A 72,089-nucleotide genomic window follows, 5' to 3' on the forward strand; every position below is an offset into this window, starting at 1 on the left:
CATTTCCATTTTTTCATTCCTTGTTGCTATATCCAACACTGGTACTTGAGATGCTATTTATAGCAATGCTATTTATAACATTTCTATTTTTAGCATTTCTTGTTGCCATTTTGAACATAGTGCAAAAGCAAGGTAATGCATGTGACACTTGCGAAAGGGAATGAGAAACTTGAAAGAAAAATTTTACAATCTAAAACAAGTTAAAACGATAACAGTCATTTAATGAATAAAAGTGAAACAACACTCTCACAAGCTAAACGAGAAAAAGCGACAGAAAAAGTGGCAAAATACTAGAAAAGAAAAACTTACACAGAAAAGTGACGACAATCACACCGAAGGTTCATTGATCTCCTTGGGAATTCCATAGCTCCAATATCATATGTGGAAATGAGATCTGGAAAATTCAATTAAATAGATTTGGTCAATTTGGGTTTTAGGATGCGAAGGCCAAAAATCAAGGAAAAAGCGACACTTGGCGACAATTTCCAAAATAACTCAAATGCCTCCTTCAGATAGCTAACAATAGATCCCTATTTTCTAGAAATGCTTTTTCACTCTTTTTCTTTTTATTTTTAAGGAATATCTACCATGCATTTCCCATAGAGACTGCATAGTTCTAGGAAGGACTGAGCAACTCACTGCCTCATGCACTGAGTAGCTTCTAAGCAAGAGGATTCTACATAATTTCTGCATTGAGTAGCTCTAGGTTTCCTCTCATGCTCTATGAAATTTCCTATATGAAGAATGGTTTTCAACTAGCACTGCACAATTTTGGAGTTGAATGGTCACTATCAGCTTGGACTGTGCAATTTTTGAGAGCAAGGCTGGTTGCCCTCAAGGATTGAGCAGTTCAATAAGGCAAGCCTAGAACCAGATGAAAACCAAGTGATGAGATCGACTTATGGGCTAGACAACAAATCAAGTAAGCACCATGATGCAAAGGATGAGTCTCAATCAAAGCACAAGTACCTAGATCAGTGCGAGAAGAGTTGTTGTGATTTAGAAGGGAGGCTCCAAAATGAAGCATAGTAAAAATTTTGGAGGGTGCTTATAGCTGCTACAACACTCTCTAAGAGGGGTTTCCTTTTACAGTCTCTTATCTAATTTGGATCACAAATGGAATTTGATGTAAATGTTTTGTTTTAATGGCTATAACATATTGTAATAATAATTTCATTGTCGATACAAGGGTCATTTCATATGAACAATGGTAATAAATAAGTTTATTATTGGGTTCTTCTCAAATTATACTAGTGGTCATTCATAGGGTGATTCACATTCACTTTGATTCTATCTCCACTCTATAGCATATGAGTTGTGGTGTTTTTGCGTGCCAATTTTCAACCATGTGTTAATAACAAGTAAAAACATTAGGAGCTAAATTTCATATATACGCTAATTTTCCAGTTTTTTCCAAAATAGAAGAACCAACAATTTCTAATTCCTAAAAAAATGATTAACCCACACTTTATAGAAATGATTAGAAATTTTAACATTTAAAAAAATTATTATCAAACATTTTACAATTTATATATTAGGGAATAGTAAAATTAACCAATCTTTCTACAGTTCCTATACTTCAAATTTTTATTACTTGGTAAATAAGTTTCAATCCTCTACGCATTGCTAATTGTAAAAAAATTAACATCTCTACTTGTCAATCCATGATTGGAAATAAAACACCCAATTCATTATTTCTATTGAAACAAATTGAAAATGAATGAGCAATGAGCTTACGTTACTAATTTTATTTTCAATCATGGATTAATGGATACTTATCATGTTACCAAAATATTGGAAAATAAAACAATATCTTTCTTACTAAACAATTTAAACAAGAAATGAAAATTACAGTAGAAAAATTATTATTAAGTAATCAAAATTTAAACAAAAAATTAAAATTTTAAGAGAATTATTTGTATTTGTATATCATATTTAAACAGAATAATTATAATTTAATATCAATTTAAATTATTTGTTAAAAAATCCACTACCTTTACCTTTAGATACCATAGTGAAGTAGAAGTGGTCTAATGAATGCTATATCTAGGGGAAGACATGGTATAAACAAATATTGGATCTTGATCTAACATTGGATTGGTGTCTTTTGGTATATATCATTTTCAAATCTTATATATATATATATATATATATATAAAGTTAAACATTAGAGAATATATTGGTCAAATATGAACTAATAGGTAGTGTAGAAATTCTTTGTATATTCAACTGCTAATTGTAATTTACTAAAACAATATAATTGAATCTACTCTACTCATCAGTGGAAACAATTAATCGATTAAGAAATCAAGAAGCATACAAGAGAAAGAATTCAATCAACACATTACACAATGATTTCCTGGGGAAAGCCATAGCTAAAATTCTCTTCTATCTGTATATTGAATTACTCAGGAAACATGAGAAGTGTTGGGTGTCGGAGTTACAATTCAGTGAACTCCTTCAACACTTAATTTGTCTAACTAGGGCTTCATAAGCTTTGAGCCGTAGCGTAGGAAATGCCAAAGACCTTTGGTTTTAACTTCTGTAAATCCTACATCTAATCCACTAATTAAATTTTGTAGAATGAATCAGAAAATGAATTACAAAGAACGCCTTTTAGTAAAACAACACCAATCCACTCTAGGTACTAGATTCACTTCAAGAAAAATACTCGCCAAAAAAACATTGACAGAAAAATTAAAGCATACCTTGCAATCAATCCAAAAAGATATTGAAAGATAAAATATGTTCTTGTGATTGAATTCCAATGTTTAGAAAACAGAAAGAATGATTTTCTATTATACTTTTAAATTTGTTTCCTTTGCTAAAAATATATCATTATTGTACCAGAGAAATCATGTTCCTTTACCAAAATGAGTCTCATTCCTAGACTGGATTACTATGTTTTGGTATTGGAATTCTTTGTTCATGTACTGGAATGTTCTGATCCTATACTGGAACATTCTGGTCCTGCACTGGAACGTTTTGTTTCTGCACTAAGAACTCACTATTTGTGAACTAAGAACTCATTTTTCCTACACTATAACATACTCTCTTTCAACCACCCTTCACTCATATATTAATGTGTTATGGCTAGTAAACTGGAAATAAGTAAAACAGAGAGGAAAACTTTAGCTTGAACTTTAATTAAAAAGACTCCCAATCCAAAGCAAGCATTCAATAGAAATAACTGCAAAGACTGAAGGAAATTCTCATAATAGAATAAAGGAAACACTCTTGAGTTGTAAATGAAAGTTCTTATCCAAAAGACAAAATGAAACTCTTTTCATATCTCTGTCACAAGAATAAATATACTTTATTTAAAAGATAAATTTTATATATCCTTTAATCCTATAAAAATGCCATAAATGTTTCGTGTACTCAGTTATATTTAGTTTGTGTTTATATAAGGAAATCATTATAGTATTAACTTTATACATAGAGTTATCATTACACAACCATAACTTGTATTCATATAAGGGAACACTATGCTATAAGGAAATGAATCAAAATTAAATCATCAAACTCACAACCCTATCCAATCTTTCAGAAATAACTCAGAAAACGATCTTAGAAAAGGAAAGAATAATACGATGCTTTTAGGAAGAAATAAAATGTTGAAATTGGAAATAGAAATCAATCCCACACACGCAAGGAATCCTTAGATATGAGATCACACATAAAAACATTCACAAGGGTTTCACCAAACTTGCAAACTCAAGCATATGAAAATCACTCTGTCCACATGAGCATAACTAGATCTAAACACACTACAAAAGATAAGGAGAATGAGCTGGGTTGGCTGGGCCCTAGCCAACCAGCTCGTTTCCCTTTAAGAAAATTCTGCAATAAAATGCACAAAGGAAACATCATAAGTAACGACAAGAACCAGAAGTAAATGAAACTTGCATTAGCTCCTTATTTTATTCAAAGCCTTTTGCAAATATACATTGTAAAATCATAAATCCAGCCCAGAGGGATAGGGAAATACAAGATTACAAAAATTACAATAGAAGTGTATCAAAATTTCTTTACAATATCGCTAGCCAAAGCTATCCTAGAATCCCTAATTTATACATAGATGCTCAGCTCTTGGTGTTGGCTTGTTGGGGCCTAACCCGGGTTTAGAAGTGATTTATCCAAACAAATCCCGAAACTACCGGCCATTTCGGCAACAGTCCACGGTGCGTAGATTGAGGTCTCACCCGAGCTAGTATGGGAGGGTGTTGGAGCCAGGTTTCCACACCCTAGGGATATCTTGATGAAGGCTGGGAAGTTCGCGAACCAATCCTGCATGCGTGCAATGCTCCGCACAACCATCTAACCTTTACATAGCTCTGTAAAGAACGCGAAGAGGTGTTGTCTAGATTCCTTGTCCTTACTATGTTATTATTATAGATCTGACTTAATTTTGTGGGCCTGGTATTATCATCAATCATTCAACAGTCAACAAGTGTGTGCAATCATAAACTGTAAAGAAATGCATCAAAATATAACCGAAGAATAAACACATAGATCTACGAGCAGATGCACAATATTTTTGAATCAACTTATCTTTTATTAAACCTCTGTTCAGTTACAATCCCAACTCTTCCCTATGCACTCAGTTGCAGGGGTCCGCGCACACAGCTGCGGACTCTACCAGGCCTCTATGCACACAGCTGTAGAGCCTCTCCTTACTACTACAACCCATGACTCAAACTTACAGACTCAGAGCGAATTCCTTATTCGAAAATGCATATCACTTAAGATCAAGACTACCAAAAAAAACTGCCTTCTATACTTAGAGCCTCGCTCTATTTATACATTCCCATGGTCCACGGACCAACACATTCTATATTAAATTACAATATTTTAGGGCCGAAAACCCTTGACTCTCGTGTTCCGCACCTGCATTTTGTAGGGTCTTTAGATGCCATTAACAAAAACTCGACTTTAAGCCCTAAAAACCCACTATGGGGGGATCCGCTACCCAACAAGCCCCCAACACAATCATCGTGACTCATCTTGAGTCACTCAGCTAGTGCGGTGATCTTCGTGTGGATTCCATTCAGCAACCTCTGCACTTCGATTACGTCTGCAACACATTCTTCCACTATCCGTTGTACCCATTCGTGCGTGTTATAGAAATTTTTGGGCACTGCAACCCCAATCATAAATGTCCATAAACTAAGGGCTCCTAAGTCCCTAAATCTTTTGTTCCAACCCCTAAAAGAACAAGGTCAACTAATTACAACATCTCCCAGAAGTTCTCCATGAAAAACTACTCAGAACTGGACCATTTCACTTGCTCCATAGTCAAAGTGCATTGCATCCCACCTGAATACACACAGTAGGTGTGATGCATGTTGAAAATCCTTTCTATGGGGTGCGATGGGTGAGAAGGGACAAATGGCAGGGTCAATCCGCAAGGTGGAGGAGCATGGAATCTTCTAGAAACTTCTCCTGTGACACTTGCCTCTCTGCATTCGACCAAGGATGAGTAAGAGATCATCAATCTCCAAGTGGAATCAAGAACTATCAGAGAGAAGACACTAATCAAATCTCAAAAGCTGACTCACCTCCCTTGCAGACATTTATATATGGATCCCTCATCCCAAAGATCCAGAGGTTGGAATTTTGTATCTTGTAAGGAAGTTCTATTGGTTTCTTGGTGTAACTTCATAGTGTTGGGTGATCTAAGCTTTACATGAGGTGAAGAAGGGCTTTCTGGCTGAGAGGATGATGCTGGGTCAGAACAATTGGTTGTAATCCTCTTTGCTCTTTCTTGATTATCAATAAAGCTATTCAAGTTTTCCTCCACATTCTTGTATGATTGATGATTTATGCATTTGTGTGGTCAATATACATCTGGTCCCGTATTGTTTAAGATAATAGATCTATGTTCTTGGATAGCGTTATGCTACTTTAATTCTATAGGTACTCTTTGAAGCTGGGTAGACAAGGAAGCGAGTGGCAAAGACCTACCAGAAGAGAGAGGAACCGAGCAAGGAACCAAGCGCAAGATAGAGGTTGGTATCCTTATTCTTCTCTCATCTATTTCTCATAAAGGAAAACGAAAGTAGTTTTTAGTGTGTTTGTTTCTAATCTAGCTACCAGCCTTAGTGGGACTAGCAACTCTGCATAGACACTAGTTTTACCGATAACAAAATGGCGATTCCACTGGGGAGCGAATAGATTGTTTGTTCATCTACATTTTTTTACTTTATAAACTTACAGACGGAGCCTGAAGTCAAGCCAACTAGCCTTTGAGCTGCATTTGCTATGCAAGTGCAAAGTAGATCAACGCTGCTTCAGTCTATCTCCGAGTTTTGCTTATGAAATAAACGATTGATTTACAAACTCTCTAATTTCCCTCCTGGTGGCTCTAGTAACCTCCTTAGATCTACCCCTGTGATTGATTTACTGATTAACACTTGCTCGGCCTAAATCCCTAAACTGAACTGCAAACTCTGACCCGGAATCCAATCAAATTCTTGTCCCTGGTCGAGTGCACTGTCTGTTATGTGATCTTCAAATGCATCGCACTTCCCGAGTGTAGTAGGTGCGTTGCATTTCAGTTTCACTGTGTTACAAGTGCGTTGATCAGACAAGGCCTTGTTCCTAAATTTTGGTTTCTGTGTTCACTCTTTTCAGCTCTATTCAGGAGTTTTGCTGCCTGTAGTCAGTACACCTCTATTGAAACCCCTTTCCTTGCTGTTATTTTGCCTCCATTATGCAAAGAACTATAAATGTTTTTATGTATTTTTGAGTCATTTCCAGTTCTCCTTTACAAAGAAGTAGCGTAATTGTACTGTCGTTTCTTGATTTGAAAGTGTCGCAAGTGTTGTTTTCAGTCATAGAAGAGAATCTGATTGTTCTTGATAGTCAATTACATTGCTACTCTTGTATTTGATTTGAATTAGTAGTTTTTCAAGTGTCGAAATCAAGTTTTCAATTCAAAATAACAAAGTGTCGTCATTATCCTCATTTTGTTTTGAAAAGAAACTTGATTAGTAATTGTTGCTTTGAAAAATAATTCAGATTTGTGCTTAAATTTCTTTTTATCATTCACACATTAAGAAGGTTGAAAAAAAATACATGCATGTGCATTTGCATTTAGACTGTTTGTTGGTTTGATTTAGGACAGTGCATATAGTGTGTGCTCTCTGCTCTTTGTTGAAAGAACGCCATCTCTCTTTCCTTGGTAGCTAGGATTTTCATTGCAAAAGGAAGATTAAATGACTATTTATCATCTTAGATTGCATTTTAGGAATTGTACATCTACATCACGTGGTGAACCTGAAAGGAAAATTTATTAAGCAAGATCAACCATAAAATAAATTTAATGACTCTAAAAACGCTTTGGAACCTAACGCACAACATTTAGAAGTCTAGGCTAGAGACGTATTCCGACGTCGTAAAGCCTGGAAGCTGTTGTTTTCACTATTGGTTGGGTGATTCCTCCACTTTGAGACGATAAGTGCCAGTACGGACTTGTGCTCCCACGTACCGTCGAGTATATTTTGGGAGACCACAATAGGCTTAATCCTTTATCCATAGGAAGCCGTGTTTGCCGCCCTATCGATCACAATGCACTGAACACAACATTCGGGAAGATTGACTGTCGTACCATAAAAAGTATTCTCCAGTTTTGCGATTGGTTTGGTAATCCCTCTGTCCAGATTTCCAGAGCAGTCCCTTTCGTTCCTTTTCAGACTCCTTAATGGAAAAGGTCCATCTGAGCACTTGTCACTTCAGGCTCATTAAAAATCGAAGGAGACTAGAGTCGTATTTTGTTTTTTCTCGACTCTTAAAAATTGAAAAAACAAGTTGTGTCAAAGCATCTAAAATTCATCTAATTCGGAAACATACTTCCCCTTGATTTTTAGTTGATCGAGTAATCCGTAATCATGGAAGAAAGTCAATTGAAACCCCGTCATTCGCGGAGGATTACGAGTCAACCGTCTTTGTCTCCAGAGTCGAAACTATTATGGACAAAGCGAACTCATTTAATTGGTTCCAAATCCCCTGGTAAAGTTAGAACAAGTGTTCCAACACCATCGGAGACTGTTGACACCTAATCCGAAACGGATGGGTGAACTGGACAGTCATCTAGAAGATGAACTGATCCGTTGTATTTATGTATATAAATATGAGTTAGCTAATGAATAAAATTATCAGTTTTCTCTCCCGCTCATTCTGGAGTTACCCTGGCCTGACATGCTATCAGAGCCAGGTCCCAGTCCCTAAAATAGTTGTAACTCCTGTCCTGAGAGCTGCTCAGTCCTGAGCGCTACTCTGACCTTGATTCCCTGGCTCTGCCTCTGCTTGGTCTGACTGCCAGAGACTGCGCTCTCTGACTGCCAGAGACTGCGCATTATTTTTTATAAACATTTACCTGACATATCAGAGCTGCTCCTCTTTGCACATTATTTTTTATAAACGATTGCCTGACATATCAGAGCTGCCCCTCTCTGCGCATGAATCCATGAATGTATCGGTTATGTTTTTGAGAGCTCCCTTGCGCATTTTCAGATGAGAACGATTGACCTTCTCACAGATTCGATTTGATGGTTCTCTCATTCCTTTTTTATCACGAGATTCCTCACAGTCTTCTTCTTTGGTCCATGCCCCTTTGTTTGTATGAGCTTTTTTGCAGCAAGGAGATCTCCCCATCTTGACAGAGAAACAGATTAGTGAAGCTTTCGCTGCCACGACTGGAAATTGTGACCAAGATTGATTGGAATGGACAACAGATTACATCTCCTTGCTTTCGACATGCCTGCTTGTTGAGAATAAATAAATGAGCCGGTGACAGATCGTTTGAACCATCCGACACGATTGCATCTGCATGTTTGGTAAGCGTTCTTGTTGTAGTTGTTGTAGAAGTGGGGTCTTGTATAGCTTCAGTTGTATCGCTTCATGACCATCAACTCCCTCAGATTGCTTGCTGTATTCAATGGAGTGAGCCCAGCAGTTGTGGGTGAGCTTTAAATCCTTTGGATCGTCTCTGCAACGACCATTTGGCAGCCTCACTTGTGAAGAATTCCCGTAATCTTTTGTACAGATCTCTTTGATACATCAGACCACCATCTTTTCGTAAATTTTTTGGGTCATTAGCTTTCGAAGTGTAAAATTTTATTTGTACAGCTCTCTTTGATACGCCAGGTCTCTTTGACTCTACTGTCAATCCAGACTTTCTTGGCAAAGAAATTGTAAAATGCATTGACCTCGCAAAGGATGGTCTCCATGGAGTTCTTTTTGTACTGTCTGTTAGAAATCGATTTACTGCAAAAGAAGCAGTTGCTTTAGAGAGCTTGCAATGCTGTTTGGTGAGAAAATTCTCAATTACATGATTGTTATCTTTACAAATGGTAGAATGGGATGTCGACGTTGACAAATTTTTTCAGATCTAGCAAAGTTCTATTCAATAGTCTCTGGTTTGTTTATTGTCAAACTCAGCAAATTGGTATCAAGATGAACTTTTAAGAGCAAGGTGCTGACAAAGTTATATTGATATAATCTTTGTTTTGTTTATTCTCAAACCTGGCACGAGATGTTAAACCTCCGTATGCAGTTTATATGATTACGCAGTTTATGTGATGATATGATAGCAGTTTTGGTATAGTGTTGAGATCGAATAATGTTGTGCTTTCAATACATATTTATGATGGCAGTTTTGAGTATTGTATTGTAAGCAGTTTTCAAAGGGCTTATGTAAGCAGTTTTCAAAAGGGTGTATTTATCATTCTGAATATTGCGTTGTTCTTCAAAGAATTTATATATATCAATCAAAGTGTTTGATATTACGCAATTTATTACACAGTTTTCTTTTTTGAATGATAATGCTGCATTGAAAAGTTATCATTTCAATGCTGATGCTTCTAGCAAACATTAGAGGGATTTGAAGGCTGTAACGTAAGGAAAGTTTTTTATCAGCAGAGATATTTTGTTACAGTATGCATTCAAGAGAAAGAAGAAGATATTTCAGAGGCAGGGGGGGCAGACACCCTCAAGAAGAAAAGGCAGACTTACATTGCATTCGCTGCAAACGAAATGGATCTCATGATGCTTCTACATGCAAGCTACCATGGGAAAAGATTGAGCAGAGAAGAAATCAGCAGAAAGGTAAAACTGATGACACAGACAAAAGTAAAGCACCTGAATCCGCTCACTATATTGAGGCACAATGTAACATTGGAGTAAATGAAGATCTGTTTAATGCTTCACTTACTTCTTCGAAAAATGACTGGTTGCTTGATTCAGGAGCAACCTGTCATATGACTCATAGGAAAGATTTTTTTGAAGATTTCACTGATAATGTTGATGGAGCAGTATACTTTGCAAATCAGTCAAAAATCAAGCCATCAGGGCTTGGCACATCAGGCTTAAATTGCCTGGTCTTCCAGACTTTCTTCTGGATCATGTTCTATATCTCCCACAGCTCAAGAGAAACTTGTTGTCCCTGGTCCACATCCGCCAGCAAGGTCACTCCATTCATATGTTTGATGGAAAGCTTGAGGTAAGAAATGCATCTGACCATTCACTTGTCATGAGGGGTATAGAAGAAGAAAGACTTCTTAAACTGCAAGGAACCTCTGCTCATGCACAACATTTTTCATATATTTATCATCATGAAGAAGGTACACTTCCATCAAGTTTATTATGGGATGCTAGATTTGGACATTTAAACTATGATAGTCTCTGCTTGTTGAAGAAAAATGGTGTTGCTGGTTTGCCTACAATTCCTAGAAAACATAAATAATGTGATGCTTGCATTCTAGGAAAGCATAGCAAACAATCTTTTCATGATTCACATTCAAGAGCACATAGGAAGCTTGAACTTATTCATTCAGATTTATGTGGTCCAATGCCTGTTCCTTCTGCAAATGGAAATAAATATATCATGACATTTATTGATGATTACACCAGAATGTGTTGGGTTTACTTATTGAAGAACAAATCTGATGCTTTTCAAACATTCAAGAATTTTCATAAGTGGATTGAAAATGATGCACAATCTCATATTGGGTCTATTCGCACTGATAATGGAAAATAATATACATCAAATGAATTTGAACACTATCTTCGCCAACATGGGATTAAACATCAAACAACTGTGCCTTATAATCCTCAACAGAATGGTGTAGTTGAAAGAATGAACAGAACAATTTTGAATATGGTACGATCCATGCTTTTCTTCAAAAATGTAAAGACAATGTTTTGGGCTGATGCTGTTCTATGTGCTGCATATATAAAGAATAGATGTCCATCTAGTGCTATAAGAAACAAGACTCCTTATGAATTGTGGTATGGACATGTTCCTTCGGTAAAACATCTCAGGATATTTGGTTCCACCTGTTATGCTTTAATACCAAAGGTACATAGAAACAAACTTGGTGCTAGAAGTCGTAAGTGTATCTTCCTGGGGTATTCAAACACATCTAAAGCATACCACCTCTATGATGAAGTAAATAAAAAGTTTGTTTTATCTAGAGATGTCATTTTTCTTGAATCATCCAAATCTGACAGTGTTGTTGAGCGGCAACTTGATTGCTTGGATAGATTCACAAAACCAAAATCATTCCAAGAGTTTGATAATCAGATTCCACATCTTGAAGGGGGGATTCCTATACTAGATCAACATGTGGAATCTTCTTCTAAAGAACAATCTCCCCTGCATGACACTCCAACAACGGATGATGCTTTAAGTGATGTAATTGATAGAATTGGGAGACTCAATATTGATTCAGACCCAACTCAATCAACAGAGCAGCCTGGACCATCTCAGAAAGGTCCCCCAAAATGGCTGACAAGGACACTTGAAAGTGTTCATCCTGATGAAATTGGAAAAACAGGAACCAGAAATACAAACCGACAAGATGGAGGTGATGTAGATAACTCTAATTCACCTGTTGATATGGATGTTACTTATGATTGTGAATTGAACTTGTCTACAGATTTTGAACCAACTTCCTTCAAAGAATCTGCTTCTCATGATGAATGGAAAGAAGCGATGCAGAAGGAGTATGATGCCCTCATAAAGAATGGCACTTGGAAGCTGGTTGATCCTCCATTTGGAACCAAACCAATTGGCTGCAAGTGGGTCTACAAGAACAAGTACAAAGCTGATGGCTCACTTGACAAGCACAAAGCTAGGCTTGTGGCAAAAGGTTTTGCACAGAAGGAAGGGGTCGATTATGAGGAAACTTTTGCTCCCATAGCAAAATGGGCCACCATCCGGACACTCTTTGCACTAGCTGCTCAGAACGGTTGGAAAGTCCATCAAATGGATGTAAAAACTGCATTCTTGAATGGAGATCTAAAAGAGAATGTTTTTATGTCCCAGCCTGAAGGATTTGCTATGAAAGGACATGAACATAAAGTATGCAAACTTTTGAAGTCCTTGTATGGCCTCAAACAAGCACCACGAGCCTGGTATGAAAAACTAACTGAGCATCTTCTGAAACTCAACTTCAATCATTTTGATCTTGATGATGCAACTTTATTTGTCAAGAAAGTTGGAAAAACAGTTGTATATCTTGTGGTATATGTAGATGATCTTTTAATGACAGGGAACAATGAAAGCTATATTGCATCCATAAAGAAAGAATTAGGAATTTTTTTTGAAATGACTGATTTGGGCTATGTTCATTACTATCTTGGCATTGAAGTAACCCAACATCCAAAGTCCATATTTCTTTCTCAAAAGAAATACATTGGAGATTTTTTAAACAGATTTGGCATGACAGAGTGCAATCCAATTTGTACTCCAATGGAACAAAACTTGAAGCTCACATCTATTGAAGGAAAGGAATTTGAGGATGCAACAAAGTATAGACAGCTTGCAGGAAGTCTCATCTACCTCACTACTACCAGACCAGACATTTCATTTGCTGTTGGAATCCTCTCCAGGTTTATGCAAAAGCCTTGTGAGGGACATTGGTCTGCTGCAAAAAGAGTTCTAAGGTACTTGAAGGGAACTCAAGACCTTGGAATCAAGTATACACAGGTGGACGACTTCAACTTGATTGGATACTCTGATTCAGACTTCGATGGAGACAAAGAAACTAGGGTATCTACTTCAAGATATGCTATGAGTCTTGGATCAGGAGCTGTCTCCTGGAGATCACGCAAACAATCAGTACCAGCAGATTCCACAACAGAAGCAGAATATGTGGCAGCAGCTGAAGCAACGAAAGAAATTGTGTGGCTCAGGAAAATTCTTGAAGATTTGCAGGTAAAACAAATACAATCAACTCCACTCATGATTGATAACACATCTGCAATAAAGTTGGCCAAGAACCCAAAGTTCCATGATCGCACTAAGCACATCAATACTAAATATCATCTGATCCGACATCATGTTGAGGCCAAAACAATCCATCTCCGTCATTGTTCCACAAACGAGCAAATTGCAGACATCTTCACCAAAGCGCTTGGAAGAGAAACGCTTGAAAGATTCAGAACGATGCTTGGACTCACCAACATCCCTTCAGATTAAGGGGGGGAATGTTGACACCTAATCCGAAACGGATGGGTGAACTGGACAGTCATCTAGAAGATGAACTGATCCGTTGTATTTATGTATATAAATATGATTTAGCTAATGAATAAAATTATCAGTTTTCTCTCCCGCTCATTCTGGAGTTACCCTGGCCTGACAGAGACTCCGGTTACTCCAAACATTTCTGGTATCCCTGCCTTTACAGAAGAAGTTTAGCAGCCACCAAAGGACAGTAGAACAGATCCTAGTGTGAAGGTAAACATTTGTGTCACTGAGCCAGCTCCATCTATAGCTGATTTGGAAGGTGTTATTCCCCAAACATCTATCACTGCAGATTCTATACCTTCTTCGGCACCAGAAATATTTTACGGACCTGACGGTCTACCTCTTCCACCTGGTCTGATTGCTATAGAAGAGATTGTGGAGGATCCTCCATCTAGTACTCCATCACGATTTGGAGTCGGGATCACTCTATATCCTTCTTCGTCAGAAATTTGTCTACCGCCATCGGAAGCTCCTGTAGAATCGCTAGGGAATCTTTTGGATAGACTAGAAATGTCTGAAAAACTGTCAACATCTAGGACTATGTCATCCGACACAGCAACAACAGAACTTCCTGCTGTCACTCCAACAATGTTCACCAGCATACCATCTATCCCAACTAGCTCTCAATCGCTAGACGGGTCCCACTCAGGGGCTATTTCGACAATATGGTACGTTCTTGTTTGTTCATCCGGAATAGTATCTGGAAACTCTTATGTTGAGTCTCAGCAAATTGATCCTTCAGGGTGTCAATTTGGGCAGTCCAGTTCTCAAGGGTAAACAATTCCTTTAAGTACTGGATTACCGCCGTATGGGGGGCAATATACCCTTTCATTGTCTCCTCCAGGAGGACAACCATATGGGAGTTCACAATAAAATTCAGGTTATGCTGGAATTACATCTAACGGTTGGGTGCCGATACTACCTCAACGACCAAGAGTTGTGTATTCAATGCAACAATGTTTACCTATGTCAAATATACCAACTATGCTGGCTATTGTGACGGTGTCACAAGTACAAGCGCTGCCTGTTGTATGCCAACCTCAGGTTTCTCAAGTTGTAATGCAACAACATCTTGTCCCTGCGACTCAACCACAATCGCCAACTAGTGGAATGACACAGGCCCAAACAAGTACAATTACCCCTCATCTTGGTCAAACGGTGAGTATTGGACAACAGCACATGGCTTCGCAACTGTGGCTGGTGCAATACCAACAACCGCAATTCCAACAAGTATACCAAGGATCTGAGCAACAAATATTTGCAAATAATGGGCAGTCGTATATTCAAAATGGTCAAAATCAACCATTCTACAATGGTTATGCCCATCAACCTTACCAAAGTTACTAGCATCAAATGCATTATGCTGGTATGCAGAGACCAACTGCTCAAGAAATCCCATCTTATCCTCGGTACACTTCACCAAACCTGAATCACCAGTTACCCTTCCTGGCAACTTTGGAGTTATCAGATCTAAATAGGTTAACAAACGATCCAATTGCTTACACCCCTTGGTGGCCAGCAATTCCGCATAAACTTCCGTCAGATATTCCTAAATTTAATGGAAATATGGGTGAAGACCCATCGAATCATGTGATGACATTTAATCTGTGGTGTTCATCAAACACCCTAAACGACGATTTGATTAGGCTTCTCCTTTTCCAAAGGACATTAACTGGTCCAACAGCAAAATGGTATATCGAGTTACCCAGAGCTTCATTTGATAACTTCAGTACCCTAGTGTTGTGGAGGTAAATCCCCTCTGCGGACAGAGGTGATCCCTACTAGTCTAAATAGGGTCTAGCAACAATCAAACAACGCTAACACACAGGTTCCTAATTGCAAATTAAAGACCAATGATGAAGGCCTACCTAGATTCCAACGCTGGTACTTGTACTTTGTTCGGGTCGAGATGGAGCGCAAGACCCTGGATTTTGTCTCTTGAGATCCAGGTTGCGATTTTGTAGATTATTATGATCATTACATGACTCATTGATGGATGGCTGCGCCCATACTTGAGTCTTCATGGATGGCTGCGACCATACCTTTACTATCATCACGGTCTCATTAGCTGCATGGCTGCGTCCATACCACAGACCTCTTTCATATGTCTTTTGGATGGCTGCGCCCATGGCTAGACTACATGTAATTGATTATCAGAGATATCAGTTGTACATACGTGCAGGTTCTTCCTGGTGGTGTTCTAGTTTAGCCAGTTTCATAAAGCATTTCACCCCTCCCACTCTCTCGGACTTCATGCTTTAGGGGGCATCTGTTACACAGTAAATTGTCACTGTCTCCCTGTTAGTCTTCCTGCTATGTCATGAGACCAAATTAATCATGCTCATGCTCTCTAATGTTGCCAAATGACCCACTTTGCCAAAGTTCTACTATCATCGCGACTGTTGTAAAAATAAACGCGCTGATGAGCGCTCCAAAACAGACCGAATGCGCTGCCAGCGTGGAAGTACACGTGATTCCTGCGCTGGTCGAATTTCATGAGACAGTGCATTTGTTATTTATATTTGATTGCGGTGATATGACTTTCTTTGTTATTCAGCAGCGATGTCAGCGCTCTAGTGCAGTTATGCACCCGCGATGATCCAGTCTGGGCGAGTTTGTTCTAACAGCCGGCCTTCTAGATGACTCCAGACCTAGTTGTTGGCCTTGTAAATGTCGCCCTCCCTTCTCTGGCATGTCTGTTTCGTCATTTGAGCCACCTTCCTTGGAGATAAGCTCATCCTCCCACCATTCATGGAGACTCCTTCTCCTATTTAAGCCTCCACCATTGCCATGAGCTGCTAGTTTTGGAATTCATAGTGTTTGGAGTGTTGCTGATAGTGTGTGAGCTTGATAGGTAGCTGGTGTGACAAGTGTGGGATTGCTAGAGAGCTTAAGGAAGGTTGTGAAGTATTTGGATCTTGTGTAAACTTGTGTGAGAGAGTTTTGTCTTGGGAGATCTACCTTCAAGGGTGAATGCTTGAGGGACTTGCTGGCTGGACCCTCTTGAGAAGGATTTGACCTCAGAACTATGGTTGTATTCTTCTTTGTTCATCAATAATAGACGACTATCATTATGGTTCCACTCTTAATGTCTTTATGATGATGTTTGAGTTATATCCTTTCTGACTGATATATAGTTGCATCTATCAGATTTTATGCTTGTGTTTGTATCGTTCTTTGCATGTGCAGGTGTCCGCGCACGAGGCTCGTGAGGATTGTGACCAGCCGGGGTAAAGGAACGGGGGCATCAACTCTTCTACAAGTACTAGCATTGGAATCCAGGTAGGCCTTCATCGTTGTTATTTAATTTGCAATTAGGAACCTGAGTGTTAGCGTTGTTTGATTGTTGGTAGACCCTATTTGGACTAGTAGGGATCACCTCTATCCGCAGAGGGGATTTACCTGCACAACAATTTGGCGACTCCGCTGGGGAGTTTTACCTTGTTGTTTGATTTGTAAACTTTAGACGGAGCCTGAAGCACGGCCAGATAGCCTTCGAAACACTATTTCTCTGCATTAGCGAAGTAGATCAAGGCCACTTCAGTCAATCTCCGGTTTGGTTTATGAACTGAACAGCTTCGAGCTGGCTTTTGTCCGTTTTGTTCATTTTTCCATTGAATTTGATTCTTGCTCTCTTCTCAAAGATTGGGGATTAGTTCTCTGTTTTTGGGTTTCCTGGTTCAATCTGGGAGGTGCCTTGATTGTTTAAGGACTGATTGTATTGGTTTGGGAGTTTTTGGCTTTATTGTGGCCATTTTTTAGCATCATCGATGTTTATAATAAAACAGTCGCGCTGCCATCGCATAGCCCTTTCTATGACTTCTTGATCAACGCATTAATACACCAAACAGTCGCGACGGTTCTGAAATTCGAAGCATCGGGGGTAAGGCGTGTACTTCCACGCTGACATCGCATTGCTGCTACGTGTGTTTTCTTATCAGTGCATTGTTGTTGTGTATCACCTGCGCCAATTCCTGTAGAATTGAATTTCTTCAATTCTGCCTCCTGAGCCTATTGGTCTTGCTATCCCCTGTTGTTTTCACTTGGTTTATGACTTGATTTTCATTGTCTGAATATTGAAGCACTTTCTTGTGAGCCTTGTTGAGCGAATCTTGCTTTTTGTCTTGTGACCTGGTTTTATCATTCCAAGTTTGTTGGATCAGTTGTGCTTGGTTACTCGTTTGCAAAGGTTCGGTTGTTGCTTGCTTGTGGTTTGGTGAAACCTTCCTCTGTGCTTGCTTTTGCTTGGTTGTTTAAGTGATTGTTATTGAATCAGTCTTAACATTGTTTCGATTACTTCTCACTACCCAGACACGGATCACAGTTGTTTGGGGTCAACTAGTTCTTTTCACATTTGTTTGTTACTATTTCTCAAAAGTTTGTTTAATGCACTTTGCCATCAACAAAAAGAAAAATCTCTTTTGCTTTGTATTAGTTAATGAGAACTAGAAGCTTTTCGTTTTGATTAATGATTAGTGATCTCAAAGAAAAGTTTGTGAATTTCCATTAGCCGCATTAGGGAAGCTATTTGTTGTTTTGTGATCATTTCGTTTGTGTGAAAGCCCTCTAACTCTCTTGTAATTAGCATTCATCGAATGGAATGACATATTTTGGCATATAGTTTGCATTTAGGCATTTTTGAGAGATTTCATACGGTAGGGCCTGAAAACCGAGACCTAATTCAAGATCAACCTTAAAACGAACTAAATGAACTTAAAAACGCATTGGAACATAACGCTCACTGTTTAGAGGTCTAGGCTAGAGACGTGCTCCGGCGTCGTTAAACCTAGTCACTTTTGTTTCACTTAAGGTTGGGTGATTCCTCCTTCCGTGATGCAACAAGTGGTCTAGCACGGAATTGAGCTCCCATGTACCGTGGAGTATATGGGGAGACCCCACTAGGTTATCATCCTTTATCCACAAGAAGCCATGTCTGCCGCCTTACAAGCCGTAACGCACCGAACACAACATTCGGGAAGATTGACTACCGTACGAGAAGTCCTTGGTTTTCATATGACTGCCAAGGTGTATATGCAGTTTTACAGATTTGTTTGGTAAACCTTTTTGCCTAGTTCTCCAGAGTAGTCACTTTTGATCCTTTTCAGACTCCTTAAATGAAAAGGCTCATCTGAGCATTTGTCACTTCGGGCTCATTAAACATTCGAAGGAGACTAGAGTCATCTTTTTGTCCTTTTCTCGACTATTAAAAAATGAAAAGGTCAAGTTGTGTCCTTGCGTCTTAAAATTTATTTGGCCGCGATTAACATTACCCGGTGAGATCTTGTGTGCGTTAGTTTGAGTAGGTTCCTTTCTCGTTAGTTTCCCTAGGTTTTGTTTTGAAGTTTGTCATCCTGGCTGAATCATTGATCCCGTCTCCCATTCCAAGTGATCAAGGGTCTCCGTCTTCTGTTGCTCCTGAGGTACCGGTTGTGAGTGATACTCTCCCTGTCATCCCGAGTATCCAACCGATTAACTCTCGTGCTCCAGACGACGAGGATTACAAAATTCATTGGAACCCCATTTGGGAGCCTGACGAAGACGATATTCCTTTTACCCCTCCTGGTGTTTCGACCCCAATGTCTACCTCTCACATGGATGAGACATCTCCTAGAGTGAGTGAGACACCTGTTTTGTCGAGTATCGAAACTCCTATCCCGGCTACATCTCCGGTACCCTCACGCTATAAGTCCTTGAGGGATAATGCGGGTACTAGGATCCCTGCTTCCAGTACCATGTGGGACCTCCGCATCACTCCCACTACGGGATCTTTTGTTTCACAAGTTCACAGTACACCCATCACTTCAGTTCCAACTAATCTGACTGTTTTTGTAGCACATTCAACTCCGGTTGTTAGTGCCGTTACGGCATCTTCAGCTGTGACTACTGGTGTTGGTCCGCCTCACGGCCAAGTGAGTAGTGGCCAGCCGGCACATACACCCAAAGTTGTCCATCCTGCATAAAGTGCACCACCCTCTTCTGGTCCCGTTCCAGGAGGGGGGCCATATGATCAGTATATGCAAGCTATCCAGGATCCAAACGCGCAAGGTCCGTTTTATTACTATGATTCTACTGGTCAGTTCCTTTATCTTTCCAGACCCTTGCCTACTCAACCTGTTGTTGAGGTTTCGGTACCATTATCCATTGCTTGGGGCACCACCACTTACCATGGTGGCCAAGCAATGCCTGCACAACTTCAGGGACTGCCTAACCAAGGCCAGTCATCTTATGCGCAAACCCCCCAAGGGCAGCAATATTACGGCCAGTCTTACCCAGGGCAACCTGGGGGCCCACAAGGACAACCCTATCAGGGACAACCTTCGGCCACTTGTGGTCCATCTTTCACTTATCTTACTCAACCTTCTGGTAATCTGGGGCAACCTGGTACCCAGCAAGGTTACCCGTCTGGACAACCAGGACAACCTTACATCGAACAAGGTCAACCTGGTGTCCAGCAAGGTTATCCCTCTGGACAAGCAGCACAAACTTATATTCAACAAGGACAACCTGGAATCTAGCAGGGATACCCTTCTGGGAAGGGCGGTCAGCCTTACGTACAACAAGGTCAACCCACTGCCCAGCCTAGTCATACTTCTGGACAAGTTGGTCAACCTCAGGGTCAACCGGCCGTCGAGCCTGCTCAACCATCTGTTTTGCAAGGACAACCCTCGGTTGCAAAAGGACAACCTAATACTCAACAAGCTCATCCTTCTAGGAAAATGGGTCCGTCCCAAACCCAACCAGGACAACCTTCCGGCCAGATGGTCCAAGCTCAACCTATTCAAGGACATCCTTCTGGGCCTCAGACTCAAACTGGTCTTCAGATCCAAGGTGGGTTGCAATCCCAACCTTCTTACGAAGCGCAACCTGGTTACCAAGCTCAGTATGGAGCTCAGCAACCATATGGTTACCAGCAACCCCAGGGGCAAACTCAGTTAGCCCCGTATCAAAATTATCAACAAATGTAGGTCACCCCTTATCAGAATTATCATCAGTAGTATGTTGCTCCTGCTAATCAAGTTGCTAATCCATGGGGTGCTGAGGGGCAGATCCAGAATCAACTGTCTGCTTATGGACAGAACCCCTATGGACAGAATCCCTATGGGCAGAACCCTTATGGGCCAAGCCCGTCCGGACAAAGTCCATGGGGGCAACCGCCACCTAGTTGGAACTCCAGTACTACCTCTTTTCCACGGCCACAGATGTCCTTCAATCCTCAGTTACCTTTCTTAGTGACATTGGAACTGCCAGATGTGTCCAAATTGACTAATGATCCCATTCTTCATAATCCATATTGCCACCAGTTCCAACCAAGATACTCGGTGATGGCCCGAAATTCGATGGCAAAGTTGGCGAGGACCCTCAAGCCCATGTCATGACCTATCACCTTTGGTGCTCATCAAACTCGTGGCTTGATGATTCCATCCGGCTCCGCCTCTTCCAAAGGACTCTCACCAGCTCGGCCACTAAGTGGTATATTGAGTTGAATCGCGGATCCTTTCAAGATTTCAACTCATTGGCAATGGCATTCCTAACTCACTTTCAATTGCCCATTTGGTATGAGACAGGGACGCATCTCCTTACGTCTCTCAAACAGGACACAGCCACGCATATATCCGATCATATACATGAATGGAGACGGCGTCGTCATTTGATCAAGTTCTGGATTCCTGATCAGCTCCTAACCGATTGGTTTACAACCTCCTTTGTCCCTGCGATCGCACGAGACATTGCTATGGGAGCTTGTGTAACTGAAGAGCAAGCTATCACGCATGCTCAGTACCTCGAATTAGTTTATTCTCAGTCAGGTACCTTATATGATTATTTTCCAGATGCCCCGAGACCCGGAACATCCAAAGCTCCGCCAAAGCCATTTGTTGACGGTGTTATTGGCTCTGTAAATGCATCTTCAAAGAAATCATCCGCGATCCCTCGGAAGCAAAAACTGAATGCTCCTAACGAAAACACTTCTCAGGGTCAATCTAATTCTGTAAACACTTCCAAGGTTAATGCCGTCTAGTCCACCACGGTGGATAAATCCTCGAAAGGAAAGAAGAAGGGGAAAGCTAAGAATAAATCTGAGCAGCCCAGACAGGATTCCCCTAAACCTCCACCCGAGGAAGGAGCCAAACGTAAACCTAAGTATCCTTGTCTCATCTGTGACGAGGATCACTATACTAAAGACTGCCCCCAGTGGTCCGAAGTCAGTCGATTGTTGAAAGGTGCTCCTGGGACTCCTGTTGTGCTTAAAGAACCTTTCCCCTCACAGCAAACTCAAATGGTGGCAGATCCATCGCAACCCTCTTCTTCATTTGGCTCTCAAGTATTTATGGCTGGGACGATTCCCGTCCACATCACTACTCGGGCAAAAGAATATCCGTCGCATGCCGGGAGAGAGCCTGAGGTCCCCTCCAGCGCTCCTCCGTCCAGTTCTGGTCCACTCCATATCGAGAGACCTAGCAATGAAATACCTATCCGACCCGCTCCAAAAGGTGTACTCCGGAAGTATTCTTACAACCCTAATGCTCATGCTGCCTAGCACTACAACATCATTGAGGACTTAGCTCAGGCTCCGTCTGCTATGTCTGCCTTAGAAGTCCTCCAGAGCTGCCCCTCCCAGAGGAAGTCCTTGCTATCGGCTATCGGTGGCATAGACCCAGCTGACTCGAATCTAATTTATTTTGACCTCGAAGGCCATACGCCGATACTGCCGCACCAAATCGCTTTCCTCATACAGGTCATTATCAACACTAAAACGATTCATCGAACAGTCATTGATGAAGGTGCTTCGACTTGCATCATGTCTGTTGCCTGTTGGAAAGCTATTGGTTCTCCGACGTTGAGCCAGTCTCCTACAACATTGGAAGCCTTTGACGGAAGAGAGTCTCGTCCTTATCGTATTCTCCAACGATTGCCCATCTCTTTGGAAGGGAAAATGGTCGAAGTGGAGGTCAAAGTTGTCGATGCTAATCTTACCTACAACCTCCTCCTCAGACGTAGCTGGACATACGCCATGCAAGCCGTGGCTTCCTCTCTTTTTCGTGTCATTCGTTTCCCTCATCAGGGGAAGATTGTCACCGTGGACCAGCTCTCCTTCTTCGCCTCCTCTTCCGAAGGCAACGTGCCTTTCGTGGAGCATACCTCCAAATCATGTGAGAGTGTGGGAGTCGGACTCTTTAAAGATCCCACCCTGATGGGTGTCCTTTCCCTCCCACCTCCTAATCTCACCCCTATTAATATGATTTCGTGTGCTCTGATCCGTGGGTCCTCCCTCCCTCTAATTATATAGAATCTTGGGGCGATATGATGCCGTTGAGTCCTGCCGAGCTCAACTACGTTGAAATCGTTGCTGCATCGGCTCCCCCTCCCGAACCTGCTCCTCCGAGCAGCGTTCCCAACTCGTATGTTCATTCCCCTTGGCTTGGAGATGACGCTACTTCGGATTCGTTAAAGGAAATATTTCCTTCCGACGAAGCCATTATCGAGACTATGTCTCTCGAGGAACCTCCTTGGTCTGATCATCACCACCGTTCCTCGTTTCTCCCTACCCATCAGGAAATTATTTCCTGTCTCGAACGGTTTGCTTCTCGTATCCCATTTCAGCCCCTTCAAACACTTATTCAAATTTATTAAGTGTCCTCTGAAGGAAATATGGGAAACATTACGCAGACCCAACCCATCGACATCTCTACGAAACCAGGGATTGTCGAGCATATTCACATTGGAGTCAATTGTATTCCAGAGGAAATTCAACTCTACACTGATCTTTTTCGCGAATTTCGTGATTTCTTCGCTTGGTCCTACGAAGAAATGCCTGGCATTGACCCTAGCATAGTGGTGCATGAGATACCTACATATCCAGGTGCTAAGCCTGTTCATCAACGTCTACACCCCGTGCACCCCCGAAAGGTTGTAGCCATTAAAGCAGAAGTTGAAAAGCTTCTCAAGGCTGGTTTCATTTACCCCATTTCACTTACAGATTGGGTTTCCAATATTGTCCCTGTGAACAAAAAGCAGGGTACCATTCGAGTCTGTGTTGATTACCGTGACATCAACCGCGCTTGTCCTAAGGATAACTTCCCCACACCCTTCATCGATCAACTCATTGATGAGTGTGCAGGAAGTGAAATCTATTCATTTATGGACAGTTTTTCGGGGTATAACCAGATCAATATTGCGCCCGCTGATCAGCATAAGACTACTTTTATCTGTCCTTGGGGCACGTTTTCTTACAAGAACCTCCCTTTCGGTTTGAGGAATGCCGGTGCTACCTTCCGACATGCAATGTCCTATGATTTTCATGACATTCGTCACATTGTACAACCGTATCTGGATGATCTACTAGCTCATTCAGTCAAACGCCAGGACCACCCTTCCCATCTTCGTGAAATCTTTCTCCGCTGTCGACACTACTGCATCAGGCTCAATCCTCATAAATGTGTCTTCTACGTTGAATCAGGCTGACTACTCGGGCTTATCGTCTCTCGAGAGGGCATCCATCTGGATCCCCTCAAAGTCGAAGCTATTCTGAATCTTCCTCCCCCTGCTTCTTTGCAGCAGTTGCAGAGCTTGCAGGGCAAAGCAAATTTCCTAAGACGATTCGTTCCGAACTATGCTGAAGTGGCTAAAGTTTTTACACGGTTATTGAAGCGAGATACCCCTTTTCATTGGGATGCTATTGCTTAGGAGTCTTTCGAGCGTCTCAAGGGTCTCCTTGTTTCTGCTCCATTATTGCGACCTCCGAATTACCATCGCGATTATACTCTGTATCTGGCCGCCGCCGATACCACTATCGGCATGGTTCTCGTGCAAGACGACAATGATGACACTGAGCACGTTATATACTACCTCAGCCGCAACCTTTTAGACACGGAAACTCTATACGCTTACGTCGAGAGGTTGGCATTGGCCACCGTTTGTGCCATCCAACGTTTCTGGCATTATATCTTGTTGCGCACCACAACCGTGATTTATGATTGCAACCCGATGATGTACATTTTGTCACGTCAGTTGCTGGGGGGCAAATACTCTTAGTGGATCATTATCCTCCAAGAGTTTGACTTGGAATTCACTGCTGCCAAGTCTAAGAAGTCCCCGGTCTTTGCTGAGTTACTTTGCTCTTTGCCATCTCCTTCTACACCCTCTCACTCAGAGGATCATATCCCGGATGAAACTCTTTTTTTGATCAGCACCCTCGATCCCTGGTACGAGGATATTATTGTATATTTGCAGACGTCCACTTTCCATCCCGCTGTATCCAAGGATTCTCAGCGACGGATCCGTCATCAGTATCAACCCTACTGTATTATTGGGGACACCCTGTACCGTCTCGGGGTTGACTCCATCCTCCGCCGATGTCTAACTCTCGAGGAAGCTGAGAGAGTCCTGAATGACTGCCACTCTGGCGCCTGTGGTGGTCACATGTCCGGATATGCCGCAGCTCAAAATATCCTCCGCGCCGGTTATTTCTGGCCCTCCATTTTTAAGGATTGCATTCTTGCCGTCCGTTCATGTCATGCGTGCCAGATATACCAGCGGAAGATGTGTGCGCCACCAACTCCACTGCACCCTGTTGTCACCATTGGCCCTTTTGCAAAATGGGGCATTGATTATACGACCTGTAAACCTCGCTCGGCCGGGGGGCATGGGTTTATTATCGTTGCCGTCGATTAGTTTACAAAATGGGCCGAGGCGATGCCCACATTAACTAAAGACGGTCACACAGCAGCGCAGTTTTTGTTCAACCATGTTATTACGCGGTTCGGAGTTCCGCAGGCCATCGTCACGGATCACGGGAAGCATTTCCGTAATCACATGATGACCGAACTGACAACCCAACTAGGCTTACGACATGATAGTTCAACCCCGTACTATCCTCAGTCCAATGGCCAGGTTGAAGCCGTTAACAAGATTTTGGTTACGATGCTTCAACGTACTTTTGGTATGCATAAGTCTAATTGGCATCTGATGTTGTTTCCCGCCTTGTGGGCCTACCGAACCTCTGTGAAGGATGCCACCGGTTTCACTCCATTTCAACTAGTTTACGGACTGGAGGCTACCCTTCCTATAGAATGCGAAATCCCTTCGTTAAAATTAGCCGTCGAGTTGCTTCCCAACACTACTCCGGTAGAGGAACGTCTTCTTTACCTAGAACGACTGGACGAGACCCATCGCCTCGCCTCTCTAGCTATCAAAGCACAAAAGAAGAGAATTAAAACTCACTTCGACCATACCATCCATCCTCGTTCCTTTGTTGAGGGAGATCTAGTCCTGCTATACGACCAAGAAAATGACAAGCTAGGGGCAGGCAAACTCGAGCCCATGTGGCTAGGCCCTTATATTGTAAAGAGAGTTTTGCAGAAGGGGGCATATGAGCTAGTTGACTACGAAGGTAATCCTCTCGATAAGCCCTGCAATGGGTTGTACTTGAAAAAGTACTATGAATGATTCCATGCACTTCGATTTGTACATGCGTGTGTTCTAGCAAGTGTGTTGTGTGTGTGTGTGTTTTCATGTTTTTGGCTTGGTGTGAAGGCGTGATTGCTGCTTATTGTGTCTTTTGCTTCTTTTGCAGAGGTCAGGTGCACCTTATGTTGGTTTCGCTGATGGTGCCTGCCACAGCACTCGCAATTTGTCCTCTGCGGCGTGGGTGATCTACGATCCTCACAGTGAGTTGATAGATCTTCAAGGTGTGTGTTTAGGTTGTACTACAAACAATGTCGTTGAATATAGTGCTGTGATTGAATTATTAGCTGAGGCAATTAATCTCAATATTCGTAAATTGGTTGTTAACCTGGACTCTCAACTTGTCGTCCATTAGCTCAATGGGCGTTATTCTGTCAAAGACCGTCACATTTTAAGGTTGTATTTACGTGTTAAATTGTTAGAGAGGAATTTTGATTTTATCACATATCAGCATATTCCTTGACGATTAAACACATTATCTGATGCATTCGCTAATCATGTATTAGATAGACATTTGTGTAATTTATAATCAAAACATCATACAAGCAAGCACATCAAAGCACAATAATAAACCATAGGAATATGTATATATATACATATCGTGTGGCGCACCAAGGCACTCAAAAATAGGTGTACATGTCTAGATAGGGCCTGTGTTCTCTGTACATATAAGACACATGTCTCTCAAAATATCACCAGTAGGAAATAAAGACCTAGATATCTACTATGGTGGGTTGTGCTCCCTATAATCCGCAGCTGCTCGTGCCACTCACCTCAAAAGGTGATGCATCTTAGGTTCTACCCCCACTGTATGGATCTGAGACGCTATGGGGACCTCCTCTATCCACTGGTAATCTGGAATCCCTGACAGCAAGCCCTCGAGGTTCCGTATCATGGTCTCTATCATATCGTCTCCTGGAGGAGCCAGGGCCAGAGCTCTAATACCCTGTGCATCCCTCCGTGCCTCTGGGGCGAGGCCGAGGGGTCTCATCGGTCCTACATTTGCATACCATAGTGTTCATCGTTAGGACATGTACACGAAAAAATCAAAAACATCACAAAAATAAAGAATCCAAAAAATGAGATCAAGTTTCTTACCACCATCATCCCACTGCTCTCAAGAAGGCAGCGGCATGTCTGGGTCTCCAGGGAAGTCTAGGTTAGCATACGGCCAGTCCTCCACAAAAATAATCTACCTCTCCAACCACTCTCGAAAGTATACTCCCCATGCCACTGGCCGACCGCCACCTCCTCGTGGCATGACATGGCCCCATCGTGTGCCCTTCGTCTCTCAAGGGCCTCTAGGTGGGTCCACGACCATATCCTGCAGCTGCAATGCCGGTACCCGCTCCAGCATGAGCGGGAGTAAAATCGACCCGTAGCCAAACTGCTTCGACTCACCACAGCGGTAGTTGGTTAGTTGTCTCTTCATACTTGTCGCTACTGCCGCTACCCAGTTGAATATGGTAGGATTCAAGCATTCGAGAGCAAGTCGAAGATGGGCCTTCGAGGCCTCATGATTGGCCAGGGAGCCCGCTGCCCGAGTCACCATGAAGAGTATAGTTCGAAGGATGAAGTCATCCACCGTAGGAATTGCTACCTTCCCGCTCTGCGTCTTGCATGCCCGTGGGCACACCTGGGCCATCAACATGTCTAGAGTATCACCGCCGAGTCGCTGTCCCTCTAGAATAGGCATCTCACCTCGACGTGTCAACCCGGTCAAAAAATAGATATCTGTGTAGTCAAACTCGATGTCTCGGCCTCGGATCACGAACTTCCCATCAGTGGGATTCTAGGCTCTGATCAAGAGTTCAAGAAGGTCAGGTTGTGCCCGCAGGCGCGGAGTTAGGAAGAATTTAAACAACCCGCACGCCCGCAATGCATTTCGGCACCTAGCATCGGTGAATGCCACTATGTCCTCGTTATCATGAGCTCGTTCTTGCCAAAAGAACGCCATTTTACCCTGCATGATAAAAAAATTTCATTAGGGCCCTGTTCATAAAGTTTCATATGTTCAATTTGTCAAAAAACTTGTTGCGCAGCGTCAGCGCGATTGTTTTTAAAACAGTTGCGCTGATCATGGGTGCCCTTTGATATTTTTTCTGGGTCAACGCGGAAGTACACGTGATTCCCGCACTGATCCGGGAGTGGCCTGTGGAATTTTTTTCGATCAGCGCGGACCCGATAGGGAAATCCGCGCTGACCGAGAGCGGAATGAGTTTCAAAAAATCCGCTCAAATGGCGACTTTCCACCGTTAAAATGCAGCAAAAAGAGAACAAAATGGAGCGTAAGGGAAGGTGAACCTACCTGGAACACACTGCAGAATGGTTGATGCACGTACCGGGTGGAATTTGGCTCATCAACCTCATAGCTCCAAGTTGTTCTCCAAAGCTCCAAATGGTAACAATGGTAAAAAAATTTGTTTACCCCACTATTTATGGTAAAATTTGAAAATTAAATATTATTTTTCATAAATATGGGTTTTTTATAATGGTTTTTACTATATGCTTGGTTCCAATATAGTTTTACTATGTTTTTATGCATGTGGCCTATATTATTTCGAACAGGTTTATGCGTGCGGTGTTCCTTGTGCAGATTCTCATGCTGGTGGAATTACGACAGTTCTATGCACACTTGGTCCCGAAACGTCGTCTTTAAGCTCTTTTTTGACGTGAAATAAGAAAAGATAGCTGAGTCTCCCTCTCGACTCGTTAAAAGAAGCGAGAGGCGGTCGCCTTTAAAGCTCTTTTTTCGACCGTTTAAACTTAAAATGATCGTCGATTTTTTGTCGTTTCGAACTCGTTATTGGCTACAAAACGACGTGCTTCTGACCACTTTTCTACCTTTTCGAGTCGAAGTAACTACTTACAAAAAGTACTCCTCGATCATACTGGTCGGGCGGTTCTTTTGAGCATCGTTTTATACCTTTTCGGGCTCGAGAGACACAACTTTACGAAAAAGGACCCCCCTGGAGTTCACTTTTCTGCTGTCTTTTCAGACTCTCTAAACAGGAAAAGACGTCGAGTTCTCCCTTTGTCAGACTCGTTAAAACTTAATGACATCGGATTTTGTCGAAATGACACCTTCCAAGCATATGATATCCCCATCAAGCTTGTCATCAAAAAATAATCGGGGTACTCGCCAGAAATGGTGGGAAAAATGGAACCATAATCATTATTGTGTCGACAGTATGTCGCTCTTGAACATGGCACTTGTCTGTATTCGTGTCTGGGTGGGAACCTCTCATCTTGTTTTTCCACTGGCCTCCATGGGTTTGGGTTCTCCTGTTTGACCTCTCATCTGCTCATTACCTTGTCGCCATGACCCCTGATCATTTAAAGTCAAATACTGCCAAATCCACTGTTGTGCCACCGATATGTTCAAGAGAAGTTGACCTTTGCAAGCATACTCAACCTCCCTCTGATACCTCAAGTAAAATATCTTATCCTTCTCTGTCTCATGCTGATGATGTGGGAAAAATTATGGCCAACCTTCGATCAAGGTCACTTCCTGTCGACTTCAGCTCATTATCCAGGAAGTTGACCTAGGGACTCCCTTCAGGTGCCTTGGATCCTGCATGCCTCAATGGCAGGTTCTTCGTGTTCGACACGAGGTTTTCATCATTGGCCTCCGATCGAATGATTCTGTGGGTGTTCGATGCTAGCTCATTGATTCACACGCCGTAGATTGTACCTATAGTACCTTGAGGACCATTTTCATTATTGGTGGTACCTCTCGCGTCTATTAACAATTTTCATCATTGAATGGTAATCAGACGATGTTCTTGCATGTTCGACTTCAGCTCCCATAGTCACATGTTTGAACTTGTACTTTGTTCGGGTTGAGATGGAGCGCAAGACCATCGATTTTGTCTCTTGAGATCCAGGTTGTGATTTTGTGGATTATTATGATCATTACATGACTCATTGATGGATGGCTGCGCCCATACTTGAGTCTTCATGGATGGTTGTGACCACACCTTTACTATCATCATGGTCTCATTACCTGGGTGGCTACGTCCATACCACAGACCTCTTTCATATGTCTTTTGGATGGCTGCGCTTATGCCTAGACTACATGTAATTGATTATCAAAGATATCAGTTGTACATATGTAGGTTCTCCCTGGTGGTGTTCCAGTTCAACCAGTTTCATAAGGCATTTCACCCCTCCCACTCTCTCGGGCTTCATTCTTTAGGGGGCATCTGTTACACAGTAATTTGTCACTGTCTCCCTGTCAGTCTTCCTGCTATGTCATGAAACCAAATTAATCATGCTCATGCTCTCTAATGTTGCCAAATGACCCACTTTGCCAAAGTTCTGCTACCATCGCGACTGTTGTAAAAATAAACGCGCTAATGAGCGCTCCAAAATAGATTGAATGCGCTGCCAGCGCGGAAGTACACGTGATTCCCGCGCTGGTCGAATTTCATGAGACAACGCGTTTGTTATTTATATCTGATCGCGCTGATATGACTTTCTTTGTTATTCAGCAGCGATGTCAGTGCTCTAGTACAGTTAGGCACCTGCGATGATCCAGTCTGGGCGAGTTTGTTCTAACAGCCAGCCTTCCAGATGACTCCAGACCTAGTTGTTGGCTGTGTAAATGTCGCCCTCCCTTCTCTGGCATGTCTGTTTCGTCATTTGAGCCACCTTCCTTGGAGATAAGCTCATCCTCCCACCATTCATGGAGACTCCTTCTCCTATTTAAGCCTCCACCATTGCCATGAGCTGCTAGTTTTGGAATTCATAGTGTTTGGAGTGTCGCTAATAGTGTGTGAGCTTGATAGGTCGCTGGTGTGACAAGTGTGGGATTGCTAGAGAGCTTAAGGAAGGTTGTGAAGTATTTGGATCTTGTGTAAACTTGTGTGAGAGAGAGTTTTCTCTTGGGAGATCTACCTTGAAGGGTGAATGCTTGAGGGACTTTCTAGCTGGACCCTCTTGAGAAGGATTTGACGTCAGAACTATGGTTGTATTCTTCTTTGTTCATCAATAATAGACGACTATCATTATGGTTCCACTCTTAATGTCTTTATGATGATGTTTGAGTTATATCCTTTCTGACTGATATATAGTTGCATCTATCGGATTTTATGCTTGTGTTTGTATCGTTCTTTGCATGTGCAGGTGTCCGTGCACGAGGCTTGTGAGGATTGTGCCCAGCCGGGGCAAAGGAACGGGGGCATCAACTCTTCTACAAGTACTAGCATTGGAATCCAGGTAGGCCTTCATCATTGGTCTTTAATTTGCAATTAGGAACCTGCGTGTTAGCGTTGTTTTATTGTTGCTAGACCCTATTTGGACTAGTAGGGATCGCCTTTTTCCGCAGAGGGGATTTACCTCCAGAACACCTAGCCACAACCTTTTTAACCCATTTTCAGTTATCGATAAGGTACGAAATGGGAACATAACTTCTTACCAATTTCAAGCAAACAACAGCCACTCACATATCCGATCATATTCATGAGTGGCGACGTTGTTGTAGAATGGTAAAAACGTATGTTCCTAATTAGCTTTTTGCTGAATGGTTTATTAAGTCTTTATTACCTTCCATTACAGAATATGTGGTAAAAGGAGGAATCGTCACTAAAGAGCAAGTTATTGCTCATGCACAATATTTAGACTTGATTTATACTCAATCTCGCATGCTCTAGGATAAAATCCCTGACGCTCCCAGACTGGAATTTTCCGTCCCCCCTCCTCCTAATTCAAACAATGACTCTCATCCCGGCGATGGCGTGATTGGTACTACATACACGAAATCGACAAAGGCTACATCTAAAAAGGCCCGTAAGATTTCCATTCAAAATGCAAAAGAAGAACTTCTCGCCTCGGAAGTAAATGTCGTCTCGACAGATAAAGGCAAAGAAACCAAGCAACTAGGAGGCAAGAAGAAAAACAAAGGGAAGAAGAAGAAATAGGAGGAATCATCACCTGAAAAATCTTCTGCAAATCCTCTTGGAGATAGGAAACCAAAAAATCCATGTATAATATGTGATGAGGATCATTGGACAAGAGATTGTCCACATAAGGCTGAGCTTAAAAGTTTCTTCAAGAATTCAAAAACCTCGGCCGTATTGACTGATCCATTTCCAAATCCAGGAACAAATCTGGTTGCTAGTGAAAATGCTTCCCTGTCCCAAGTACTGATGTTGTCGGTTTCGAAACGGCAAAATGATGCTTTGATATCGACAAGGAACAAAGATTACAGGAATCCACAGCTGTCAAACAACAAGGATAAAGATCAACCTAGTAGTTTGACAACAACTTCGACAGAAGTTGCACCGCCCATCATTCCAGAGCTAACAATAAAACCGCCAAAGGGAGTAGTACACAAGTCGACATTTAATCCTTGTGCCAAAGCAGCACAACATTATAATATAGTGGAAGATCTGGCCCAATCGCCATTCGCTATGTCGACACTTGAGGTACTGCAAAATTTCCCATCCCAAAAGCAGGCTTTATTATCAGCTATCGATGGGATAGATCCAAAGGATTCTAATCTTGTGTCCTTTAATCATAAAGGATACAATCCTCAGTTACCATCTCAACTAGCTTTCCTCATTCAAGTGAAATCCCTCAACAAAACTGTTCATCGAATAATTATTGATGAGGGGTCATCTAGATGTATTATGTCGATGAGTTGCTGGAAAACTTTAGGATCGCCAACCTTGTCGCGATCATCGACAACATTAAAAGCATTTGACAGAAGAATGTATACCCCATATGGTATTCTAAGTAACTTGCAAGTTGAGCTAGGGGGGAAAACAGTAGAAATAGATGTTGAAGTAATCGACGGAAACCTCGATTACAACATCCTACTAGGAAGACTATGGATGATATATGCTATGGCTGTGGTTGTGTCGACCTACTTTAGGAAGATTGCATTTCCTTTTCAAGGAGGAATTACAATCGTTGACCAACAAACATTTCTCCCCAATAGTTCCCAAGTTACGGGAAGCATTCCGATGATCCATGGAAGCCCCCATACACTTCAAAATATCGGAGTAGGCCTACTAAAAGACCCTATATTAATGGGGACTTTTGCCCTTCCGCCTCTAATCAATCTGGCAGAAGTAGTGATGGTAGGAACCTGCAATATGATATCTTCGATTCAAAAGATCTTAGAAAATGATATAAACATGGATCATATGCAGGTATTGCCTCCAAGCCCAATAGAAATATTGTAGCAATCAATGTTTTTGACATGGGAGGCAGACCTGAATCAATGCTCATCAAGCATTTGGGTAGATAGGTCTAAGGAATATGGCACTCCTTCAGATCCTTGGTCGCAAGTGCATTACACCGACGAAGGAATTGTTCAATCAATGGTAATTGAAGGGGCACCATGGGAAGATTACCACCGTCGTTCCCATCTTTCGAATTGTAAAGAAGGTACTCCTGATGACCATCATCATCCTTCAGTTTTTGATTTCCTATCAAATACTGTAAACACGGTGGATTCCGAGCAAAACTTGTCCAACATTGAAGAGACTATCGCCATAAATATCTTGACCAAAACAGATGTTGTAGAGAATATTTATGTTGGTAAATGTTTTTAACCTTTAGAACTAGAAATATACAACGCTCTTTTTCGTGAATTCAGAGATGTCTTTTCTTGGTCATATGATGAAATGCCAGGCATTGACTCGAGTATATTTGAACATGAAATCGAGATGTATCTAGATGTCAAACTAGTACGACAATGGATATGGAAGGTGCACCCCAAAAAAGCCATTGCCATCAAGGCAGAAGTTGAGAAGCTTCTCCATGCTGGTTTCATTTACCTGGTTCCTCTAACCAATTGGGTATCGAACATTGTTCCTGTTATGAAAAAACAAGGAATTATTAGAGTGTGCGTCGATTATAGGGATGTAAATCAAGCTTGTCCAAAAGACAACTACCTACACCATTTATTGACCAGATAATTGATGAATGCGCCGGATGCGAAACCTTTTCATTCATGGATGGATTCTTCGGGTATAATCAAATAAATATCTGCCCATAGGACCAGTCAAAGACTGCATCTATTTGTCCATGGGGCACATTCGCATATCGCAAATTACCCTTTGGCTTAAAGAACGCAGGGGCAAGATTTCAGAGGGCAATGAATTATGCCTTCCATGACATCAAAAACATCATTCAACCATATCTCGACGACCTTCCGGCTCATTCGAGAAAGCAGACCGATCATCCGCAGCATTTGAGAGCGATATTTCTACGTTGCCTACACTACAAAATACGACTCAATCCACACAAATGTGTGTTCAGTGTCAGTTCTGGTCATTTACCTGGCTTTGTAGTCTCAAAGGTCGGGATTCATCTCAACCCATGTAAGGTTCAGGCAATCATAAATTTCCCTACACCTTCAAATTTGCTTCAGATTCAGAAACTCCAAGGGAAAGCAAACTTTCTCAGGAGGTTCATTCCAAATTATGCCGAACTTGCTAAAGGTTATACATGTCTATTGAAAAAGGAAGTGCCCTTCGTCTGGGATCAGGTCGCGCAAGCCTCCTTTGATGCTTTAAAAGAATTAATAATGAAAGCATCATTAATGTACACTCCTGATTATCAAAAAGACTTTAACCTGTATCTGGCTACAGCGGATACAACCATCGCAATGGTTTTAGTTCAAGAAGACAACGGAATTGAACATCTTATATATTATTTAAGTAAGAATTTAAATGATACAGAAAGAAAATATTCCTATGTTGAAAAGCTGGCGCTCGCAGCTGTTCAAGCGATATAAAGATTTCGACACTATGTCCTCTTTCGAAAAACTACCATTCTGTCAGATTGCAACCCCATGAATTATATATTGTCGCGACAGTTGCTGGGGGGCAAATATTCAAAATGGATAGCAATTCTACAAGAGTTTTATCTAGAATTTGTAAAATCCAAGTCAAAGAAAGCCCTGGTTTTCACTGAATTACTATGCAATCTCCCATCGTCGTCCAACAATGAAACATCAGATGAAACAATCGTGGATGAATCTTTGTTTTTGATATGTTCAAGAAATCTGTGGTATGGAGATATAATCATCTATCTCCAAACCCAAAAATATAGGTCTAATACCACCCGCTCTGAACAAAAACGTATTCGATACCAATCAAAAGACTACATGATCGTCGGTGATACGCTTTACCATCGTGGCATCCATACAGTTCTGAGGAGGTGCCTCACCCATGAGGAAGCTGAAAAAGTCCTGAATGATTGCCATTCAGGCACGTGTGGGGGGCATCAATCTGGTTACGCCACGACGCAAAAAATTTTACAAGCAGGATACTTCTTGCCAACAATGTTCAAAGATTGCATAACTGCACAGTCAGAAGTTGCCATGCCTATCAAATTTTCGATAGCAAAACCAGAAGACCACCCACACCACTGCAGCCAATAGTTTTTGTTGGGCCATTCGCCAAATGGGGCATTGATTTCATGACATGTAACCCCACCTCGACCGGGGGGCATGGGTATATCATAGTCGCAGTGGACTATTTTACCAAACGGGCCGAGGCGATGCCTACATTAGATAACACTGGTGAAATAGATTCCCTTTTCTTTTTCAATCATGTAGTCGCCAAATTCAGTGTTCCACAGGCAATAGTCACAGATCATGGATCGCATTTTTGTAATCACATGATGGCCGAATTAGCTGCCAAATTAGGGTTGTCTCACGACAGCTCTACTCCACACTACCCGCAGGCCAACGGACAAGTTGAAGCAATCCACAAAGTCCTAAAGTGCATGTTGCAAAGGATGATTGGAGTCCACAAAAGCAGTTGGCACCTAATCCTGTACTCGACCTTGTGGGCATACCAAACATCGGTAAGGAATGCAATCGGGTTTACACCCTTCCAACTCGTGTATGGCCTAGAAGAAATCTTACCAGTTTAGTGTGAAATCTCGTCCCTCAAACTCACAATCGACCTTCTCCCCGGAACTTCCGAAGAGGAGGCTCGTTTCTTGAAACTAATCCAATTGGATGAAACCCATCGTGATGCTGATTTGGCTAACGAAGCCCATAAGAAACGAGTCAAGGCACAGTTCGATAAGAATGTCAAACCCCGTGTCTTCTCAGAAGGTGACTTGGTCTTACTTAACGGCCAAGAATCCGATAAATTGGGAGTAGGTAAATTCAAGTCTTTATGTATGGGCCCCTATATTGTTAAACATGTATTAGCAAAAGGAGCCTACGAGTTAATGGATTACAACGAAATTCCACTGGCGCAACCCCGTAATGGGTTGTACCTTAAGCGTTACTATGCATGATTCAGTGTGGTAACCCATATGATTTTGTTACATTTTTGTTTTCGCTAAGGGTAATCATTTTGGTCAAGTAAATCCACTTTTTACATTTGTCGCAGATGTCGAACCTATTGGAATATTTTGTTGATATGCCAATGGAGCAAGTCATAGTTCACGGAACCTATCTTCTGCGGCCTGGGCCATTTTTGATCCAAGCGGCGAGTTAGTAAGTTTCAGAGGGGTATGTATTGGTCGATCAACGAATAACATCGTTGAATATAGCGCATTGATAGAACTTCTCTCTGATGCCACCACACATGGCATACGCCGACTTTTCGTCAGGCTAGACTCACAGCTCATTATACTACAACTCACTGGTATCTACTCCATCTGAAATCCAGCTATCTATCGCATGTTCCTAAGGGTCAAGATTTTGGAAAGGAAATTTGATTTTATTCAATATCAGCATATTTCCATAAGCTTAAACACATTAACTGACTCATTGGCAAATTATGTGTTATATAGACATTTGCAACATTTATAAAAAGAAGCATTTCATCAATATTTACATTCGGATCATGTAAATTAACCAAAATAGAACTCCGAAAATAAAAAATATATATATAATTGTTTATGGTTTACACATAATGTTCTGTAACCAAGACAAAATTGGTCAAATGACCCAAAACTCAAAACGCTAGGGGGCATCCTAGTCTAATGATGCTGGTGATAACAAGTCACCCCCTGTGCAATCATGTGTAAAAGCCTAGTATATCGACTTGGCACGCCAGTAGTATGTCGCTGCAACCTCAGAGGCAGCTCGTCAGTCCTCACATCTGGAATACTGAGAGTGAGGCCCTCAATCTGATCCTGTAATGCTGAAAGAGTCTTGGCCACATCAAGGTCGTGAAGGATAGCCCTTCCCACAGCCTCTCCTACTGGAGCGGCAGCTGGCACTCTCAGGCGTATTACTGGCCGAACGGGACCAACATCTGCATGAGCACATGAGTTCTGATTAGTCTTGATAGAATAAAGCACAAGGAAATTATAAAGAGAAAAAATAAATAGAAATGTGGTCAAAGAATTTACCAATGGCACCCCACTGCTCACCAGCCAGCAGTACCAAATCCGGGTCACCCCGGAAGTCCATACCAGCAAATGGATACTCGGAAAAAACCATCTACTGATGATCGAACCACCTAAAGAAGGTATCAGAAAAGGAAACCTGAGACTAACCAGCATGTCTGGACATATGGTCGACCCATCTCTGCATCCGTGGCTCAGTCGGTGGAGGTAAACCAAGTGAAATATACTGCGGCTGCATCAGCGGGATCTTTTCCAAGGCAAAGGCGATCAAAATAGAACCATATCCAAAGTTCTTCAATCTTCCGTTTTTCACCTTGGTCAATTGTTCTTTCATCAAAAAGAGTACTGCATCACACCAATTGAACACCTTCGGTTAGAGGCATTCTAAGGCATACTGCATATAAGATCGGTTGGCCACATGAAGAACCGCACTACCAGCCATCCTACCAAAGGTGAATAGAATGGTCCTCAGGGACCTGTCAGTGATATCTCGGATGATGATCTTGCCGTCATTACTCGGCTGAGATCCCTCTCTATAATACCTATGAATGTAATCTCTCACAGATTCACCCCCATGGGCCGAACCTGATAATGAGATAGGGGCACCCCACCTCGATAAGCCGGTCAAAAAATAGATGTCCACGACAGTCAAGGGGATGGATTTGCCCCTAATCTGGAACACCTGGCTGGTAGGGTTCCAGGCATTGAGAAAATACTTCAACAAGTTGATTTGTTACCTCATTCTAGAGATGCGGAAAAACTTGAATAGGCCACAGTTCTGTAGTGCATTTACCGTAACTGGATCATGTAAAGCAAGCATGTCCTCTTCTTCATGCTCACGTTCTCGCCATGTAATAGGCATTTTGCTCCAATAAATCTCTGAAAACAAACAAGAGAAGAGTTAGATCATGATTTGGTGAAAAAGAGGCAAAAATTTCCATTGAAAACTGTGCACAAATATCCCTCCTTGCGCCCATCGCACCCCCAGTAGTGTTCTGAGTGCGTTCATGCCAACTATCCAGTGGGTAGGCCAACATGCAACGCACCTTTCGATATAGAAATGGTGTGATGGAGCCAGAGCGAGTTTTTCAAACCCCAAAGGCTCAGAAAAACCAGAAATTAGGCTTAGAATGAAAAGTGGAAAGGATGAAATGAAAGAGCTCAGTTTTAGCTCCTACCTGGTCTAGACGACACCAAAAATCGTCCAAAGAATCTCCCAGAATCAGCTGGTGAAAATCAAGGGGGAAAGCACCTCCAAGGCTCCAACAGACCAAAGTTCAAATGAAATGGTAAAATTAGGGGTAAAAGCACTTTTAAATTACTTTTTACGTAATTCAAGTAAAATATTAGTGTCTTAACTCATTTTCCAAACATGTATTGTTCATTTCTAACTAGTTTGATGAAGCAATTGAGCATGCAGCACAATCTTTGAAGGAACAGAGTTATTAATGGTAAAGTCAAGAAATGACCATTATGTCGAGCAGTTTTAACGTGGAATTCAAGCTCATTAAAAAATAAACATAAGCTATGAGCAAGTGTTTCCCCCAGCATTTAAGCTCATTAAAAAATGAACCAATTTCTAGTAAATAACCATCATGAATGTATTACTTCAGCCTTTGAAGCCTTGGTTGCGTTCTCATAATCACCTCCACTCTCTATTGGCCGATCATTCACCTCCACTTGATTGTTCACCCCTTTTGAGGAACAGCTGCGAAGAGTGATATTGTTAGCCATCCTTGTGACACTGCCGTGATTGGAAAATTCCAAACCTTACCTGGAATTAGCTGCTACACGAATCTATCACTCGTTCCTCAAAAACGAGTCTCCTTTAAGTTCTTTTCAACTGACTCGTAAAATATGAAAATATTGTCGAGCCATTGGCCTCTCCAGATCGTTAAAGTGACCAGAAGTTCTATCCCTCCTTTAGATTTTAATATTTTTGGACCTGAGGGATTATTACACAAAAAGATCGAGTGCTTGTTTTGTTCGGCTCGTTAAAATTACCGAAAATTCATCCCTTTTGTATTATTTTATACTTTTTTGGACTTAAGGGATTAGATGACAAAAAAGGATTTTTGGAGTTTCCTTTACGTCCCTTTTCAGACTCTCTAAAATTGAAAAGGACCGAGTTATCTTTATTGTTAAACTCGTTAAAACCTAATAGTTAAAAACTTGTCCATAACAGACAAGAACGAGTTTCACTATTGCTAGACTCGTTAAAACATAGCGATGGGTTTGCCCGAAGGGAAAATTATAGAACAAGCATATGTTGTCCTCCTCAAGCTTAACAAAAATAAAGAGGTACTGGTCAGCATGACTGGGGAAAAATTGGGAAGAAAACTTGAAGAAACTTTGTTGGTAGCAAGTCGCTCTTGAACATGACACTTTCACTCCGCATCCGAGTCGGGTTGGGTTGTTCCATTCACTGGTCACATCACCATGGTTCCATCACACCATCCATATCTGGAGTTAATGCTACCAATCCATAATGTCAGTGTCGCCGATATGTTCAAGAGAAGTCGCTCAGAGAATTCACCTGTGTCTCACCCACTGCAATACATTTACACTCCATCCTTTCATGACCGCCACCCGCAACCTTATATCACCAGATCGTTTTCACCTCCATTAAAATCATTTTCTCCGTTCCATGTCATTGATGTGGGATTCACTAAGGCCCTCCTATGACAGATCGCTTCTTGTTGACATCATCTCATTATCCAAGAAGTCGATCTAGGAACAACCCTTTCAGTACTTTGAAGCTTGCATGCCTCAATGGCAAGTTTCTCACTTCCGGCGACAGGTTTACATCAATGGCCTTCAACCGAAAGATTTTGCGTGGTGTTCAATGCCAAGTCCCTTATTCACACCACATGAATTGTACTGTAGTACCTTGAGGGTCATCATCATTATCGGTGATTCCTCTCTCGCCTGTTAACATCTTACATCATTGGCTGGTAATCAGGCGATGCCTTTCCATGTTCGACTCCAGAACATCTCTCACATGGATCGACTTGTACTTTGAGTGAAGAACGAACGTGATTGAAGACCCTGGATCTAGTTTCATCTATCTGGGCTGTGATATATATTCAGGAAAATAAAGACATCAAATGTACATCGTTGCTGCACAGATAATCATCCAATCTAAGGGATGATGGCTCTACCAGAATCATCAGTCTACACTCAGACGATTGTCTGTCCTATGTACATGAAAATGAATTTATAAAGCTGAGCATGGGAATGCTTGCCTTAGCTAGATCATGAAAATATTATGAAGATAATGTATTGTATTGTATCTTATTACAGGTCGCCTTCCAGCTTGAAAATGCTTCGGATCCTCATGATAAAGAATTTCGCCTGACATCAAAAGATTAACGACCTCATGCTTTAGGCGGAAACTGTTATAGAAATTTTTTGGCACTGCAACCCCAATCATAAATGTCCATAAAATAAGGGCTCCTAAGTCCCTAAAGGTGTTGTTCCAACCCCTAAAAGAACAAGGTCAACTGATTATAGAATCTCCCAGAAGTTCTCCATGAAAAACTACTCAGAACTGGACAAAGTTGGACCATTTCACCTGCTCCATAGTCACAGTGCGTTGCATCCCACTTGAATACACACAATAGGTGAGATGCATGTTGAAAAGCCCTTCTATGGGGTGCGATGGGTGAGAAGGGACAAATGGCAGGTTCAATCCGCAAGGTGGAGGAGCATGGAATCTTCCAGAAACTTCTCCTGTGACACTTGCCTCTCTACATTCGACCAGGGATGAGTAAGAGATCATCAATCTCCAAGTGGAATCAAGAACTATCAGAGAGAAGACACTAATCAAATCTCAAAAGCTGACTCACCTCCCTTGTAGACATCTATATATGAATCCCTCATCCCAGAGATCTAGAGGCTGGAATTTTGTATCTTGTAAGGAAGTGATGTTGGTTTCTTGGTGTAACTTCATAGTGTTGGGTGATATAAGCTTTTCATGAGGTGAAGAAGGGCTTTCTTGCTGAGAGGATGATGCTGGGTCAGAACAATTGGTTGTAATCCTCTTTGCTCTTTCTTGATTATCAATAAAGCTATTCAAGTTTTCCTCCACATTCTTGTACGATTGATGATTTATGCGTTTGTGTGGTCAATATACATCTGGTCCTGTATTGTTTATGATAATAGATCTATGTTCTTGGATAATGTTATGCTGCTTTAATTCTACAGGTACTCTTTGAAGCTGGGTAGACAAGGAAGCGAGTGGCAAAGACCTACCAGAAGAGAGAGGAACCGAGCAAGGAACCAAGCGCAAGACAGAGGTTGGTCTCCTTATTCTTCTCTCATCTATTTCTCATAAAGGAAAACGAAAGTAGTTTTTAGTGTGTTTGTTTCTAAGGTAGCTACTAGCCTTAGTGGGACTAGCAGCTCTGCATAGACACTAGTTTTCCCGATAAAAGTGCGTATCTTCGATGCTTCGTTGTCAGGTGCAATCCCTTACCTGAGTGCATATATGCCCTGCATCTATGCCAACTTTCCCTCGATCTTGGTGGTGACCATGAATGCTTCCTCGAGCCAAGGCTGGATGCATCTTTAAGCACTACTTCTTTCTGATGCGCGGCATCCACCTATTCCTTTAGAGCCTGGGCCTCCCTCATCTTAGCCAGTCGCTGAGTAAGGGCGAGTGTCTGCGCAGTCCCCTGAAGATTGCCATAGGCTTGTTGCAACTCTCGTGCTTTTGTCTCTAACCACTAAAGCATTGGGTCTTCCTGCAGCGAAGTGAGGGTGAAGAGTGACTGATCTAAGAAGCCTGTGCAATCCTGTATGGAGCACTCTATTGCTTCCAACCCTGATTGAATGGTGTGGTGCCGCTACTTTTTGACTTCCAGCGGTGTAGAGGGCTGCACCTTCAGCCTCAGCTAGGTTTAGATGGATCCTCGTTGCTTCCTCCTTTTTGTCGCAGAATCCACTAGCCAGTTTGTAGATCCGTATACCTACTGGTAAGTCTACTGCAATCTCTAGCTCGGGGATGCAACAACATGCTTCCTCCACGATTCACTCAAACTGCTAAGTCTGTGCTACCGCTTCATCGCATTGGAGTCTCAGCTGCTCGATGCTGATTTGTTGTTCACTGAGCATCTATACTGCACGTCCTTCCTGAGCGCGGAGCTTTTTCGTCACCCCATCCTGTAGCTGGTATAATATCTCTCGTGAAAATGCAGCCAAGTTTAGGCCAAGTCCATTGAGCTAGCCTATCACGGCTTTTTCCTCCATATTGTCCACTGTCAGTGCTCCTTCCAACAATGCAACGGTATTTTCAATTTTGGCCCACAGCAATTGCTCAGTTGCTAATGTACCCGTAGCCCCATAGACGGCTACCATTCCCTGCTATAGGCCCGCACTTGAAGTTCCTAGTGTTGTGCCCTGAGCGCCCCCAACACATTCTGCTGCTCTGTCATTGCCTCCTCGAGTGCCTCCCTAGTGACTTTGTGAACTGTGTTGCCGATGTCGTATAGGTCACCCTCGGTTAGTGTAATAGGCTCCCCATCCAACTTGGAAGCCTTGGTCTTCTACTATGGCCCTGTTCGTTCTGTCCCGCGCGGCCGTCTCAATTGTGTAGAGGTGGTGCTTGGGTCTGCGCCTTCTGCCATATCATCTATCCCATGCCCTGTGATTAAGTCCGGGCCTCTTTCTTCCTGTGTCGAAGCAGCCCCTCCTACTGCTGCCTTTTCCAAAACGGCCTTCACTACCTCCCGAGAAGCCCGTACTTCTTCAGCTAGCTATTTGTTTCACTTTTGTTGTGCTAGCAGCTTGGTGGCAGCCTTCTGTCTTTCAATCTCTGTCTCATCACGCACCACCAAATCTGGTGCGTGCCATTCCAGTGGCCATGTGTCGAACCCCATGAAAGCAGTGTCATCTATTGCAACGAAGGGGAGTGTGGTCCACTTCTTCTCTGGATCCTTCTGTGCCCTGATATACACATTGTGCATATCTACTTTAAAGTCTGCAAAGATCCATAGACTGTTGTATACCAAGGGGGATAGGCACAGCCGTTTATTGATCCATAGTCGCACACTTGCCTCCATCAGTGCCCAGAAGATCTTGGTTTCTCGGATTCACATGGCATCCTTCATCGCCCATAGCAATGCATATTTTGTTGTCTCTGGCCAGTCCTCGTCAAGGGGAGTAAATTGACTATCCGCAAGAAATTCTCTTGTAACCAACAAGATGGATAAGAGAAACCACGTGTAGTGGAAGGTCTTACCTTGCTCTTGGGCCTCCCTGCAGTTTCTTAGGAACTTGTTGCAGAGGAACTACGCCCAGTTGAACCATACCCCTTCTGCGCATTGCTCAGCCAGTGCGATGACCATTACTGGCACCTTGTTGCCACGACATTTTCTCATAACCTTTCTTGCCAACAACTGGGTAGTGACTCAGACCCCTTTGTCTTGAATGCTAGTAATAACATAAATCCTTTTCTTTTTCTTTAACTTATATTTCTTTTTCATAGCCTCTGCAATCGCCAAGTCTCCAATTGTACCAACTATTTCCGCGAGGTCCCTTATTGTAAAGTGGAGCTGAGAAATCCTATGAATAAGCTCCGCAATGATGGGAATGGGCTCCTCCAGCCACAAGTACCCATCGTGCACTAGGTAAAGTAGTTTCCTGATGACAAATATTCTGATTGGTGCCCGATGAAAGTGTGGAATTGATAGGAGGTGGAGTAGCCCGGCCTCTTCCACCTCGTGCAGCCATTTCCATGGCTGCAGTGTTGTAACCCCCCCCTCCATGCTTTGTTCCAACAGCTGGCTAGTTTCCAAATTAGGGAACTTCTCTCCATTTGCGAGGTCCAAATCTTCAAACTTCATAGTGGGTACGCGGCCCACAACTGAACCTTCAAACAGAATTCCCATGGGGAGGAACAGGGTGTTGAGTGTGCTTTTAATAGCATCCAAATATTTAGGTACCTTTACCCTCCCTTTCCGTGGAGGGGCATACTTGGGCAGCTTTATTGTGGCGCATACTGGCTGGATGTCTTCTTCCATCTCTTCTTCAGGTTCCATCTCTTCTACAAAGGTCTGAGGATCCTCGTCCTCATCATCGCTCTCAATATTAACTGTTTTGCCCTTTTCTTCCATTGACAGTTTGCCAAACCGCAGGTTTCGCGGAGACATATGGACTAGTCCTGCTGCCTATGGATCCTTTTTGGGCCTCGACGTCTGGGGCGATTTTGGAATTTCCATTGCCTCCCCCACTGGTGACAGAGGGCTCGGTGCGGCTTCTTTGGTGGTCGACATTGCTCTGCTTAGAAGGTCCTGCATCTCTTTCGGTAATGCTTCAAATACTGGACTTGCTTTCAAAGCATCTAAAGCCGTAAAGTCCATATGTAATAACTGAATTCTCAAGATGCTAAGGGTTGTTCGGTGGGTGACCATCTGATATTTATAGGCCTGTTGGAATTCAAATTCGATCGTTTCCACCTTTTTTGGCTCATTAATTCAAATTCAAATTCAAATCTTGTTCTGACTCCGTGTCTTGATTTCCTTTTGTCTGCTCCTCATTGCCTTAAATTGGACATCTTGTCATGAACAGTGACACCAATGGTCACATTCCAACCTATCCACGTGGCAGCATAGTCCCTTGTGCACAAATGTGATCTGTGCGTCATACTGATCCTACGCGCAACTTCTGGGTCGCACAACTCCCATACAGACTCTTTTATAGTCCAACACTCTCTTTCAACTGCTTGGTGCATTGGGACTATGCTTCCTACAGATAGTCAGGTGGTCACACTACTGGTGCGAGGCTTCAAGTCACCTTCTGGCCTGGTCCGTGGGCCTTCCTTAGTTACCCTTGTGCCAGTCAACGCCTCTCGTTCTTCCTTATTCGATGCACTTCCTTGGTTGCTTTGCCTGATAAGGTGCGATCACAGCCATGGTAGTATAGCAGAAATCTTCTAGCGACAATATTCTTGTGCGATGGTAGGGTTGCCCATATGTGGCCCCATCCTTTTCTCGACGTGTAATTCTTGCGAGATTCTAGTTTCCAGTTTTATGATATCCTCGTCCATTATTATGATTTTCTCCTTTAGTCGTATCTGATCTTCTTCGAGTTTGTGAAGCTGAAGGTTCCCTCGCTGAATGGCTTCTTGAATCTGCATATGTTCGTCCTTGCCTGACTACATAATCTCTTCGCTCTTTTCCTCGCATGCTGTCGCAATTATGGGAGTGATTGCATGAGGATTCTTTCCCTAAGCTACGGCCTTGACTCTACTCATCATCTTCGGAACCATTTCCGCACTTAGGCTCTTGCACATGGTCCTATAGGCCCATCGGACCGCTAGCATGCACAAGTCCCAATCAGTTCGTCCCATTTGGTAAAATCTATTCATGGTTTCACATAGTTTTGTGAAGGCTCCGATGTGGAATTTTTGTTGCTTTTCCTGCTGCCACGTCAGGTTCTAATTTTTTATCCTTAGTCCGAGATGTGCTTGCACAGCACACGTCTTCACCCATTGACACAGGTGGGCGTGCAAGCTTCTCCATCCTGGTATCCCATCTCGTGTTCGACGTTGGGGACTTCCAAACCATAAGTGCATCTATCTTCTACATTCGTGCCAGTTTCCCATATTCTTTTGATGTGTATTCCACTCGTGCACAATACCCATTCCAGTGCACTATACTGCTACTGTTCCATTACTGTACTTTCAAATTTGTCTAAGAATTCATCCACTCCTGTTACTCCATCATATGTTGGAAGTTCCCTTGCTTCGGTCGTCATGCACCACAGTGATCTAATCATCATGTTGCAATTCAGCATTGTCACTTTGTGCAACCAGTTTTGCTAGCGTTCTCTTCCTTCATCTGAATCCAAAGTACAGGAACTATCATGCTCCCATGAGATTCTCCCATCTACAGTCGGGTTCACTCGATTCTGGTCTTGTGCTGTTATCTGGTAAATGATATCTAGCTCATCATCATGTACAGGTTCAGTGTAGCGCATTCCTTCGGCTGGATCTAGCAGAACTACCACGCGTAGAGACTTTTTCTCGAATATCATCTTCTGCTTCTTCAAGTTGATGAGTCCATTCATGTCAGTGGCCCAGTCTATTCCTAGCAACGCGGGGGAAGGGTTGTTGTCATCAATAATCTCTATCACCTCAAAGTCTGTCTGTGTGCTCGCGCCTTTGATATCAGCTGTTACCCCTTACAAGCTCCCAATGGGCAAGATCCTTTGTTGCTTCACCATCCTTAATTGAATAAGGGACCACTATAATGTGGGCCTACCCATGTGTTCCCATGTTTGATTTGGTAATACATTCGCATCTGATCCCAGGTCTAGGATTACCTGATCCATTTCATATTCGCCAATCTGTGATGTTAATCTCATTTCCCTCTCGGTGCACAATGTATGTTTTCCTAGTTTCTAGACTATGCACAGTTCACCTGACCCTAGGCACCTAGTTATCAACTCCTGTAGTCCTTTAACTGACTTATTATCACACAACAGTTTCATGCATGTCTCTAAGAAGGTAGTAGGCATAGAAGGATCCATTCCTGGCTCTGGTTGATCCTGGCTCTGGGTGATCATTAGAGTTCTTGATATACGATGTCAATGCATGATCCTGCAGCACGCTCACCAATGTGGCCTTCTTAATGTTGTCATCCGTGACTCCTTGTGCTTCCCATACTACTCTTACCACGAACCAGAACTAGTCCAGATACTCATTCACTAGTCCTTTGAATATGGGTAGCTTGATCGCGCTCCCCATGCTGAACCGTGGAGGTGGTGGAGGTGGGGTGGGTGAAGATGGGGGTGAAGGAGGTGAAGCAGTTCGTAGCATAAGTGGAGGTGGTAACTACAGAATGCGCTGCTTTATCAAACTGATCGTACTTCTCAGAGAGACCCAAGTGTGCTCTTCCTCGTTCCCTCATGAAGATGAAATTAAAGGACTGTTCCTAATCCCTCGGTACCTTTGTAGATCTTTCTGCTCCATGTCATTCCAAACATTAATATATTCACATCACCCATTTTTCACATAACATCATCTTAATCCAGGTATTCATGGATTTAATGTACCTACCTCACAGTCCTTTGAGAAAACATCGCTCTACTTCGCTATAGCTCACGGTCGTATCTACCACAAACTTAGTGATAAACCCTCTGATTATCCAGTTGAGCCAATGGTCGAATGCCCGCCCGATCTGATCTTTTGATGCCTCTAATCTGCGCACTAACTCGAGAGTCCACACTATCAGTTGATTGAGCTTATACCTTCCCTAGCTATCGACTAACCTCGTGATCCACTCATATTGTTCAGAAGAAAATGACGTGAAGAAGATCTCGTGGATTTATGTATATGCGTAGCGATCCAACCATCTTTTCTCAGATACCTACAGAGTTCTATTTTCTTGTGTCACGAACTCGTGAAGCTTCTGATCCAACCAATCTTCAATTTCCTTCTTCATAGGATTCCAGTGTTCCAACATCAGACAACCCTTAAGCAGATCTCGGTCCTGGAAATAGAACCATTTGTTGGCTTTTTGGGGCCTGACCCAAGTTCAGAAGTGATTTAGCCAAACAAATCCCGAATCTACTAGCCCTTTCGGCAACAGTTCATGGTGCGCAGACTGAGGTCTCACCCGATGTAGTATGGGAGGGTGCTAGAACTAGGTTTCTGCACCCTAGGGATGTCTTGGTGAAGGCTGGGAAGTTTTTGAACCAATCCTGTGCACGTGTGCTGCTCCACGTAGTTGTCTACCTTTATGTAGCTCTATAAAGAGCACGAAGAGGCGCTGTCTAGATCCCTTGTCCTTACTGTGTTATTATTATAGATCTGACTTAATTTTGTGGGTCTAGTATTCTCATCAATCATTCAACATTCATAACAAGTGCATGCAATCATAAATTGTAAAGAAATGCATCAAAATATAACCGAACCATAAACACACAGATCTACGAGTAGATGCACAATATTTCCGAATCAACTTATCTTTCATTAAACCTCTGTTCAGTGACAATCCCAACTCCGCCCTGCGCACTCAGCTGCAGGGGTCCGCACACACAGCTGCGGACTCTACCAAGCCTCTGCGCACACAACTGCAGAGCCTCTCCTTACTACTACAACCCACGACTCAGACTTACAGACTAAGAGTGAATTCCTTATTCAAAAACCCATATCACTTAATATCAAGACTACCAAAAAAAATGCCTTTTATACTTAGAGCCTCGCTCTATTTATACATTCCCATGGTCCATGGACTGACACATTCTATATTACATTACAATATTTTACAGTGGACAACCCTAGACTCTCGCACTTTGTGCCCACATTTTGTGGGGTCTTTACATGACATTGACCAAAACTCAAATTTAAGCCCGAAAAACCCGCTATGGGGGGATCCGCTGCCCAACACTTGGCCACAATGAAAAAATTAATAGTAAAACGTGTCGAACAACAACCGGCCTCCATCTTTACCACATCCAAAGTGCTTCACGCCTGATGCAAAAATAGAACAAACCCTCAACAATAGGCGCACACCATTCCTTAACAAATGTAATATTTTTGGAGTCAAACTGAAATGAATGGGCTGGATTTCTACTTAGTACAAGAACGATGGATAGTACAAGAAATTTCATTCTTGCACCAACCAAACTCTGATGTTGATTAATGACATTTACTCACCACGCCTTAAGGAAATATGAATAGATAAGTTACAAATAAATATAAACCTATTCAAACTTTTCAATGACTAATAAGCCGCTATGATCCATATCCAGCAAACTCACAAAAAGCGACCAAGAACCATGTGTAAATTTTTCAATTTATTTGTGAAACAGAGGTTTGGGTAGCATAGTTAGGAGACAGGTAAAGTTAAAAAAAGGACAATTATGATGACCGACATCCACCCAACCTCATTCTATTGTGTGTCCTCACACAACTGCTGGCCTCTACAAAAAACAAAATTATGAGCCTTCCTTTACTTCTAGATCTGAATATTGATTCTCAACCCTTCTACCTTCTGTTTTCCTAATACGGGATTTCCTCAGGTGCTTAATCTCTTTCCTCAAATGAGTTTTATAGTGAGATGCATGAAATTTCCATTTCTTCACATGTCATTTCCATTCATGCACTGCCTTTACCAATTCTTCATTCTTGCTTTTCAATGTAGTATTCTAATGTATTACACGTCGATTTAAAACTTCAAGTTCATATATTTGTTGCTTCAACTCCTGAATTTGACCTCTCACACCAGAGACAAAATCTTTCTCCTCATCTTCTTATTGTATTCTCACTTTATTAACCACTAACTGATAGAAAGTATCATTATTTTATATTTCCTATTCCAACTCCCGCATTTCAAGATTAAGAGGAATAGTATCCTCATGCTCTTCTACTGTCAGGTCTTTAGTTGCTTCTAGCCTCATGTTCAGTTTATGAGCTACCTTTTTCCTCTTGAATTACTTCATAAAAAATGATAAAGGAATGTCATCCTCCTCCTCAGCATAACCCAGACTAAAGATCGAAGTACCCCTAACTACAACTTCTGCTAACATGGAAAGGTTGTTCTTCACTGTGAAATTTTTAGTAGGAATCTCCATAGGAGGGTTTTCCAGAGGGACACACTCGTTAGAGACCTCAATTATCTCCAATGTAGTAGTTTTTGGGACCGACTCTTTTCCTAAAGAAGCATGGTGTCTTTTTAATGAACCTCATTTAAACCTTCGTGAAGGTCCAGGCTTCTCAATCTCACTTTGTTCCTTACTCTGCTCCTTATTCTTAAGTTTTGACTTCTTGGACTGGGGTTTGTCAATCTTTGGTTTTCCACCCTTGCCACATATTAATGGTGGTGTATTCTTCCCCTATTGCTAGCTAACCCTTGGCTTGATGACCTTTTCACTTCATTTCCTGTGGTTGACTCCTACCACGAGGCCGTTTTACAGTGCTTTCACCCTGAAATGTTTCCAAAAATGTTTCCCATGTAGTTCCTCTACTCTCTAATTCCTTCTTAACCAAAAGTTTGATTAAGCCATAATGGCACTCTTTATATCCTATCTAGTCTCTTTGTCTCTTTTGCACACTTTTGGACATCTTATCTAAACATTTCAATAAAAAATGAGGGAAATTAATAAATTTACATGACTCAAAATGTAGCATAAGTTGAATATGGTAAAGATCATGAGTATCTCCCTTCACAGGTGAGGAAATTCTGGAGAACGTACAGTATATATCTCCATTTCTCAACCATCACACTCCTCTGCAATCCAATTTTCTAGTCCACTTCGTAGTCTTCTTCAAGTAGAAAACGATGCCACACACCCTTTTCTCCTTCGCCCCTCTTAATTTTTTTTTTTCCTATGGCTGGTAGCTCCATAGCTTGAGAATTATAATGCTCAATCACTTGAAATTGTAGAGAGCCAACCATGTCTTTCCTTCCATCAAAGGAGTGTGCAAACTCCTGAGCTATAGGAGAATCATAACCATCGAATTTGAGCAGGAAGGGAAGAAACCATGTTTCTTGTAATAAGGGCAGACTGTCCTCATATTTTACTGTCCCCTCCAGTTTTTCTACAAATCATGATTCAATGTTGACTCATGCCATGACGCTCGAGGGTTACACTGCTCCCACTCTCCTGAAAAATCCCGAAAAGGAGACCCTTCTTAACATAATTGGCATTTCAAAATTCTAAGGGTGTGCTTATGTCCTCTGCATTTATCGAAATTTAAATTGCATGCACCATGCCTTAATTCACAATCCCAACATCCTATCCACTTATACCGATGCCTTAATTCACAATCCCAACATCTTGTCCACTTATATTGGTGACTGCCACCCTGTTTTGGGAAGTTTTAGTGTTCTTGGATAAACGCCTAACCCTCTAGACTAGTAGCTTAGTCTAGAAGCAACAGTACAAAGCATTCTCTACCTTTTCTATAAACAATAGATAAAATAAGAGAACATAGAACCTACTTGTAGCTTCCACTTGTTCCTTATCTCCCTTGACTGATTCTATTGCTCCTTCCCGTACTTAATCCACTTGAGAAGTACCTGCACACAGACAGAAACAAGAACCCATCAAACCATATGATAATGATCTATTGATTAAACATAGCATGGAATCAAGCACATGATAAGCATATGAAAGCATCAATAGACAATACAAGCATATGGAAAAAGCTTTGAACACTTTATTAGTGAAAGGAAGAGTTACAACCCAATTTTCCTGATTAAGCATCACTCCTCTAGTTCAATCCCATCCTCTCCTCACAACAAGCAAGTCACCTTGACATCATTACAATACTTGCAATCAACTCAAATCTCATACCAACAGCATCTCCCTAGAACTCAATAATTTCCAGCCCCTGATCACTTAGATGAGTGATCTTTTTATAGGTAAATGAAGGAAGTTATTCCATGAATGGTGATAATGAATGCCCTCCCAAATTTAGAATTCAATTCCATGGAAGAAGGGATAAGGGGATTGATGTTCCTTAACTCCCTTCCTCATCCAAATATGAACTCAAAGGAGTGGATAGCCTTGAGAAACTTCTAGAGGCATCCAATGGATAAGGAATCTTTCAAACCCTCCCAGAAATTCACTCAAATTCGCCCAGCGCAGGCCGAAGAGGGACCAAATGCGTTACATTGCACCCTGACAGTGTATGGTTTTCATTGCAGTGCACCCTAATGAAGGCCTACCTACGCTGATCTTCTTAGAGGCAGTTTCTGGATGTTTTCGGTGATGGAACTTCTTGGGAAGTGAGGCATTGTGATGTTTAACTTCTTTAGGGCATGTAACAACTGCATTAGGGGTTGATGGGCCCTAATAGTATCGATCTTTAAGTTGGGGTTGATGTGCCCAAATGGATCTATAACACACCCTGTCAGTGTAAAAAGTTTGATTGGAAAGTGTTGTCATTCTATATTTTTAGGTTGAGGGAGTAAACACATAGGACAACATCGAAACCACTTTGGAATCTAGGATATAGCCCTCCCAACTTTAGAGAGGGATCTCTCTGTAAAATTTAGCTTTGTTTTGGTGTAAATTTTAAGCTAGTTATGACTATAATGAGTTTTTTGATTTGATTATTTACTTGATTAAACTGGTATAATTCCATTGGGATATGGAGTCTATATATTAAACTAGTTTTAGCATCAAATTTTAGAGGAGTTTCATAGGGAAAGCTAGGTTTCATTATTTGGATCTTTTCATAAATTAAATGGATTGTGAAATAGGAGAAGTGTAAGGCTCAGTAGAAATTAGGGAGCAATTAAGAGTTCCTTAATTTGGGTTCAACAGAAAAAATGAAAATTACTAACAACAAGAATAGGGTGCTCTAAATAGAAAATCCTATTTATCACAGTTTCTGTTAAGTAATTGAGATTTTTAGAATAACAGAGAAAGAAAACAATGTTTAGACAAATAAACAGAAGAAACACATCACCATTTGGTACACCACATGAATATTGTGAAAGGTACTTGTATTATTGATGCTCCAGTGCTTTGAAAAATTACAATATTAAGAGGAAATTACATTCAAAAATCAACCCTTAATACCTCAAACAGTGAAGTATTTATAAAAATTCTAAACTAAAATATCTTCAAAAATATCATGATTTGTTACAAATATCTCCAACTGTATTACACAAATAGAACTAAAATATAGGACATTCAAAACTAATGAATCTACTTGGAATTATATTTGTGGATTGTTGGTGACATACAAGAGAAATTCAAATTTGATAGCAACTTTGATTTGATAAGGTGGCATCTAAGTCACTCACTGGCTTTGAGCTCTTTCCTCCCATAATTCTGAAAAATAGGGTCCTGTAATACCTTTTTATATCCGAAACCATAATATTTGTTAGAAAACTGAGATAGTTTTTCATAAATGACGATGTTGGAAATAAAACCCTCTTTTAGGTTTTGAAAATTCATTTCCACCTACTCGGCAACCACATTTAAAAACACTGGCTGTAAACAGGAAAATATGGGAAAATATAACTACAAATATTCATCTGAATATCCTAAACTGTAATAGCTGTTACAAAATTGAGAGAGATTTTTGTGCACAAGGATGTTAGCAACAAAAATCTCTTTCCAATTTTGAAAATTCATTCTCAGTTGTCTATAAACCATGTTTTAAATTATTGTGTTGTACAGGGAAAAAACACAGTTTTACTTGGTCATGAAATAGGCGTATGATGTGGAGGCAGGAGGTGACATGGAGGTGGGGGATGATGTGGACACATGACATGGAGGTAAGTGGGGACAGTAGTCCAAGTGGAATTCAATGAGTGGTGTGGGAGTGACAGCGAGGTGAAATTTTAATTTTGTAAGGGACATGGCCAGGTGTCGAGATAGTAGTGGAGGGGAGCATGCGGGAAGAGCTAGTGGGAAAGGGGGAGAAGGTTGGCAGATTTTGGAGGGGGTATAAGGTGGTACGTGGTATTGTCTAGGGGGGTGCGAAATCAGGGGAAGACACCACATAAGCATGGGACTCGGCGGGGAATACTGCCTTTTCCGACCCCCCGGGTAGTAAAGGTAGGAAGGAGAGGGGGGGCAAAAATGAATGAGGACCGTGGATTGCGAAGGGTGGAGAATCTTGACGTTTTGATAGCAGCATCCTTTAACTATAAATGACAAAAAAAAAAAATTGTCCATATGTGCCTTATTACAATTTATTTAATCACATTTAAATGATGTCATTAATTTAATCTAAACACAATTAATTATTCTCTAATGCTGCATTTTGACTTGCAAGGATATTTTTTTATTTTCTCAAGGTTTTGACCATTTTTGAAAATAATTTAGAGCATGGAATATTATTTACAACATCAAAAATATAATAATCATCAGCTATAATCAAGGAGTCGTATAAAAATTATAAGACCCTAGCAGTGGCTCCAGCTAGGGATGGCACTTCCTGGTGAAGTGTCAGAACATTATAGACTAGTAGTCTAATCCATTGGGCCAATCCCATATTTGCAACCCTCTTTGTCATAAAAATATTTGTGACTGAAAATATCTCAAACTGAAATCAAGACCATTCTGCACACTGAAATCTGAAATATACACTGAACTGAAAATTGTACTGCAATCTGAAACTGAAATTGACAATAATGCTTGAAAAAGATGCTAAGAGTGTTGAGCTTATTTGCACACTGCTACCTTCTCTACACTGCTAAAAATTATGTTGAATCAAATAATACAAAAGTGCCAATGAAGCCATTCAAGTAGCTGTTGAAACAAGTGGGCCACTTGACTGTTTGTTAGCACAATCAAAAGGACAACTTGACTTTTTGTCCATAAAATCAAAGTTGTAGAGTGCAATGGAAACTGATGTTGCATCTGGTCATGAAAACCTAATTGAACACTTGAGCTTAAAAGAACTTACATGTAGTTTTCTATAGGATTAGTAAAGGCATGATTAATTAGTTTACCTTGCAGGCCTTCATTGACCGATTGAGCATGGAAGATTTCATCAATTGTATTCTCAAGGTTAAACCTTGATTCCCACTATTTAGTTTCAGTCTTGTACTCGAAAACATAATTATTAGGAATCTGAAAACCAAAAGGAAATACGATATCCTCTTGTTTTGGAGAAGGAATATTTTCCAAGAATTGTTTGGGATCTTAGAAATTATAGGACTGAATCTGATACTCCAAAATTTTAATATCCTTCTTGAATATTTCAACAACTAACTCAAGAAAACTAAATTTACTTCCAAGATAAAATTTTCTTAATTTCAAACAACAAACACGATCGTTAAAAAAACCTCATCAATTTGAAATTGGATAATTCATCCCTGACTTCTTTTAAAACTTCACAAGACAGAGGATTTGCCACTTAACGTGTCATCTTGTTTAGCAAGAAATCTAATCAACTTGCAGTGGAGTCACCATGCGTTTTCTACGAATCTGGATTCTCTAAAAGTGGAGTCACACTAAAAAAATTGAAGTTCTAGATACTTTGAACATGGAGTCGTTGGGTGAATGATATAATCTTCTTGCGTCTAATCATTTTCCACCATTAGTAATCAGATCTGGAACTTGATACAATTTTCTTGGGAATCTGAAAGGTTAGATCCCCAGTATGGTCGTCACTATGTTTTCGTTCTGTATTTTTGACGTTAAGGGAGTAAACACACAGGAGAGCATCAAAACCACTTTTCTCCTTCACCCCTCTTAAACCATTTTTTTCCTGTGGCTGGTAGCTCCATGGCATGAGAATTAGAATGCTCCATCACTTGAAATTGTAGAGAGCCAACCATGTCTTTCCTTCCATCAAAGGTGTGTGGAAACTCCTGAGCTATAGCAGAATCATAACCATCAAATTTGAGCAGGAAGGGAAGAAACCATGTTTCTTGTAATAAGGGTCGACTGCCCTCATATTCCATTGTCCCCTCCAGTTCTTCTACAAATCATGATTCAATGTCAACTCGTGCCATGACGCTCGAGGGTTACACTACTCCCACTCTCCTGAAAAATCCTGAAAAGGAGACCCTTCTTGACATAATTAGTTTTTCAAAATTCTAAGGGTGTGCTTATGTTCTCTATATTTATCGAACTTTAAATTTCATGCACCATGCCTTAATTCACAATCCCAACATCCTATCCACTTATACCGGTGCCTTAATTCACAATCCCAACATCCTGTCCACTTATACTGGTGACTGCCACCCTGTCAGTGTAAAAATTGTTATTGGAAAGTGTTTTTCATTCTATATTTTTAGGTTGAGGGAGTAAACACATAGGACAACATCAAAACCACTTTGGAAGCTGGGATATAGCCCTCCCAGCTTCAGAGAGGGATCTCTCTGTAGAATTTAGCTTTGTTTTGGTGTAGATTTTAGGCTAGTTATCATTGTACTAAGTTTTTTGATTTTATTATTTAGTTGATTAAAGTATTATAATTACATTAGGATATGGAGTCTATATATTAAACTGGTTTTAGCAACAAATTTTAGAGGATTTTCATAGGGAAAACTAGGTTTCACTATTTGGATCTTTTCATAAATTAGATGGATTGTGAAATAGGAGAAGTGTAAGGTTGTGTAGAAACTAAGGAGCAATTAAGAGTTCCTTAATTTGGCTTCAACATAAAACATGAAAATTACTAACAGCAAGAATAGGGTGCTCCAAATAACAAATCCTTTTTATCATAGTTTTTGTTAAGTAATTGAGATTTTTAGAATAATAGAGAAAGAAAACAATGTTTAAACAAAGAAACAGAAGAAACACATCACCATTTGGTACACCACATGAATCCTATGAAAGGTCTTTGTATTATTGATGCTCCAGTGCTTTCAAAAATTACAATAGGAAGAGGAAATTACATTCAGAAATGAACCCTTAATACCTCAAACAGTGAAGTATTTATAGAAATTCTAAACTAAAATATCTTCAAAAATATCATGATTTGTTACAAATATCTCCAACTGTATTACACAAATAGAACTAAAATATAGGACATTCAAAACTAATGAATCTAATTGGAACTATATTTGTGGATTTTTGGTGACATACAAAAGAAATTCGAATTTGATAGCAACTTTGATTTCATGAGGTGGCATCTAAGTCCCTAACTGTCTTTGAGCTCTTTCCTCCTGAAATTCTGAAAAATAAGGTCCTGTAATACCTTTTTATATCCCAACCCATAATATCTATTAGAAAACTGAGATATTTTTTCATAAATGATGATGTTGAAAATAAAACATCTTTTAGGTTATGAAAACTCATTTCCACCTGCTTGGAAACCGCATTTAAAAACACTCACTAACAACAGGAAAATTGGGGAAAATATACCTACAACGGCTCATATGAATATCCCAAACCATAATAGCCGTTACAAAATTGAGAGAGGTTTTCGTGCATAGGGATGTTAGTAACAAAAACCTCTTTTCGATTTTGAAAATTCATTCTCAATTGTCTATAAACCATGTTTTAAAGTATTGTGTTATATCGGGAAAAAACACAGTTTTACTTGGCCATGAAACAGGTGTATGACATGGAGGCGGGGGGTGACATGGAGGTGGGGGATGATGTGGATACATGACATGGAGGTAAGTGGGGACAGTAGTCCAAGTGGAATTCAGTGAGTGGTGTGGGAGTGACAACGAGGTCAAATGTTAATTTCGTAAAGGACATGGCCAGGTGTCGGGATAGGAGTGGAGGGAAGCATGCAGGAAGAGCTAGTGGGATAGGGGGAGAAGGTTGGTGGATTTTGGAGGGGGTGTTGGCCCTCAGTTTTGGTCTATTTTTTCTTATGGAAACTTACCTAATTCTTATATTTTCCATCAATTTTCCATCATATCCATCTCATTTTGATGTATTTTATGCATATTCAGGTGTTTAATTTTATTTTTGCAATTTCTAGAAGTTTTTATGAAAATTGAGTTTCAAGTGCAATTTTGGATTGAATCAGAAATTCCTGTAATAGCTATGTAGATGAAATGTTTTCAGGACACTTGGGATCGAGTTTGATGCATGGATGGACAGCTTGGGAACTAGGACTAAGCTAACTCCACTTTGTTTGGCCAGAACAAGCTTTATTAGGCTCGGTCAAGGCTGGTCAAACATGACTAGTCACCAGAAAATCCCTAGGAAATGGGGCAGTTTTGAGATTTTACGGGATTGACCATATTTCGTGGGACAAATTGGATGAGTTCGACTTATATAGGTGGATATGAGTAGATATGAGTGTTAGAGATAATATAGATCAGTTTGTTTCATTAAACTTCTATTTAAAGCCAAGACTTTGATGGCTTTTGGAATGGAATTTGTATGTAACTTTTGTATAATTGGAGTTGGGAGCTAATTTGAAGAACTTGTTTCATTCCAATTTTTTGTTCATGCTTGGTTGATTTATTGAAGTTGTTGTAGCTGAGATTTCTTCAAGTGTGCAAGGCAAGGGTGGAGGGCCCCCACACCAAGCTAAGTACACTTCTTGGTTCAGCTTTCATAGTTTTCATAGATTAGTTCTTGTTTCAAATGTATTTAGATGTGTGATGATTGTTGAATGAATATTGGTTTAATTCTAATCTACATATGAAGGAACACATAGGAATTTAAGTTAAATTCCCCTTCTATTTGATCTTGAACTAAAACTGAATTTCATTCTCCTTTTCTTATTTGAAGTTATTTATGCATTTCTAGTTTGAAGTAATGGTGATTGTGATATAGTGGGATTGTGAAGAAGGACAATCTGGACCTCCTTAGTTAGGAGCCTCTTATTTTACATCTTCTACATCATAAACCATTGTTAATTAGTGCTCTTAGATTTATCTTCATGAAAGTAGTATTGTAGCGAAGGACAACGTGGTTCTCTTAAGTTAGGAGCCTCTTCCCTCATATATTACATAAATGAATTAGAACTTGTTAAAATAGGTTTATATTTGTAATATGTACTTCCTTAATTCTTCAAATTTTATCTTCTAAACTTGATTATGTCTGATGTCCATATATAGTGGATTTGCCTCCAAGTTTTACAAACCCGGATTGATAATTAAATACTTGTGTTAATTTAGTCAATAAATTAGCCCAACATTTTGGCGCCGTTACCGGGGAGGTAATTATCAGCATAGTCAAATAGAAGATAAACAAAAACACTAAAAAAGATACATTTCTCTTAGTTATGTTTCTTTATGCCTATAAATAGAGATCCTAAAATTAGGTTTCCAAAACAAAACCCCCCCAAAAAGGATAAAATCAAAAAAATAACTACAAAATCCATTTTCAATGACAAGATCTAAAAGATGATGTTAAAGAATAGGTTACAACACTACTCCATTCTTCAACATTCTTTCTCATCAAATCTTAATGATCAAATAAATTTTCATGTTCAAACATACATTAAAGTATATTTTTCAAATTTGGATATGAGCTTACTTATGATCTTGTTACGAAAATGGATGCATTGGAAATTATCTTATACTTGAGAGAATGAATTATTTTTCTAAAATATAGTAGGATAGAACAGAATAAATAAACAAATAGAGTGAATTCACAATAAGACTTCCATAATAAATTTGTTTCAAACAATTTCTTCAAATCATTGTTCAATATTCATTTGAAAGGACTACATGGACAAATGCAGTAAGAACAAGCCTATTTTGGGTAACCATATAGGATCATTATGAAATCATGTTTTTTTTTACATATCTCTTGAAATATAATTTTGGAATCCATTTTGAAGTTTTCAATTTATATCACAAATAAAAATGTGATCAAAATCAAAACTAGGTCTCAAGTGAAATGTTGAGGACAGAGTTAGTACAGCCTATATTTGAAGTGTCTAATGGAAACATTTTTATCTGAAATCCATAGGGACGATAGCCCTTGGAATCTAGCTTCCAAATCAATTTGAATCATTTCAATCAGGTATCATATGAAAAAGTTATTCTTTAAATACTAACTGCTTGTCGAAAAATCTGCAAGGTGACAATTCTAGGTCTTGACTGTTCATTGGCATATTTGACATACAAAATCATCTTCTTTTAAAAACTTGTTTATATGAGAGATATATATTCAAGTCTAGTTTAAGACAAAATTTGAATCATCCCATTTGGAGGTGAAATGAAAAAGGTATGCCACATGTAGTGACTGCATGTCTTCAAAACAGTATAGTAAAACTCTGCCTCCTAGGTCTGTTCATCACCAATTTTGTGATATCAAGCCTAAGAATTTTTAAAACCTGTTGCTACTGGAAATAAAAAAATGAATCTACTTTAATCTCCAAGTGGAATCACATTGATCAGATCTTTACTGAAGCAGTTACACTTCACATAGTGACTGTTGGTCTAGTTAAAAATTAACAAGCATCTCTATTAAACATGGCACTCCTTATAATTTTTACCATATCATTTTAAACCATTTTGAAAACCTATTTATACTGGAGGTAGCCATATGAAGTCACTTTAACTTGGCTTTGGAATCACTCTAATTGGATATAAAACAAATATTTTGTAAACAAAATACCGCTAGGAGGTCTAGGCTGGCCACCATTCCTCAAAGGGGTAAATAAATGTGATTTGTTTGTATATAATCTTTGGACTTGTTTTCTAAGCAATTATTGTAATTATCTACATGTTTATTGGAAGAAGAGAGACTATATACCTCTCTTCCTCCATCATCTAATGTTGTATTGCAGGCAAGTGCTATGTTTTTGCAGGTCATAGGAAGAATGAAGGAGTGAAATCCATGGATGAAGTAATTTTCAAAGTCAAATTCATATTCCAGAATATGAATACAAATGTTCAAGTCAAATAAAAGTGAAAATTCACTTGATGTTGAGTTCATTCAATGAAACTCAAACTCTTGAAGCTTGCTCTTAGATGCTGACCACCAACATCCACAAACCCTACAACATGATCGAGATCAAGGAAAAAAGACATGAAGACAATCATTAGAAGAAGCAGTCAAGTTTAGTACCATGTCAAGTCACATCAATCTCCAAAGAAACCTTTCATATTGAATTCATATTGTTCATGATATGATCATCATCATTTGTTCATGATTTGAATTCACATTGTTCATCATCCATACTGTATGTTAAACTCCATGACTAAGCATGTTGAAGTCCAGACTTACTACTATATCACAACTTCAATATAACCTATTTTCATAAGATTTCACATTTCCCTACTCCATTACACCCCACCTCCATTCAGAAAAGAAAAAAAAATAGAAAAATATAAAAAATAATAAAAGAGTTTGGTTGTGAAAATCCACGAAAGTGGCACAATACAAACTCGAATTCATATTGGAAAACCAACCAGCTTGGCCAATATGAATTCTCTATTTTGTTTTACCATTTCTTCAATTTGAGTTTGCAAGAATCATCCTCCAGAATAAATAAGACTTGAGGACAAGTCTTCCCATCAGTAAGGGGGGAAGATTCGCAAAAAGAAACTTAGTTGTGCAGCTGAATTGATGACGGAACTTGTATTGTTGGCAGTTGGGACCTGAAATATTTTTGAAATCAATTGCAGAGGGACCTGAAATGTTAGAGAAAACATGTACATGACAAAAGGGACCTGAGTTATCATGAATCAATTGCAGAGGGACCTGAACGACATCAACAAGCAATGAACCAGAATCAATGAAGGATGCTAGAACAGGAAGCAGAAATAAATTCTATGTTTCTATCTATCCACGATATTCAAACAAGACAACTTCATCCAATATTGTTAAAAAACAGCAGCATTCATCCAATACTATCTGAGAAGTACAAGTATTGTGAGTACGAAATTTTGCTCTTGCAAATTCAAATTTTTGTAGAAATTTTTAGACTTTGTTAAAATTGAGTTAATACTTGAATGCATATTTATATTCATTACATTTTCCTTCATCCTATATCCATTATTTTATGCCCATTATCCTATATTCTACATTTACCCTATACCTAATCCAATGTACATATGTACATATTTTTCATTCCATAACCCTTATATTCTACATTCCCTTCATATATTCCATATTCATTTCATAACCCTAACCCTAAGTATTTTTCCATAAAGCAAAAGGGATCAAAGTGAGGATTTAAAAAGTTTAACCTGCACAAACAGAGCAAGCATTAGTCCTTAGGAAAAAATTTTAAACATGACCTAAAAATGGTCATTTTAAAATTAAGGAAATCATTGCAATACATATGGAATATCAAACAAACAAAATTGAAATGATATGATGCAATAAGGTGAAGTTATAATGGAAAATTGAATACAATATGATGGAAAACCTTGTGGAACTATGCAATGATATCAAGCATATGGTAAAGGGTAAGAAAAATCAAACATGCGCATGGAGGTATAAGGTAGGTAGGCTTGTGATCATATGGCAATATAATATGATTTCATAGTATGGCGCATAAAAAATAATACTATTGGCAATGTGATAATACGATGGTGTAAGATTGTTATGGTAAGCCAGTGGTAATACATTGAAATACGATGGAGACAGTCACGGCATATCAATGAAACGATAAGGTGAGACTGGTCAAAAGAACCGACAATTAGCCAATAAGATTTGAAAACAGTCAAGCAATTGAGAACAAATCCTCTGCTCCTCTCAGAAATATTTTGCTGGTTGCTAAATGCATTTTTTTTTTACAGCATATAAGGATGGCCTCAAAGGTGAATGCAAATAATAAAAACAACACGGTATAAACGGTCCTATTTAGCAGTCAAATGGAGACTATACACGACATAATGGACAAAACGGTGAAAAGGTCAAAACGTTTTGAACAAGCAGAAAAACCCTGTGCGTATTAATAGACAAGAAAAACGTTTGATGCTCAGAACCCTCTGTTTATTAACAGCTCTGCCATTGTTGCAGCTCAGAATCATAAATTTGCTACCATCACAACTGTTGAGAGGCTCAAGAAAACAGTAGATGCCATTAGCATATGGCTGAAAGAAGTGAAACATTTTGATAGAAGCAGCAACGTAGAATATATAAGCATGCTATGTGAAGAATAATGCATTGTTTCAAAGAGATAGGAGAGTGTAATTCTCTCAATGTTAGCAACACTCCACCAGACTCCAAAAATCCTGTGAAAGAAGGTAAGAGATTGCCTCCAGTTGTTAGCAGATTTCAAGGAAAAATACTCGTGTTAGGCATTGCATTGTGAGCTAAAACTTCAGTTAAGGATTTATCACAATAGATACACGCTGGCCACCTGTAGATTATGAGATACACGCTGCCACAAACATTTCCCAGAAATTCCTCATGCTTATTTCGTTTTCATTAATATTTTTGATGAAATCTCGGGATATTTTAATAAAAACATCAGTTATAAGATAATGCACTTAACAGTGTCATGACTTTCATTCATTGAGACTCTTCCATCAGCAAAGCCATAGGGTGTTTAAATGCAGTTTAACAATGGAAAACGCAGTAATTGGGCCACGTTGCAGAGGAATCACGATAGTTCATCACAGCCAGTGAGTTTTCTTGCACAAATAAGGCACGGGGAATGCGTTGTTAGCTGTAAGGTGAAAAAAATCAAAATAAATCATTTGACAGATCCTGGTTCTCCATGAAATAAAATGTTTATTATGGGTTGACTGCATGCTGAAGTAATGAATAAAAAGTTTGAGTGAAATCTTGAAAACATGTAGTTCGTTGAGCCTAAACTACACCTGTACATGCATTTCTATGATCAAATAGGCAAGTTTCAGCTTCGATACGTGAAGGAATGGGTCTTTAAAAACAAAGTGTGGGCTGATGTTTAAAGATTTGCGTTCATATTTGCTAACGCAAAGCCAAATTTATATTGATTATCATATTTTGATTGAATTAAACAGTGCAGTGGTGTATATAGGTCATGGAGCAATGAAATGACATATGACGATTGTATAAACAATGCAATGTTTTATATTGGTCATTGAATGATGAAGGGTGATAGTTATATACAATGTTGAAGATTGATTTATTGAGAGAATAGAATTTATAGTGGGAAAAATGTGTTTCATCCATGTATGGTTTGGGCAAATCCATTTCATCTATGTGCACAGTGAAAAAAATTTGGACCAGAGAGGGGATTTTGAGTTAAGAAGCAATGAAAACATGTTCGAAATGTTTTCAAGATTTTTGTATACAAAGAGAAAATTTATTTTTTTGTTTTTATTACAGCAATAGACTCCTTTTTACAGTAGAAGACAGAATACAAAAATTTAAGGCAAAGAAAAATTGATTTCATTGTTAGAGATGGATTGTTGGTAAAGAAAAAATCAATTTCTTCTAAGATTTTGATTTCTCAAGAAGTAGCAAACAGATGTGCATTAAAAGATAGAAGGAAACGAGTCAACTGCTAGTGGAGGTAACAGATAACGAATCAGGGACCATATCTTCTAAAAAAATCGAAATTGCTAAGAAGCCATTATTTTTCGTTGTTTTTCTAAAGCAAACTAGAATGAAATTTGAAAAACGAAAACATGGGTTTTCTTCAAAACGAGCCTAATTAGGCTCCATGTGGGCACGTTTTTCCAAATTCATTTCTGTTTGGGATATTTTTATGGTTCTTTCAACCCCTATTTTGTAGATTGCATGGGTAAATGAGTGGCTAAATTGATAGTGAATGCCTAGACATAAAAAAAAAAAATTGTTTCTTTTAATGAGATGTAAGGGCAACTGGATATTGGATCCTTTATGTAAAATTGTTGATTTGAGAGGAACATGAATCTTGTGTCGGAATGTACTACAAAATTCAAGTTTTATTTGTCATCTGAAGCTGCTCATCCAGAATGATATATTGGTAAAGAATGTCATCCACAAGAAAAGAAGAAGAAGTACATGAAAGCATAGATATCCTTTTACAAGTAGCTCAAGAGAAAGCTTCATATTCAAGGGACAGAGCCATCGGTAGAATAGCAAGGGAGGTTAGCATACAGAGGCAGAAGATCAATGAGACAAAGACAAGCCTGAGGACATGCTTGAAGATCAGCAAGGGGGAGATGTTGGCCCTCAGTTTTGGTCTATTTTTTCTTAGGGAAACTTACCTAATTCTTATATTTTCCATCCATTTTCCATCACATCCATCTCATTTTTATGTATTTTATGCATATTTAGGTGTTTAATTTTAATTTTGCAATTTCTAGAATTTTTTATGAAAATTGAGTTTCAAGTGCAATTTTGGACTGAATCAGAAATTCCCGTAATAGCTATGTGGATGACATGTTTGTAGGACACTTGGGCTCGAGTTTGATGCATGGATGGATATCTTGGGAACTAGGACAAAGCTAACTCCACTTGGTTTCGCCAGAACAAGCTTTATTAGGCCCAGTCAAGGCTGGTCAAACATGACTAGTCACCAGAAAATCCCTAGGAAATGGGGCAGTTTTGAGATTTTATGGGATTGACCATATTTCTTGGGATGAATTGGATGAGTTCGACTTAGATAGGTGGATATGAGTAGATATGAGTGTTCGAGATAATATAGATCAGTTTGTTTCATTAAACCTCTATTTAAAGCCAAGACTTTGATGGCTTTTAGAATGGAATTTGTATGTAACTTTTGTATAATTGGAGTTGGGAGCTAATTTGAAGAACTTGTTTCATTCCAATTTTTTGTTCATTCTTGGTTGATTTACTGAAGTTGTTGTAGCTAAGATTTCTTCAAGTGTGCAAGGCAAGGGTGGAGGGCCCCCACACCAAGCTAAGTACACTTCTTGGTTCAATTTTCATAGTTTTCATAGATTAGTTATTGTTTCAAATGTATTTAGATGTGTGATGATTGTTGAATGAATATTGGTTTAATTCTAATCTACATATGAAGGAACACGCAGGAATTTAAGTTAAATTCCCCTTCTATTTGATCTTGAACTAAAACTGAATTTCATTCTCCTTTTCTTATTTGAAGTTATTTATGCATTTCTGGTTTGAAGCAATGGTGATTGTGATATAGTAGGATTGTGAAGAAGGACAATCTGGAACTCCTTAGTTAGGAGCCTCTTCTTTTACATCTTCTACATCATAAACCATTGTTAATTAGTGCTCTTAGATTTATCTTCATGAAAGTAGTATTGTAGGGAAGGACAACGTGGTACTCCTAAGTTAGGAGCCTCTTCCCTCATATATTACATAAATGAATTAGAACTTGTTAAAATAGGTTTATATTTGTAATATGTACTTCCTTAATTCTTCCAATTTTATTCTCTAAACATGATTATGTCTGATGTCCATATATAGTGGATTTGCCTCCAAGTTTTACAAACCCGGATTGATAATTAAATACTTGTGTTAATTTAGTCAATAAATTATCCCAACAGGGGGTATAAGGTGGTATGTGGTATTATCCACGGGGGTGCAAAATGAGGGGAATATGCCACGTAAGCATGGGGCTTAGTGGGGAATACTACCTTTTCCGACCCCCTGGGTGGTAAAGGTAGGATGGAGAGGGGGGGGGGGGGGGGGGGGCGAAATGAATGAGGACCATGGATTGTCAAGGGTGGAGAATCTCGACGTTATGATAGCAACATCCTTTAACTATAAACGACAATTTTTTTTTTTGTCCATATGCACCTTATTACAATTTATTTAATCACATTTAAATGATGTCATTAATTTAATCTAAACACACTTAATTATTCTCTAATGCTGCATTTCGACTTGCAAGGATATTTTTTTATTTTATCAAGGTTTTGACCATTTTTAAAATTAATTTAGAGCATGGAATATTATTTACAACATCCAAGATATAATAATCATCAACTATAATCAAGGAGTCATATAAAAATTATAAGACCCTAACAGTGGCTTCAGCTAGGGATGGAACTTCCTGGTGAAGTGTCAAAAACATTGTAGACTAGTAGTCTGATCCATTGGGCCGATCCCATATCTACCACCTCGTTTTCATAAAAATATTTGTGACTGAAAATTTCTCAAGCTGAGATCAAGACCATTCTGCACACTGAAATATGAAATATACACTGAACTGAAAATTGTACTGCAATCTGAAACTGAAATTGACAATAATGCTTGAAAAAAATTCTCAGAGTGTTGAGCTTATTTGCACACTGCTACCTGCTCTACACTGCTAAAAATTATGCTGAAAAAAATAATACAAAAATGCTAATAAAGCTAGTCAAGTAGTTGTTGAAACAAATGGGTTGCTTGACTGTTTGTTAGCACAATCAAAAGGACAACTTGACTTTTTCTCCATAAAATCAAAGCTGTAGAGTGCAATGGCAACTGATGTTGGATCTAGTCATGAAAACCTGATTGAACACCTGAGCTTAAAAGAACCTACATGTAGTTTTCTATAGGATCAGTAAAGGTAGGATTAATTAGTTTACCTTGCAGGCCTTCATTGACTGATTGAGCATGGAAGATTTCATCAGTTTTATTCTCAAGGTTAAACCTTGATTCCCACTATTTAGTTTTAGTATTGTACTAAAAAACATAATTATTAGAAATCTGAAAACCAAATGGAAATACAATCTCCTCTTGTTTTGGAGAAGGAAGATTTTCCAAGAATTGTTTGGGATCTCAGAAATTATAAGACTGAATCTAATAATCCAAAAGTTCAATATCCTTCTTGAATCTTTCATTAACTAACTCAAGAAAACTAAATTTACTTCCAAGATAAAATTTGCTTAATTTCAAACGACAAACACGGTCAATAAAAAATATTCATCATTTTGAAAATTGGATAATTCATCCCTAACTTCTTTTAAAACTTCACAAGACAAAGGATTTGCCACTTAACGTGTCCTCTTGTTTAGCAAGAAATCTAATCAACTTGCAGTGGAGTCGCCATGAGTTTTCTAAGAATCTGGATTCTCCGACAGTGGAGTCACACTAAAAGATTTGAAGCTCTAGATACTTTGAACGTGGAGTCATCGGGTGAATGATACAACCTTCTTGCGTCTAATCATTGTCCACCATCAGTAATCAGATCTGCAACTTGATACACTTTTCTGGGGAATCTGAAAGGTTAGATCCCCAGTATGGTTGCCAATATGTTTTCGTTCTGTATTTTTGATGTTAAGGGAGTACACACATAGGATAGCATCAAAACCACTTTGGAAGCTGGGATCTAGCCCTGCCAACTTTAGAGAGGGATCTCTCTGTAAAATTTAGCTTTGTTTTGGTGTAAATTTAGGATAGTTATGATTTTACTGATTGTTTTGATTTGATTGTTTAGTTGATTAAACTGTTATAATTCCATTGGGCTACGAAGTCTATAGATTAAACTAGTTTTGGCATGAAATTTTAGAGGAGTTTCACAGGGAAATCTACGTTCCACTATTTGGATCTTTTTAGAAGTTAAATGGATTGTGAAAGAGCATAAGTGTAAGGCTTAGTAAAAATTGAGGAGGAATTAAGAATTCCTTAATTTGACTTCAACAGAAAATATGAAAATCACTAACAACAAGAATAGGGTGCTCTAAATTAAAAATCTTATTCATCACAATTTCTGTTAAGTAATTGACATTTTCAGAATAACAAAGAAAGAAAACAATGTTTAAATAAATAACCAGAAGAAACACATCATCATTTGGTACACCACATGAATCCTGTGAAAGGTCCCTGTATTATTGATGCTCCAGTGGTTTGAAAAGTTACAATATGTAGAGGAAATTACAGTCAGAAATCAACCCTTAATACTTGAAACAGTGAAGCATTTATACAAATTATAAACTAAAATATCTTGAAAAATATCAAGGTTTGTTACAGATATCTCCAACTGTATTACACAAATAGAACTAAAATATAGGACATTCAAAATTAATGGATCTACTTGGCAATATCTTTGTGGATTTCTAGTGACAAAGAAGAGCAATTCGAATTTGATAGAAACTCTTATTTGATGAGGTGACATCCAAGTCACTAACTGTCTGTGAGCTTTTTCATCCTGAAATTCTGAAAACTAGGGTCCTGTAATACGTTTGTATATCCCAAACCATAAGAACTGTTAGAAAAATAAAAGATTTTTTTTGTAAATGATGGTGTTGGAAACAAAAACCTCTTTCAAGTTTTGAAACTTCATTGCCACCTACTCGAAACCCGCATTTGAAAACTTTCTGACTAAAAACAACAAAATTCAGGAAAATATACTTGAAAATATTCATCCTAATATCCCAAACCATAATAGATGTTACAAAACAGAGAGAGGGTTTTGTGCATAAGGAGGTTACCAACAGAAACCTCTTTCCAATTTTGAAAATTCATTCTTAGATGTATGTAAACTATGTTTTAAAGTACTATTCTGTATAGGGAAAAACATAGTTTTACTTAGCCATGAAACAGGTATATGACTTCCAGGCGAGAGGTGACATGGAGGTGGGGGGTGGTGTGGATACATGAGATGGAGGTAAGTGGGGACAGTAGTCCAAGTGGCAGGTAGTGAGTGATGTGGGAGTGACAATGAGTTCAAATGTTAATTTCGTAATGGACATGGCCAGGTGTCGGGATAGAAGTGGAGGGGAGCGTGCGGGAAGAGATAGTGGGAAAGGGGGAGAAGGTTGGTAGATTTCGAAGGGGGTATAAGGTTATAATTGTTATCATCTTAGGGGGGTGTGAAATCAGGGGAAGATGCCACGTAAGGATGGGGCCCGGTGGGGAATACTACCTTTCCAGACCTCCCCTCCAGCAGTAAAGGTAGGATGGGGGGGGGGGGGGGGGGCGCAAAAATGAATGAGGGTCGTGGATTGCGAGGGGTAGAGAATCCCGACGTTCTGACAGTAGCGTCCTTTAACTATAAACGACAAATTTTTTTTTTTTCCATATGCACCTTATTATATTTTATTTAATCACATTTAAATGATGTGATTAATTTAATCTAAACACACTTAATTATTCTATAATGCTGCATTTCGACTTGCAAGGATATTTTTTTATTTTCTCAAGGTTCTGACCTTTTTTGAAAATAATTTACAACATGGAATATTATTTACAACATCTGAAATATAATAATCATCAGCTATAATCAAGAAATCCTATTAAAAATATAGGACCCTAACAGAAAGGCTGAATATTTGGTATGATTTCCAAGGTGTGCAGGGTAATGATAGCTAAAGGTCGCTGTTACGATTTAAAATTTCAAGAAGGAAATGCATCGCTTGCACATGATAATGGCCAAATCATTAAAGGGTGAGAAGGTTCAGGCTAATGAAGATACCTTTCACACATGTTTCCAATCCTCATCATGAATTTGATTGGAATATGGTAGTTCTTTGTTAAAATAAGGTTAACTAGAGTTATGATATCCCTACACTTCAAATATTTATTCCTATTGGCAATGATAAATAATGTCAATTAAATAAAAAATTCAATAGTCATGGATTTTCAAAAATAGCCATCATTTTTCTAAATAGAGTTTAAAATCGATCTACTAAAGCTCATGATTGCAACAAAATTCCTGTACTATGACAGGGTTCCTACACCGAGCCCAACTTTCTTGTACTGAAACATATATTCCTGCAATAGAATGTTTTGGTTCCTATAATGCATAAAGGATTCTTACAAAACCAAATTTTCTTTGTTATACACAGGCTGAATTCACCAATAAATGGCAGAATCTAAAGGAGTTTCTTCTATCGTCTATTTCCAAGTGTCATTATTCTTTCTCGATCTAATAAAGTAAGGTCTTCAAAGATTCATCAAATCCTCCAAAAAAATTATCAGGGAAAGAAAGAAGCAGGATAGGGGTAATTTTTGAGAAAGGGAAGGAAATTATTGAGGGAACTTACAATGAGATAAACCATCAGGGGAATATAGAGAAAAGGGAATGGGAAAAAATTCAAGGATAAGAGGGAAAAAATAGAAATTGGGACAGGAAACTTGTGAAGAATAGGAGGGAAATTTCAACTAGGACAAAAGAAGAAATAGAGGGAAAATTATGAAAAGGGAACAAGAAGAAAGGCAGAGTTTTTACCTCAATCCACAGATGTCTCTGCCACATAATGTTGTATCTTGAATAAATTAACTACAACAAGAGTTTTGTGTCACTTGTATAAGATCTGCCATGTCAATTTCCCTGAACTTGGATAAGGGCTCAGTTCTACCAGTCATTCTATTGTCACCAGAAAGCTTTACAGAAACCTGCCACTTCTCAATGCCAATCATCATTTATAATAATCAAGTAACATCCCTTTTTATTAAAAAAACTGATCCACTTGCCAACATGCTAGTTTTCAAGTAGACCCTTCCATGACCATGTTAGCGTGCTAATTTTCACAGTCACAAGTAAAGATTTTTTCAACTTGTTAATTTTGTATTTTTTTCTCTTTCTTTTAATTTTTATTGGAAAAGAGAAATCAGATTCACAGTAGGTTGGAATCACCATCTAACATTCTTAGTTTTGGTTGTTGTTGCACTTTTCGTATGAAGTTTTCCTTTGTGGTGGGCTAAAAATATACGTTGAGTCTATGCCCATTCATAAGGAAAATTGAGTCCTATCCATCGATGGTCTTGATTTCTACCACTCCATTTTCAAAAACTTGCACCACTTCATATGGCCCCATCTAGTGTGTACAACATTTCCCCTTAAAATGTTTGCAATTAGAATCATAAAGGAGTACCCAATCACCTAGTTCAAACTGCCTCATTTTTATTAACTTGTCATGCCATTTGTTAGAATTATGATACATGTGTTGACCTTGATGGAAACTGATGCAAGAAAGCTACATCTTTACACAATTCGCATGTGAACCTGTGGTTTATGGGCCCACGTATACATCAGAAGCCTTTCAATCAGCGGACTTCACAACAAAATAATACCGCAACCGCAATATAACTTTACCGACGGAAAATCTTATCGCAATTCCCTTAAACCTTCATAAATTCCACCATTGATCTATTTTCCCATCCAATGGTTATTGTGTAATATCTCTCTAACTAGCACAATGGATAAAATTCCAGAAGCATGCGAGAAATTTTTTTTTGTGTGCTACGTGGCACCTCCACGTTTTATCGCATGCTCTCAAGAATTCCCGCTTACCATTTTATTTCCATGCGATATACCACTTACTATCTTTGGAAAACTGCTCCATGGTTCCATTGTGCTATTCAATCGACTCCATTTGTGATTGAAACTCTCCTTTGTTGATCTGTTCTCAAATCTAATGGATCTCCCATTTTCTTATCAGTGGAATTCGCATTACAACACAAATTTATCTCTGCCATACTTTGTCTAAGGTGAAGCTCATAGGAACTTTGTCCCTTACACTCACACATGAAATTTATCAAATTATAGTATAGAATGGATAAGTAAACAATACACAGACACACAAAGTCCAAATTTCGCCTGGATGTATAATAACACACATATTTCAATTAT

This window comes from Pinus tabuliformis, chromosome 7, assembly GCF_031772625.1.
Source record: "Pinus tabuliformis cultivar Carrire ecotype Pingquan chromosome 7, CPIR1, whole genome shotgun sequence".
Lineage (NCBI taxonomy): Eukaryota > Viridiplantae > Streptophyta > Pinopsida > Pinales > Pinaceae > Pinus > Pinus tabuliformis.